Source organism: Zosterops lateralis (genome assembly GCF_965231275.1).
Source record: "Zosterops lateralis genome assembly, chromosome: 29".
NCBI classification, from domain to species: Eukaryota; Metazoa; Chordata; class Aves; order Passeriformes; family Zosteropidae; genus Zosterops; species Zosterops lateralis.
The window spans coordinates 5596393-5665310 of NC_139789.1; the positions used below are offsets into that span (position 1 = coordinate 5596393).

The following is a 68918-nucleotide window of genomic DNA, read 5'->3' on the forward strand; positions in this document are numbered from 1 at the left end:
CTGAGAGACAACAGGACAGGTCAGCTGCACTTTATCACTGATTTTACACATGCATTTTACATGTAACGTCAATTGTATTGAATTTTTTTTTTCCTGCAGGGTTTTCACTTCAAATCCAAAGGGACTCCTACTTCCAAAATTGCTTTCAAGGATCAAAATAGATGTGATCTTCGTGGCTGAGAATGTTATCTTATTCCTGCATTGCCATTGTATTTAGTATTTAGCATACTAAATCTTAATGTTCAATTAAGAATTGAATGTTCTCAATGTTCGATGTGAAATCTTAATGTTCAATCGCTTCTTATATCTGTGAGTAAAAACGACCTGGAATCATAGATGATAAATCCAGATTATTGGACTGGTGGGATTTATTGATTTTTTCTAGGAGTATTTCTAGTATTTCACATCGTTTTCTGCATCAGCATCACCTTAAAGGTTATTTATTTGGGCATGAACAGGAACCATCAGTAACTTCTCCACCTCCTTTGCAGTCCCAGTGTTTGTCTCTGAGTGGTTGGTGGTAGCGAGTTCAGTGGAGCAGGAGGATTTCCCTGACTTGCCCATTTTCTGGGCAATCAGGTGTTTTTATTCTCGCCTCACAATTTTAATCATCTCCAGCTTGAGTGTGTAGGCTCAGAAGTGGTAAGGTTCTGTACTAGAAGGAAAAAATGATGGAGAATTCATCCTTCCCTGGGGTGATAAGGCCAGTTTTTTACCCAGCTAAAGGCAACTGTAGCTAATACCATTGCAGCTCTGCAAATCCAAGGAATTCTCTTCTATTTTCTCCTCAAAGAATTGCCTTCACTCCCTTAGTTGTGCCCTGAACTACTAGATTATCCCTATTACTCTGTTTTATTTTTGGTTTTTTTTGAGGTTGATCATCTCTGTGGGGTTTGTTTGCCCTTGGCCTTTCCTTTGGAGATTGGCTGCTGTGTGAGAGCATCTCCAGTGGGAAAGCTCATCTCGATCACAAAGAAGTGAAGTCACACTGTTCAAACAGAGAAAATACCTGGTGCTCAGCTGTGTTTTGCTGTACCAGAGACAAGGAAATACTCAACAGGGAGCTGAGTGTATCAAGCATGATCTTGTACCATCTCCACGATGACCCTTTTTCTGATTGAAATCACTTTATTCTCTGATCTATCTCCATTTCACACAGATGTGGTTAACTTGTGCAGTTGAAAATTACTCTCATGAGAACAGAAAAGTGTAAACAGTTCCTACAAATGAAAGAACTGAATTCCACATTTATTTTTTTTTTAGCTTTTAATAACTCCTTGTGCAATTCAGTTGCTTTTTGGGGGATTTTATCTCACATCATACCCAACAATGGGGTTTTGGCTGCGCCAAGGCTTCTCTCTTTCAAATGGATCTTGGCAAATGAGGCTTTTAAATCCTGCATATCATTTTGGCAAATGATCCTTATTTTGCAAACATAAAATGGTTCCAGTCAGAGCTCCCAGCACTTGCTGTTGTAGTTTATGGAACAAGTGGTATGGAATGGCAGATTCACGTTTATTTTCAGGCAGGAAGCCAGTAGTGCAAAAAAATGCCTCTTGAACTAAAGGTTCAGGGTGAAAGCTTTTTTAAAAAAGAATCAAGGTGGTTGGGTGGTTTATCATGCACAGCCCAGAGGTCTAAAAACGACTTGTTTTGATGCTATTTGGAGCTCACTATAATGAAAAACTGACTTTGTGCAGATTGACTTTCTGCGTCACAGCCCATCTTGGGCCAGTAATACCAACAAGGACAATTAGTTTAACTGTCGTTCACAATTGCTGTTTGTTTGGACTCAGTGGTTTCTGGTAGAAGCTGCAGGACGACCCTTCCATTCCCACTCCTGCCAGTGGCCTCAGTAATTGCCTGCTAGTCACTGAAGGACAGACTCACCAAGGACTTTCAAAGCTCACTTACCCTTCCTTCAAATATAACTGAAATTTATAGCTAGCAGCTTCTAAAATAACTCACATCACCACCACCTCCAAAAACAGCTCTGGAACCATGTGGCCTTGTGGTTATGGCTCTTGGGTTGTGGTGGTGAAGTCAGAGATTCAAATCCCGTTGTAGGGAGATAAAAAGCTTCAAAGAAAGTGAAACCGGTTTTGCCTTGATTAGGTGGAAATAATAACACCTCATTATGCTCACAACTGAAAAGCAGAATTCATAGCCAAGAATCAGGTACAAGGCAGAATTCTGTATCACAGCAGGAGAAGCGCTGGGTGTGAAAGCATGTGGCTGCTATGAAGACAGTTCATGCCACTTGTCATGTCAGAGGGGTTTTGCTTCTCTTAATGCATAATATTGAGGTGTGGGATGATAAAAATCAAGGTCTGAAACCTTCACAGACAACACAGACAGAGACTAGTGAGGTCCACTCTATTTTTCAATGTACCTTTTCGCAGAGTGGATGTTTCAGATAGGAAAGGTTTTGTTTCCTTACTGTCTTAGAGCTGGCCAGACTCTCTCTCTCTCTCTAAGCATTCAGGCAACATTTGCAGCTGTGCAAGAATCCTGTGGATGCTACACTGGAAATTGTTATTATTGTACAATGATGAGTAAATGCAAATGCGATAACAGGTCTGTGATTTTACATTGTACAGCAATTACAATTAGAAGGAGCCAAATACAAACCAGACAGTTTTATAAGCAGATGGCCTTAGCTCTCAGTATCAAAATTATCTGAACCTGGGCTAAATGTAAGTAGATTTCTGAGTTATTTGGCACAAGAAACATCCGGAAAGCTCTGACTTCCCCCTCAATATGCAGAATTTTCACAAAGCCATTGCTGTCCTGCAGTGGATATGTTTTGGGGGCCTTGCGGAGCAATCCTTGAGGGAATTTCCTTCAAAAACTGGGCCAGCTCCTACACTGGTTTTAGGAGGGACCTTCCTAAGTGCCCAAAAGAAAAGCCACTCCAAGCCCCACTGAAACTCCAGCCTCGTGGTGTTACCTGTCAGGTTTTCTATCTCTCACTGACACTGGAATTAATTCCCACTGTATACAGAGGGTATGAGAGGAATTTTAGCTCGAGAGTGAAGGTCAGGTTTGTCTCACTTCATTGTACACAGGATATAAATGTGAATACATATTTCAAGTATAAATGTCTACAAACTCTCCGCTACAGATGATAACGAGAAGAGTCCATGGAGCTGTTAATCCTAAGAATAGCTGTTACTGGGTTATGAGGGCAGCTAGAGTGGGCATGTCATGTTTTTCTGATTTATTTAGTAGCATTCCAATGGGAAAAAATAGAGATAATAATGTGTGTCAACGGTACTTATAGTCTATGCAGAAAAATCCAAACCTGATTCCTTGGTGACAAGCTTGGCAGATTATTTCTTGAACTGCATTAAGTCTGCAGCAGAGACAGATCTGAAGCATTTACGGAAAGAGAACTGATGTTTCCATTGTTGGAATCCAGTGGATATCAAAGATGTCTTTGAATTTCTACAATTAGAAGGAGCCAAATAAAAACCAAATAATTTTCCAAGCAGATGGCCTTAGCCCTCGATACCAAAATTATCAAGTTCCCTACATAGTGGTTTTAAGATAGATGTTAATGGATCTTTGAGCAAGAAGCATTAGTGATCTGGACTGCAGCAACATTTTAATTAAAAAGTTGTACAATAACAGACTCAAAATGTAAACTTCAAAACATTTAAAGCCTAAATTACCGTGGGTTCAGAACTGGCATCGAGCATGTAATTTTTAACATTCCAGACTGCCTTCATTATAGTTTAAGAAGCCACAGAAATACACCGTTACGAGCCAGGAATAGTTTGTCCTTTTATTTGGAAAGAGAATTACAGAGGGAGCTATTGGGAACTGAAGTTTAGCTCCTAAAGCAGGAGCAGGCTACAGTATTTTTATACACAACTGCAACCACAGACTCGCACTCATTCAAACATGCCGGACTAAACGGTGCCGGCTGTATAAATACTCAACACTAAGTTAAAACACAGGTTCTTTTTTATTTCAGCTTTGAAGGTTTATCATGCTATTTCTACTTTTTCAATATCATTTAAAGTCTAGATGACATATATATATATGTGTGTATATATATATATATATATGTGTGTGTATATATATATATATTCATACAAGGGTGCCAGTAACTTAAACCTTCAAATTAAGACCATGGTTCTTCAGTAGCTTTGGAGAAAAGCTGATTCCTTTCTGGACATTGTTGATGGACACAAAGCTTGTTTTCATTTGTGAACATCCACTTAAAATTACAAAGTAAATCCTTCCGGATTTGTTGTATTATTATTATTTTTTTTTTTTTCCCAGTGAGCTACTCCACAACTGCATCATAATACTCATATAATCTTTTTTTTTTTTTTTTTTTTCAGAAATTGGACTCACATAACTTGTTGGTATGCAAAATATGTAAGGCCCCAGTCTGTTCTGAATTACACCCATGCAAACTGTTGAAACTTTAAAGGGAGTTTAAAATATGCATGAGTAAGGAAAACAAATGGAGCCTCACTTGGCAAAGCGCCTTGAGATCTTTAGAAGATTTTTCTGGAGATCTTTACATGATCACTGTACACTTTGTTACCTGTACCTTCAGGACAGGGAGGGGTTCTGATTCTTAAACTGCTGCAGCCCAAAACAGGTTTTATCAATTCTTTTGATAAATGAAAATGATAGGAGCAGCAGATGCCCCACATTCATGTGCTAAACTCACTATAATTAATTAAAAAGCTCTAACAGAAAAATACCCTAAATCTTATGGCTGGTCAGAAATCAACTCTGGTTTTGTTTTACCAAGAGCAATAAATAAACTATAGACATGAAAGGACATTCTTGAAGTGGTTGGTTGTGATAATTCTGCCCAGGAAGCTGCTGAAGAGCACCACAGACTGTCTGCCCTCTCATTTCTTGTCTCTTTTTTTTCCCCTGTGTTGTTATAAAATCAGGGGAATTGATCTTGCTTCGTGACATTGGTTGACTTGGATGATAGAGCTGCACTTCTAAAATCCTGCACTTTTAACATGCTTTACAAACTGTTTTGGCTATTTTCAGATTGACTATTGAACCACAGTGGAAGTCTATGTATTCGAGATATTTTGGGTGATTGTGTAACTGGAAAAAACTGCCCTGATTTTAAAGTATTTTTGGCCTACAAGTGGAAGTAAATAAGCAATTTTAGAGACTCACTGGAAAGTAATTGCTCCTGCAGGATGCTGGCTGTGCCAGGAACTCTGGCAGATGCACTGAACCCTCACTATTAAGCTTCAAAAAAACTCCTTATTTTCTGATGCAAAGGATCAAACCCAAGGATATATAATCTAAAATGTAAGGAACTTGGAAAGAACAGATGTCTGTGAAGGGAAATGTCTAAACATATGAACTGCATTAGAAGGGAATAAAAGGGGAAAATGCCTGGTGAGGTGCAGAGAGTCCTTGGCTGCTGGTGGTGGGAAACAGGAGCTGTGGTGGCACTCAGGGTGTCCAGAGTCTGGTCTGGGGGTGGAGCTGCCTGTGACACAAAGACCTCCAGGGTTATCAGATGTGATCTTGGGCTGATAAAGGGCTTGAGCAGGAAGAACTGCTGGTGACAATGACATGAGAGAGAGAGAGCAGGAGCAAGAGAAGCACCTTGTTTTGGGTGACACTGAACTGCTGGATTGCAACCCTTTGATAAGAACATTCTGTCCCTGCACTTCCATCCAGTGATTCATCGGTGACTAGGAAAGAGTCATAAAAGCACCACTGTCAGCTAATGTGTCATTAAAGGAAGTGTTCTGCTTGGTTTTTTTTTTTTTTCCTAAACAAGAAGTTAACAAAGTATTATTTTTCCCTGGCATTTCAAAGGCTGGAGTGACTTGCTTTAAATAAAACTGTTGCTTTATTTGCATCTCAGGGCTGGAATTGAATTCACCCAGGCTGGTTTGCAGGTCTTTGCTGTCAGATCTCTCCATTTCTCGATAGAAATCCCTGCTCTTACCTCCAGCAGCCTGAGAGCTGATCAGAAAACCTCAAGGAGCTGTGGACAGCCACACATGTTTTGTAGTAAAGGACACAAGTAGCTTTGAAACCGAAAGAAAGGTTTTTCGCCTGCAGAAAAAAAACTTCAAGATATGTGTATGATCAACTCCCTCCCCCAGAGTCTACTTTTTTTATTTTTTATTTAATTTTTTTTTCCTATATTTGCTTGAGCTGCCCTTTCCCTATATTCCCAGACTGGGGGCTACAGCACAGCAGTAGTTTTTTTGGTTGTGTAAATTTATCTTTGTAGATGCTTCTTTCCAAATCCAGCCCAAATGGACATGTCCAAAAGAACTTTAGCTTTCCTGAGGCATCCAGAATAAAGGATGACAACAGAAATAAAAGATCTTTAATGCTTCAGGATGTGTGACTTTGTCTTTAGGATTTGTATCTGTGTTCAGTCAATGCAGTAGCAGAGTAGTAAATCCACCATAGGAGCATTAGCTGTCTGTTTACTGTGATCAATTCCCTTCTGGGACACACTGAGAGGAGAGAGCAAAGCCTCCAGAGAGAGAAAATCTTCCCAATTACAATAAAATGCCAGTGCCGTGGTGAAATGTCTCTGTTTTTCTATAGTGTCATAGTAAGTATGAAGTGTTGAATTTATTAATATTACCAAAGTTCCAGTTTCCTGTCTGATGGACATTTGTAGCATCATAACTCTTTTTTTTTTTTTTTGCTGTGTTTTAGAACGAGCATAGTGAAGTCATTGCATTCTTATTAAATTATATCTGTATTTATAAGATATAAATATATATTTATAAGATATAAGATATAAATATATATTTATAAGATATAAATATATATTTATATAAATAAATAAATAAATATATATATAAATATATAAAAGATATATAGGCTATAAATATATATTTACCTGTACACATACACGTGTATATAAATCCAAAGATTTTATCTGAAAGGCGCATGGAAGGAAGGCTACAAGAGGAGAAGGGCCAGTGTCTGTGCAAAAAGAAGCTGTTCAGCTATAATGCAGGTTTTTGAAATTGTTTCCATACATTTTTTAGGAAAAACGAGCACCCTTGTTGTATAATAAATCCATGTCACATATGTAGAAATACACCAGAAACCATCACTAACTCAGCATTGCATGGCATGAAACAGGCACATCCCAGTTAAACCTCCCCAAAGCCCCAGCCTTAAGAAGGTGGAAAAAAACCCTACAAGGTTCAGGCAGGTACCCCATGGATATAAATCTCATAAATCTCCTGTCACAAGCTCATCGTTGTGTTTGACTGGGGGTTTTGCTTACAAAGCATCACCCCTCCAATGATGTGTTGGCCGGGCTGTGCTGTGGGAAGGGTTGTTTTGATGGGATGTGATGCCAATAATGTGCTTTTTCCATCTTGTCACTGCCTCTGGCTGTGTGGCAGCACTTCCTGAGTAAATAAACTTGTGGCAGCAGAGGAGCAGCTCAGTTTTTCATCCCAGAAGCTTCTGCACATGGTTGATCTTGTAGAACACGAGTTCACATCTTCCAGGAGTCGCTGGCACTGAAATTTCAGTGGCAGGAGGGGAACTGGCAGCTTTGGGCGTGTAACGAGTTGCTTCAGGGACAAGGTGCAGGCCTTGTACTGGCTTTTCATTTGTCTGTTTGGCCTAGAGCACACAGCTGAGTTCTCAACTCCTCCACAATTTCATATCAACCGAACAAGTCGTTAGTAACCACCGAAACTCTGCCCTCTACGAAAGCAATGGTTCCACAACCCTGAGCTGCTGAGCAGCAACTGGTGTAGGATTTGAACTGAATTACAGTGACTATTAGCAATGCTCCTTTTTTTCCTTTGGAGCTGGTTTGGAGGGTGCTGCTTTGGCCAGGGAAGACACTCCTGGAGAAGGACAGGACAGCTCTGTGTGCCAGACAGTGAGACTTGTAGTTGTCCCCCTCCTCCAGTTGGTTTTCTGAGAGCTCAAACAAGCCTTTTTGACAGAAAAGCAAATTTTCAAACTTACTGTCACCTTTGAAACTGCAGCCTGAGCACGAACAAAACTCGCTGCATCTCAGCAGTGGCATTGCCTGTCTCCCTGAGCCCTCAGCTTGTGCTGTCACTGACAGTGGTGTGCAAGGTGGGGAGTGGACCTCTGGCCCTACAGGAGAAAGACAAACCCAACCAGATTTAAACACAAATGACAAGTGAGCTCTTTAGGCAAGGGGCGATTTTCTCTTTGGTGCTTGTTCACTCTGGGGTGTGGGGGAGGTTTTTTTTTTGCCTGCTTGGGACTTCTCGATACCACAGCATGAGGCAGTGCCAATAAAATAAAAGATGATTCAGGGCAGGTCAGTGCTGGGACCAGCGGGTGATGTAACATCACCGAGAGCAGCCGCGTGTCACCGAGAGCTGCAGCTCTCCCAGAATGTGACGGATTCCCCGCAGGAAACGCGGGAGAAATTCTCTGGCCCCTCTGGTGTGGGTCAGATGGGGAAATCACAGTCCTCTTCCAATTCTCTCTCCCCCTCCAAATTCCTCTTGGCTCCTGCACTGGTGCAGCTGGTGAGGACACGCTGTGAGGCAACCCCTATGGGCGCTCTGGATTCTGAAATGTGCTGCTCAGCAAAGCAAGTTAGTAGCTGTCATTCCCTCAAAAAAGTCCAGAAATAATATCTTAGAGCTAAAGTGAAGCCGGCCAAGGAATGAATGCCCTTGGGTGGAGATTAGTGATGCTGTATTTGTTATATTAGGCAGGAGGGATCAGACCATTCTTTAAAATAAGCTACAGTAAACAAGTTGGGTAGCTGAGCCCTTCAAATGTTTCATTACTGATGAGTTTTAACGTTAAGAGCTTTTTATCGTACAAATCTTGATAGAGGGAAAGATAAATGTGCTGTTTTTTAGCATTTCACTACAAACACGGTGTTTGTGCCAACTGACACAATGATTAAATGCGATCTCTTCTGAGAACTGTAACCGCACTGAGCTCTCCGCCGCCGATTTGAGATAAAAAGACTCAAATCATGTGTGGTTTCCTTCAGACCAAGTTTGTGGTGTAGCGTTTCGTGAATGATGCTGTCCAAAGTCAAAATAATCTGTTTTGCCCAAAGGTATTTTTTACAGAAGATTGCAAGAGTATATTTTTTCTCTCATGGAATAATAGAAAAAGTTAATTTATCCTTTGCGCCAGTTAATTTATCCTTTGCAAAGAGTCACATTCGGTGATGACTCTTTGTTAGTGCAGAGGTTCAATGCTACAGTGTGGGATGGGAATTATTATCTGCCCAATTGCTTTCATTCTAACAATGGCTAAAAAGGCAATAGCCTCAAAACAAGCTGAATATATGGTGGGTTTTTGTAATAAAATCTAAAATTCAGGCCATTTTCCCACTGTGCTCTAGCCTCTGTGCCTGTTCTCGCTGAGTGGTGCCCCCAATACCCCTGAGACAGGCTCAGCATCGTGGGGCTGTGACAGCAGCCCTGGCACTGACGGGTGCTGTTTTACACAGAAAATGAAAAGCAGCTGTTTCTTTCTTTTCAAGAGTATCAAAAAAAACAAGAAGATGGTTCCCTCCCTATGTGGGCCAAAGGCTCCTTCAGCCCTTTCACTTTCAGCCACGCTGGTAGCAATAGTTCTCTGCCTTTCTCTGAGGAGGTTTTCCACTTTATTTCACTGTTGCTGTTTCAGGCCCATGGGAATTAGCTTCAACTGTTCTTCCCCTGTTACAGAGCAAGATAAAAAGCAGTGGCGGAACCACCCAAAAAACCCAGAGGAGCAAATAGTGGCAGCCCCAGACACCTCAGCACCCTGAGGGTGCTACACACACTGTGCTTTGCAGCCTCTCGAAGCCCTGCAGAAGGCTTGGTTTGCTCACTCTGGGGAGGATGCCTCACCCTCCTCATCAGCCAAGTGCAGCTGTACTGGCTTCCTTCACCACCAGCTCTGGTACCCCACTGGTCCCTCCAGTTACCAGCAGCCCCTTTTGCCAGGCTCCACCAAGACATGGATTTTGCTTGGCACAGCTGGGTCGTGGCTCATTCCCCAAGCTCCAGCAGGTGTATCCCAAGTCCCATGGAGGACATGGGCGTTATAGGATATGGGCGTTGTAGGACATGGGCTCAGGGCAGTGCCCTGCTGTCCCAATAACCTTCTGGACACTGCCAAGAGTAGGATCTTAGAGGAGATTCGTTGTGACTGACTATTGTGGTTCATCAGGACTGAATTGCTAATTCCTCCTGTGCCCCGAGATGCTCCTGAACCCACAGCTTGGGTTTTAAACCTTTCCTCTGTTGATGGAACTCTTTAATGGCTCTGTACCAAAGGCTACCACTGCTGGGTTCTGACACGGGGCACCATTAAATGCTGGGCCACAAAACAGCAGGCTGAGAGTCTCCCTTCAGGACTGCACTATGGACGCAGGGAAAAGCAGCTGTAACATTTATTTTCTCTCTCATTCTGTGGCCATGGGGAGAGGAGATGGTCAGAAGCCAGGAGATGTGAGGCCAACATCCCCCATACAAGCAGCAAGCCAGCAGCTTCTAACCCATATGGCAAAGGAACCAATGGCCTGGAGGGGAAAGAGAAAAATACCTGGTGCTCAGTCTAAAAAAATGAGGCAGCATTAGCAGCTGTGGGTGTGGATGGAGGGCAGGAGGCAGAACATTTTTGGTACCAGCTGCCCAACAAGGTAGAATGGGACACACCATGTGCCACTGTACTTTCCCACAGCCCTGGCTTTCCCTGTGCCCCCGTGCAGGCAGCGCTCTCACCCAGGATTCGTGCAGGAAACGTGGGTGAGAGGTTCTCCGAGAGCAGAAAGAATCCTGCCCCCAGCCCAGCCTCCCTCCGTGCCGTGCCGTGCCTTGACTCAGCGTGTGGCAAGTCACAGCTGGGGATGTCCCATGGCACCTGCAGGAAACTCGAACTGAGTGTGGAGGTGGTGGTGTTGTGAGGGCAAGAGCTTTGATGAGCTCAGCAGGGGGAAAAACTTCTAGGAAGGATTACGCTGAGGTTTTGGAGGTGAGGAGCTCCTGCAGTCCTTGAGAGCATCACCTGCAGGGTCCACGCCTAAGGGCAGGAGCTGCTCTGGGGCTGCAGTTTTTGGAAGAGGAGCGTTGGCATCAATTCCATCAGCAAATGCTTGCACACAAACACACGCTCTCCTAGAAGGAAACTCTTCTAGCTTGACTTTGCTGTAACTCCCAGGCATTGCAGCTGCTGTTTCTTTTCTCTGCTGAATTCACGTTCTCACCCCAATAAAAAAAAAAAAATCTTGTATTTCCTACAAAATAATTTCACTTCATTAATCTGAATCCCTCTGGCTTTACTGTCACAACACAGTGCTTGGAAAAGAGAAATCTGCTTCAGAGCTGCTGCCTCAGAGAGTTTGGGCACTCCAACACTTCAGTCAGGAAGACCAAAGTGTTCCCTCCTTCCCAACCAGAATGTTGCAAGAGTGAGCAATAGGGAGGAAAAAAGCTCTAAGTGCCCCATCTGGGACTGTGTCACCCCTCCAAAATAACACCTGTCATCATCAGCCCCTGATATTTTGGGTACTTGACACAACACATGGGAGATAAGTTTGGGGACATAATTTTGCACTGCAGTTGTGAGCCTTCGAGTGCTGGGTTTGCTTGGAGATGTCAGGATGTTTTGAGGCAGGCATCAGTGAGGGCCAAATAAATCTTCTGTGACCAGCTAATCACAATTAGCTGTAATTTCTAGTTTGGATTGTTTTTTTTTAGGGTGTACTCTCTAGATTAAAATGGAAAGAGAATCCTGACTTTTCTCATTGTAGAAAATTCTACAAAACCAATTTTATTGGTTACTAAATTATCCTTTTGCCCATATTTACCAAAAAAATCTGCTATATAAAAGATATCTTTGATTTCTGATGTCAAGAGACATTTAAGAAAAATTGTAGTAAGAGTGGAATTTAGAAAATCTGGCTGTGTGAGGTCTCTAAGAGCAACATGCAATAGTGCATTAACGTTTGTGTAGCACTTATTCTGAAGGATCAAAATGACCCTCCAGTTATTAGAATTTCTCATTATGCACTTTTTAGGAAAAATTTGGGCAATCCCCACGCTGTGGGTTTGGTGTTGTAGTTTCTCCTTCTTGGTAGTTACAGTTACTTTGGATGAAAACAGTGAGGACAGCTGTGGAAAAACTCTCTCCAGCTTTATTTATCAAATGGGCCAAGGGGGGTTTGCTATAATCAGCCAGTGGTGTAATTCCATACAGAATATTAATTGCAATATTGGCCCCCTTCCAACAGAGCTCTTTACAGCTCCTTTGAAACACTATTTACTCTGATTTAGCACTAGTTAGAGATGTTACTGCACTTTTTTTTTGCTATTAACTGTGTGAGACAGAAGGGCTGTTCTGCTCAAGACCTGGATCATGCAGAACGCTGCTCATTTCAGAGCCCAAATATAACATTTTATCATCGAGTGAATCTGAAATTTGCTTGGATAGAGCTCAATCTTGCACCGTAGAAGTCTATGAGTATTTAATGAAAGCTAAACATGGCCTGCATTGATATGATTTATGGATTTGTTGTTTATATGCTAAAGGCTTCTTTACAAGGCTTATATCACCATATTAATTCCTTTAAACATGTCCATCTGCACTCAAATAATAAAAATACACATATGGACTGTAATGAAATACCATCCTGAACCATGCAGGGGCAAGAAAATTCGTGCTGCAACTATAGCAACTACTAAAATAGCAAAGCACACTGATTTCTGACATGAACCTGTTCCTAATGTCCAAGAGACACTGTGTGCTGCGAGCTTTATATACCAGTTCCCAAAATATCCGAGTCCTGATAGGATGAGAAAATACTGTCATGTTCTTGCACCAGGCCAATTACAAAGCTGTAGTTCCTGTGCTGGTAAAGATGTTTCCTGTTGATAACACAACAGGACAACATAGCACTTAGCTGCTAATGTTATCTGCAACCCTTGTGACCTCTTGGAAAACTTTAACAATTGTAGAGTCCACAAGGCATAGAAGCCTCTGGTCTTGTGCTTTTGTTTGAATAAATAAGCAAGAAAGAAAATAAACACTTGTTCTGCAGCCCGTGTGCTCGTTATTTATTGGCAGGGAGTAATTAGAGGTGGCTGAAACACAGAGGAGAGCTCAGCTCAAGGAGCAACAGGTTCCTACCTCTGATGCAGGGCAGTGCTTGGCTGATAAGTCCTTTTCTAAACAAATACAGCGCAAAGGTGGAATTCTACTCTGTAATATTTTTTTTGTTTATTTAAAACATACTCCTTTTCAACTTTACAGACTGCTTTTTTTTTTTGTGTGTGTGTTTGAAGATGAAAAAAACAGGTTTCATTTGTTTATAATGTCAGCATTTCTGAACAGTCTTCCTCCATTATCCTTTCCCTCTTTTATGCTGAAATTTCTTCAAACCATTCCTGTCTGTGAAGTTTTGTCCCATTCCCTTAGCCAGAGGGCAGCAGTGACAGGTACAGCTGTCACTGGAGCTGCATTCCAGGAATTTTAAGAAAGGACTTATTGAAAATATAAAACTGCAGCTGAATTTGGGTGTTATCTCTCGATAACTGGCTGTTTTCTAACACCCCTTTGAGATCTTCTACACCCACCACCCAATAGATATTTGCCAGCCCACAAAGCCCTTCTGTAAAACCCTCCTAAATCTTGATGCTACAGGAAACCCAGTAGGAGTCCAGGAGCCCCTACTTGCTCCTAGACTTTGTGGAATAGTTGAATTCTTCATTCTCTGCTGGAGAGGAGCCAGCAGCTTCTATGATTCTCTTTACTTATAGTGGAAAAATCCAAAGCAAGATTTGCCCTCTTTCTGATTTGCAGTTCAACACCCAGTTCTCATCAGTGCAATCCAGTCTGTCCATAAAGAATCACTCTGCAAAGTTTTCCCTGAAATCCAACAGGTACATCAGTGATCTGTAACCCAGTGGCTTGAAGATCCATAAATAACACATGGATGGATTTACTCTGTGTGCCTGATTTCCCTGGATATTCTTCTATCCCTCAAAAATCCATGGCGCAACGACCATGCTACCTCAGATGGTCTAAGAAATTCTCAGGTGAGGTATAGGACATTCCTTGAGAAGAACAAAAAAAAGCACTTTTCCCAACTTAGTAGAAAAAAAAAAATATATTTAAAGCCTCATAATTGAACATTTGAGCTTCAGTTCAGTACAGAGAGTGAGTCTTTTAAACATCCCGGAGCTCTTCACCTACACCTGCCCAACTGGAATAGCAAAGGTAAACCTAGTCAGCATTCTCCTTGCTCCATTGTTATTCCTGCTGGAAAGAAACAGAACTTCTTGCAGTGGTTTCCTTTGAGTGCTGCTTATTCACAGCAAGTCACAGTGGGAGTGGGTGGGAGGCAGAGTTCATTCATTTTTGTAGCATAACATAGAGCAGATTGTGTTTGGATTTCACTAGATATTTGTTGTTTTACGTTTCTTTGCTTTATATTGGAGAAGGGCCTGCAACAAAACTTTGATCCAAGGTACAAATCCACAGCCAAGATTTGAACTAAGCCTACAAAACTTTCTGCAGGATGGGCCGTAGCCCAGCACGCTGACTCCGAGAGCGTCTTGTTCTTCGTGGTATTGATCATTTGATTCAGGCCTGTTTCTGTTTATTTTTTTGACCATCAGCCTGCGAACAAACTTGGAGGCTCCGTGATCTAGTTCATCATTTGTTGACAGTAACTCAGAGTAATTCCACCTACAGCAAAATGAAATTTCATTGATGCAAAGCTGCAACTGTCAGGGCAGGACATAAGACCAGATGGAGATAAAGGGGATGCAGAGAAGAGGAGGAATGAAATGAGAGAGGTTATAAGCTGGGCATAATTTCTGATGTAAAACTCAAAATTATCCTATTTTTTCCTAATATCCAATCTAAACCTTCTCTCTGTCAGTGTGATGCCATTCCCCCTTGTCCTGTCAGTCCAGGCTCTCATAAATGGTCTCTTTCCATCTTTCCATCTTCAGGTACTGGGAGGTCACAGGTCACCCCAAAGATTTTCTTCCCCAGGCTGAACAATCCCAGTTCTCTCACGCTTTCCTCGTAGGAGAGCTGCTCCACTGCTCTGAGCATCTTGTGGCCTCCTCTGGATTTGTGCTGGAGCCCCCAAAGACCCAAAGTTATCACAAGTTTCTCACTAATTCCCTAATGTACAATAGGTACAAAAGGGAACCTCCTGCAGCGAGCTGTAACTGTGTTTTCACAAACGTTGAGTCAAGACAATGTGCTGTGACTACAGGAGGAACAAGTTTTATCTGTGTGTAGGGAGGGCATGACTTAGAGCACACATTCAATTGCATAAAATTCAGTGGGAAAAAAAAAAAAAAAGGTTTTACAACAGTTTGTTTACATTTTGACTTCTCCTGTAGCATAAATAACATTGTTGCATGGTTAATTACTGTGTGGCAATTAAGATTATTAATATTGTCTCTTAACTTTGCTATTTCATGCTGTTTTCTGCAAGGCCATCAACCCTCACCATGCCAGGGCTGCTGAAATTACAAACAGCAGTGGGTGTCAACCGCAGAGGGAAAAAAAAAAAAGCACTGAACATATTGCAACACTGCATTTGGCACAAGATAAGGACAGAGGTGCCAAGGTTTAGCCTTTTTATTTTCACAGAATAAAGTCAGAAATAAACAGGTGCAATCTCCTAAGCAGGGGAAATTCACTCCAGACAAAGTCGCATGATCTGTCTTTATCTGTAAGGACGTTTCATAGATAAAATCAGCTCGGACTAGAATTGGGAAGCAAATATAAGCAGTCCAAACAGTATTACAGCAGAAAAAGATGCCAAGAAAGAAAGAAAAGTAGGAAAACCTTAAAAAAAACAAAACCAAAAAACTCTCTTCAGCTGGAAACCAAGATGGAATGAAACTTTTCTAAGGCACCCATTTAATGTGATTTGGAAGCAGGTTCTGGCTTTATTGAGGCAAAACCATTTTTCTCTAGAACTAAATCCAGTGTGTGGGGGTGAACAGCTCCTCTTTCCTTTATATTATATCACAGAGGAGCTTTCAGACCAGCGGCTGAGGTTCAGTTTGTGACCCAGAAATGTCCAGCACCAATCTACAACACTGAGTAGCTGCTCCTGAGGTGCTGCACCGGCTCTTCCCTTCCCTTGAGACCAATTCCTCTTCTGCACTTTGCAGGAGTAGCAGTATCAGCTACAGGAGAGAGAGAAAAAAAAAAAAAAAAAAAAAAAAAAAAAAAAAAAAAAAAAAAAAAAAGTTAAAACTATCCAGCTAAACTGAAAAGTTGCTTAACTCCAAAAATCACACTGCATAAGGCTTAAAAGATAATTTAATTACATGTTTTGTGTGGTTTTTAATGCCACTAAAGAGTCACTAAAATTGCTGTGCCCCCCCCAAGCCAAGGCGCGGATCTGGCGCCCCCTGGCGGCGCAAGGCGGGACAGCAGCACAATTGGGCTGTCGCTCCTCTCCCTTTTCTCCCTTTCTAAGAAAGGCCAGAGCAGTGAAACCCTCTCACTCGTACAGGAAATAAAACTGCTCGGACAGGGAAGGGCGCTGACGCACCTGGAGAGGCAGTTATCTAATCAAGGAGCAATTAAATCGTGCGCAATGAAATGACAGCTTTGCGTGCCTGGGGAGGGACAGGGAGTGTTTCCTGCTGCAAGGATCTCCAGCTGCTTGGAAACACAACTACGAAACCACAGTGAGCTGAAAACAGAGATTACACCCTTCACTGCAATTTGAAATATGCAAATTGTCTTTCAAAAGTCTTTTGGATTAGGCACTGACCTATAACACGGTGGCAAACCAAGACATTTACATTTTACCGCATTAAGCAGAAAACAAAGTTCAGTGAGATAAAGATTTAGCAGTTGGTCTCAGAACAAAACTCGCAGGAAAAAAAAAAAAAATTACTCAGAGGATCACAGAGTAGTTTGTGTTGGAAGAGGTATTACAAGCTATCTCATTCTGAACAGGACACCTTCCACTAGCCCAAGGTGCTCCAAGCCCTGTCTGAGCTGGCCTTGGACAGTCCCAGGGACACAGAACCTGTGCCAGGACCTCCCCACTCTCAGGGAAGTTTCTTCTCAGTGTCCCATCCAAACGTGCCCTCCTTGTATGAGCTCAAGTGCTGGAACATCATCCCTTGTTTCTGTCCTTCTGCCTGTGCAGCTACAGCAGCATCTCCATTGGAGCAATGAATGGATGAAAAGGAAAGGGGGGATTTTGTTTTCTGAGCACTGGTTTTATGCTGCGTGGGTAGATTTTGCAGAGAACAGAAAAGCAAAATTTTTTTGAGAACTTGGTAAATAAATCAGGAATATCAATACTTCCTGCTTTTATAGAGTTCTGTTCCACTTACCCAAGCTTCACTTTAGAAGAGCTGAGCACACTCTGAGATTAGAGACTATTACCTGGTCAAGATCAAACCGAAAAAGAAACAGGCAAAGTACAACTGATTCAAAGAGGACTTTTTGCTCTTTATTACCTTCTGGACAAGCATGGCTGATGCCCCATCATCAAAACAGTCAAACTGCAACAAAATAGGAGAAAACATGGTTCTGGTCCGCAAGATCTAAACTTCAAGAGGAAAACAAAGCTATGGAGAGTCACATTTTACAGGCATAATTAGAGCAAACACTTGGAAAAAAAAATAAAAGTCAGCAGAAAGTGATTTGTCAACCAGTTACAGTTTTAATATAAAAAGTTTTAGTCCAGTCATAAGCTTAATTGTTCAAATGAAAATGAGTAGTGGAACTGAAATTTCATTTCAACACCAAGCTGGTTGGGTGAGAAACAGAGAACACACCTGTCCACACCCACGGCTGCTGAAAACTGGGTGTCTGGTTGTTGCCAAACACCCCCAGACATCAGATTTCCTGAGGCATATCTTCTGTGCTGTCACAGCAGCTGCAGCTTGAGTGAATTGAGCTGATTTTTGGCTAATTGTACACACAGGTGTATCTATAGACAGTCTACAAGGATTCAGTGAGGACAGTGACTGAAATATCTTCTCACTCTCTGTGGACATTCCTGGACTCTCCCACCAGTGGAGAATTCTGCACAGTGTATTATCACATGGATTCTGCAGACACAGATATTTAGGTTTTGATGGTTTAAGCTTAGCACCTCTCAGGAGTACTAAATTCAACCCAAAAACATCCTAAAAGTTGTGTAAAGAAAATACTGATAACGGTCACAATTTTCCTGAAAAAAAAAACCAAAAAACCCTCACCAAAACCCAAAGTAACTATGTACACCCATGCCAATTGTAGCTTCTGAGAAAAAAAAAATGAATAGGCATGTTAAAAAAAAAAGAACACCTTTAAGAATAACATTGTGAACTGTTATTCATTCTGCCAGGAAGATACACTAATAGCTGTTTACAAACAGAAAAGACTGAGAAACAAAACATTTCTCCTCAGGGCAAATGAAGTTAAATAATTCTAGCAAACTATAGCAAAAAAGGGGAAGTATTGGCCCTATATTAACACAAAAGGCAAGCTGGAAGAAAGATGGCAACTGTATTTTTGTCTGCCTCTTCTACAGTAACTTCCAGGAAGAGCTTGGCCAATATTACTATTATCTGGAAAAATAATAATAAACTCCCAATTTTCCTACCAAATGACATCACCTCTAGAAGTGTTTTGGTCTTTTAATACCTAATCTAAGGCTTTATGCCTACTTATTACAATTGAAAACTTGTTTGATGAACAGAAAATTTAAAAAGCAAACACTGGTCAGTTGGCAGAGGGTTTCCAGGCCCTGGGGTGTCACAAGGTTGGAACTCTTTCATCTGCATTTCCACTGGCTGGAGCCAGCAATTCTGCTTCCAGAGACTCTCCTACAGACACTTTCTCTTGTCATCTCTTGTTCTCAGGTAACTTAAGTCTTTAACAAACCCTTATTTTTGTTTCCAAACCTTTCACTTGAAGCTGTTCTCTCAGATTAATTCCTTTGAAACCATGCAAAAAAAACCAAAAGTGAACAGTATTTTTTTTACTTCAGATAATTTCAACTCATATTCTGCAATTTTTTTTAAAGTTAACAGAGCTATGAATGAGTTAAGGCACCCAAATGCCCAGAAAAAAAAATTAAAAATAAATACCTTGGGCTAAATACAACGATGTGTTTAGCAGTCATTTAATTGCACAATCATCTCCCTAAATTTGTAGCACAATGCTGCCAATGTCTTTAGGGATCCTAAAATACAAATATTAGAAACTCTTTGACTGTAATGGACAAGGCATTGGACAAGACATTCCCAAGGTTCATTCTGGATTCCTGGCTCCTCAATGTAACTGCTACTCCTAATGTAATTAGCATTTAGCAGCAAGATCAGCGTGTTCTAAGAATGAAATAAATATTCACACAATCAATACTAATGGTTCAAAAAAGCTCAAACACATTATTGAAATCAATAAATTTCCAATCTTCTTCTGTCAATCCAAGATTGCAGAAATGAGACCCTTGGCAACAACATTCACAGCTCTCAGGACCACAGAAGCTTCTGCAAATGAATTCTAGGCCTGAAGGTTTGTTGTCTGTGGTGCCTGTGAGGTGTTTTACTGTGTTCGGAGCTGGTAGTCTGTAAAGGGACAAAAAAACACAACAAAAACCAAATTTCATTAATTTGTCTCATTAAAAGGAGTAAAGCAGAGCAGCGAGTTGGAATAGAGTGATAAAATGCATTCTTATATTAATATGTATTAATACAAGAATATGCAGATATCAATAAAACATTGAGAGGGGGAATAGCCTTCAACTGAAGGAGGGAAGGGTTAGATGGGATTTTAACCCTAACAGCAACAAAAAACCCCCAATAACACCAAAGCCTACCATTTTTGCTTACTAAAAATCTAGTATTTTGTACTAGCGGTGTCTTATACAATTTAAAGCTGGCAGAGTATGTGTGAGCATATTGCTAAGGATGTGTTTGTTTTTAAATTTACCAAATTCCAGCTCAATCAGAAAATACTTGAACAGCATTCCCACTCTACCCCATTGGGCTTTTCATCAGGACACCAAAAAGGGGACTAGAAAAGAAACAGTGTAGCTTAACCTATTGTATATCTAAACCAGATAGGTCCATATTCAAAAATATGAGCTTCGATTTGTAGGTGTATTCTGTAGAAATAAATCATTCCCTCCCTCTCACCTCCATTCTGGGTGATGTACCGGACCCATGGCAAAGCCTGGTAGCCACTCTTCTCAATTATCTTTAAATATCGAACCTGGAAAGAAAGATCTGTAAGATATAAAGTCTCCCACGTTGACCAAGCAGCATTTAGCAAAAAAGAAAAGCAAAAAAAACCTGACCCTTTTATGGGCAAAAATCTGTCTTATGGATCAAACCAAACAGGAGAAACACCTCATGTGTTAGAGCCCAGCGTGTGAATTTATCAATATTTCTGTTTCAATCACTAACCTGGATTCCTGAAGTGGTGAAATATGGAATCTCAAACTTTACACTAATAGGAGGTTTTCCTTCCTTGTCTTCAGCTTCAACACTTGGAAGTCCAAAGTGAGCTCTCATCAGGTATTCTTTTCCACCCTACCCAAAAGAGACAAATTTTTTCTTGAAAAAAAAAAAAATAATAAACTTGCAATGATACAAGTAGTTTTCTTAACATCAAACTGCTGAATCCCACTATTTTTTCCAGCTCTTCAAAGTGACATGTGTTTTCAGTTTAAAAATCCTTAAAAAAAAAAAAATGCAGATCCAGCCTGAGGCATAATTAATTTTCTTCTAGCCTCACACTCAAAAATTCAGATTAAATAATGACACACAGCTGCACTATCACATCATTAGCAGTGGAGAGAGCTCATGCTCATGGAACCACCCAAGAAGCAGAGCCTGACGAAACTCAAACAGCTGCTGTTAAAGCCAGGCCAAGGATTACACCACCAAGAGACATCACTCAAAAATCTGCCCTCTACTTGGGTTCTGAAAAAAATACCCAAGTGAAACATAGATAAACAACATCTATTAGCAAGTTCCAACCTTTCATGCATGGAAAAAGAGGAAGAGTCCGCTGCTACTTGTCTGATAGTGACAGAATTTACTTTAGGCAGAGTCTAAATGTGAATGAAATATTAGTGTTAAGTAATTATTACACTCTTGGGTGGTAAGAGTAAAAACTAACACTTACTGGAAAAGATTTAATGGACCAGACAATTTCACTGTTCTCTGGAACCCATTTGACACTTCCAACAGTGGTTTTAAACTTTGGCGAGTCTGCATCATTTGGAACTGGGATGTGAATCTCCACATTGTTGGCAGTTGATCTACGCTTAAACTGACTCTTTGCCTAAAGAAGAAAAAAAGATAAAGCAGAAAAGCAGGGCCTGAATATTTCCACGGTGCTGCCAAGCTTAGAGAGCTTCACCTTCCACCCCAACCTGCATCCTGAGAACTGGAACTGCAACTGAGATTGTAACTTAAAAATGAAGTCTTCAAAGGTATCCAAGTCCCACAGAAGTATTGAATACTTGTACAAGAATGCATTCAAGCTTTGAAAGCAAACAAAAGAAGACTAAAATTAGCCATAATTATTTAAGGATGGCTGACCTTGATCATGTACTCGATGCGGCTGTGGGAATGTTTCTCAATCACGGACTCAATCCAGATCAACGGTTTGACCTGGTGGTGAAAAAAACACATCACAGCTCTGAGTTTTACTCTGACAGAATCACTAAAATGTTGCTTTCCCATAAAACTACACTCAGTATGTGAACCACACAGAAAATGCAGCCTGGAGTGTTCAAAATGACAGGATTGTGGTTTTATAAGGAGTAGTTAGACAAATGAGCAAGCACTGATATACTGATGGGCAAATGTACAAGAATTATAGGCTTCAAAATGTATGTCTCAGATTAATCTCTAGTAACAAACACTTGCATTGGAAAATATTTGATAGTTTAACATACTAGGGACTGGACTATTTCTTTGTTATAGACCTTTTCTAGATTGAATTTTTTGACTTTTCTGACATGAAGGCCATCTTTATCACCATGGCTGGCATACCCCAATAAAACTAAGTGACATAAAGACTGTTGTTAACAAGCACAATGAGTTGTTACACTGACATTATGCAATTACATTGAAAACACAGCCACAGTATTTCAAAAAGTTTCAACAGTAGTTGAAAATATAGAGACTTATTGCTAAGTTAAGTCTAAACTTTTTTTCTTTGTCCAGAACAAGCAAACACCAGGTTTTGCTATTAACAGCTGACTTAAATACCCATGTGCTGCCCATGTTTTAAGAAAAAAAATGAATGGAAAGCCACTGTGGCTACAACCTAAACCACCCTTATTTTAAAAAGGCAAACATCCAGACTCACGTGGGTATTGAGACGATATGACATGAGCTCGAATTCTCCATCAGGTGGAATGAAGGAGATGGTCCTGTCATTTTCAAAGCGAGACAGACGAACACACTGGTGAAACTTCACGTCTTCCAGTTCTACTGATTTACTTTTCCCACCTAGCAGAAAACACACAGGTCACACAAACTGTGGCCCAAGTCCCACCACAGCACAGCTGCTGCCTGTTGACATTCCTCCCTTTTAGCCAACTTTCTAGGACTGGGACAGTGACTGTCCCCCTGTGCTGGGCCTCAAATCCTCTTGAGGCACCTCAAATCCTGGGATCTGTTTTGGGCCCCTCACAACAAGGAAACCATTTAGGGGCTGGAGTATGTCCAGAAAAGGAAACGGAGCTGGGGAAGGGGCTGGAGCACCAGGAACAGCTGAGGGAGCTGGGGGCACTCAGCCTGGAGAAAAGAAGGCTCATGGGGAGTCTTCTTGCTCTCCACAACTCTCTGAAAGGAGGATGGAGCCAGGTGGAGGTCAGGCTCTGCTCACAGGCAACATGGGACAGGACAAGAGGAAATGGACTCAAGTTATGCCAGTGGAGGTTTAGGTTACATTTTGGGAAAATTTATTCACTGACAGGATGGTCATGCATTGTCACAGGCTGCCCAGGGCACTGGTGGAGTCACCAGCCCTGGAAGTGCCCAAAAGGCCTGTGGATGTGGCACCTGGGGACACGGGGTAGTGGTGATGGTCAGCAGTTGGACTCATGATTTTAGAGGGCTTTTCCAATCTTCAGGATTCTGTGATTACAATACTACCCAAGGATCCCAAAACTCAAGACTCCAGACAGCATCTGTCACGATTATCAAACTCCAACACTCACGGCCTGTATTATCAAAGAGAACTTTGTCATTCAACCCAAGGCGCAGCTCTGGCATTCCGGAGAGGAAGACTCTCATTTTAATGGATCCAACTATCTCGCTCCGTAACACGTTTCCATTGGCACTGACCTGGACAAAGATGAAGAGGAAGGTAAGACATCTCTGATGTGGCACCTTGTGACATCAAGAAACACTCCCACCCTATGCCCATGCCCTGGGTTTTCCTGGATGTGCTTCTTATGAGGAATTGATCTAGTAGAATGAATTAGATCAGAGAGATGTGAAGGGGCACAGACAGAGGAGAAAAGGACATATCCAAAAATCAGCAATACACACAATTAAAGCATTATCTGTACTGGATTTCCTTGAAGGAATTTAATGATTACATTGCTTTGAGTGCCACAGCACACCAGCTACAGTCAGACTTTTTATTGCAGATTTTCATACAAAAAACCCTTTTGAACACTTCCTACTACAATTCTCACACAAAAGTTAGAGTACAAGGTACCCACCAAAAGGTTAACAGACTCTATGACATCCAGGAACACCTCATTTTTCCTGTATTTTATCCCTTCTGATCTCCATGAAACAGCATTTGTAACAGTGGCAGGCGGGCGTGGGGCTCCAGTTTCAAGTTTGTGGCCTTCCTGAGTGATGTACCTTCACAGCCACAGAATTGGCATGGAAAAAAAAACCCGAAAATTAATATTTTTGATGATTAGAACACACCAAAACATTTGTTTGCCAATGGAAAAAGGCTCAAAACATTCCAAGGGCTTTGTCGCTGTAAGTGATGCAGAGTGATACTTACTCTTGTAAAATTTTACTGTCAGTGGTTTGTGGATAACCAAAATCCATAAGCTCATCTAACAACTCATAAATAATAACAAAATTATCCCTAATGCTCTCTTCTTCCAACTCCTTGAAATATTCAGAAAAAACCTGAAATGCAACAACAGGAGGGAGAGGGAGAAGAAGGACATTAAGTGAGGAAGCACAGCACATGCAGAAGGTATTCTTGCATTTAAATAGCAATCTTCTAAAGCTCCAACCCAAACCCCACACGTTCCAAATTGCTCCAAATTCTGCTCAGATCAGCCCCAGGAAACCCACCACAATTAAAACAGATACAGAGAACCCTAAAAGAAGCTATTATGAAAAATATTTATTCCGGAGAAAATATTTTTCACGTCAGGTACAGATGAACCAAACACAGGATCTACATGAGTAAAAATGCTATTAACAAAGTTCTTAAAAAATGAAAGCTCTATGCACTTCTATTTAGCCAGAAAAGAACACAAAGTTGTTTCTGAAATGTACTCACCTGAACTACTTTATATAAAAATGAAAACACCAGTGATACACAAGCATTTTTTTTAGAAGTTGCAACAACTGGTAAAGGATGTTCAGGAATGTGCATTTAAAGAAAGTTTATTAGGTGCATTTTAAAAAGCCTGGGTTTAGGTGATTTAGAGTTGCCTAGAAGAATTATGTGTGAATTACTTAACAGCACCTATGATCTAAGGAGATATGAAAATAAACATTCAGGAAGTCATTAAGTAGAGTAAAATTTAAAAACACTTTTCTGGACCTTATGCTGCTGGTGCAGATTGCACTATGTAAAGCATAAACCCCCTTATTTAATATAACCGACTTTACTGAATATAACCCCCTTATGCCACTTCAGCCATTCTCCAACTTTCATTTTGACATTAAAAAAAACCCCCAAAACCCAGCAACCCTTGGCATGTCATAAAGGATACGATAGAGGTTGTTATGCTTAATCCACATGAAACGAACTCCTCCGTGTGCTAGGATAGGAGAAAGCGTCCCCTCCTCTTCCTTTTCCATAAGGATTGGCATAAAATGCTCCACCTCTGACATGTCCACATCTCCGCGGTAATTCCGACAGATCAGAACCTATAAAACAAGTAACCAAATCCTTGGCTTTTCTCTTTCACTTGTTTTTTCTGTTTCATAAGGACGTTATCATGCAAGACACAAATGCTTGAAAGGCCCCTATAAAGTCATCCAGCTTCTCTCGAGTCTCTCTGCATTTATTAGTGCAAATCACAATGCCAAAATGCTTTGCCGATTAGAACGCGAGCACCAATATCTAATGACAAAGTAATGAATTAGTATTTGCCAGACCTATCCTCCTCTTAATACTGCTCACGCTTTAACAATGATTTTTGGATAGGAAAACACGCAATTCCTCTGAGGCAAAGCAGCTACAATAACGACAGAAATTAATTATCCCGGGGATGCCGCCTCACTCAGCATCTCTACCGGCGAGGGGCCACAACTCCCCTGTCCCCACTCGGCGAATCCGGGGCTGGTAACGAGGCGGTGCCCGGGAGGGGAGCCCTCACAGAGGCAGCAGAACCCCCAGCCCCGCGCCAGCCCTGCCGAGACCCCGCGGCCGGGCCTCACCTTCCCCTTCAGGTCCAGCACATAGACGGCGCTGGCCGACATCGCCCCGGCCGCGCCCGCCTTCCGCTTCCGCGGGAAGTGACGTCACCAGCCGGAAGCGGCGGCTGCGCGCAGCGATCCGCGCGGGGCGGTGCCGGACACTTCCGGTAAGCGGGGAGCGTTAAATAGTTCCCCCGGTGTCCCCGAGCCCTGGCGGCCCCCGGCTCTCTCCGTGCCCTGGTGCGACCCCCGGGCGGGCCGAGGAGCCGGGGCCCGGCACACACTGAGCAGCCAGGGGTTAACGATGCCCGTGGCGGAACCTAATTCGGGTCAAGAACAATATTCCCTGATTTCACTGGGGCGATTTCGAACATCAAGATACACGTCGCCCCTCAGAGGGGTTAAGGATTGTAAAGGCGGGTTTGGCGCTTCCAAAACTTCACACACAAACTTTGCTCAGCGCATACCACCCCGATTTTATAGGTATATCAGCACCAAAACAGGGATGAACGTAGCGTTTTAATAAGTTACATTGGAGTTACAAATTGCAGCAGACTCTTCTGAAAGAGCTCAAGATAGAAATTATACTGTTTTCCACAAAAATCGGATCCAGTACTCGATGCACAGCAAGCCAGTAATTACACACTCGAGAGACACACTGATTATTTATTTCAGAGTTGCACAAGCCTGGGTGCTTGGTGGGATTCCAGAAATCCAGCACATCAACTAGCCAAACTTGGACATCACTTAGAGCTTGTTGGCTGCTTTTTACTTCATGGATTAAGCCTCCCTTCTTGCTGATTAGGCTTGAAAGTATACAAAGGTCAAATATCAAATGTCCTTTCATCAGACAATTTTACATATTTCAGATTTTGCAACATGGCCTCTGACAGAACTTGATAGAAAGTAATTATACAATTCACATAACTTACAAGAGAAACTTAAACTGTGAGACTGTCAGACTTCACTTCAAAAAGGGAGAATTGTTAGAACCAAAGAAATAAAGGAATGCTTTCCATCTGGCTCGCAGCAATTAATTTTGGCCTTAATCTCACTATAAACACTAAAAAATCCAGCCCTCTGCATTGACGTAAACCAGACCTCCTCAGCCCAGAGGAAACACTGCTGGATGTTTGGTTTTAAAAAACAAGACTATAAAATAAGACAGTATAAAGTCATAAAAGCTCAGAAGATGTATTAGACAATATGGAGAAAAGACAGATTTACATGGCAACCCTGCTTGATACAAACAAAACACAACTCCAGCTCCAGAGCCGTGAAAAGCAGCCCGATCATTTAGTCCAGCTGACTTTGGGAATGTCGTAATGCTCAGTCAGAGTATCCAAGTGCCTGTTGAAGTCCTGGGGGAGGGAAAGAGAAAGAAAATGAGTGCTGACATCCCCAAGTTGAACCACAAGACCTCGGCATCCCTGCTTGTGTTTCATGGTGAAACAGTTCCTTCAGTCCAACAATAAACACACGCTGGCCTGAGGAACTAAAGATGGTTTTGCTCACCTCCACTCGCTGTTTGTGGGTTTTTGACGCTTTCTTCAGGATGCGCTCCATTTGCTGCAGGAGACACAGAAGGGCCGGTTACTCCCGGCACTCGCAGGCCCCTCAGCGGCCGTTCGAGGGCTGACGGGGGGTTTTAAAGCCTTACCCGCTTCTCCTGCATCTTCTCGTAGGCCACCTGCGCCGGGGTCCGCTTGTCCAGCCCGCGCTTCTTCTCCTCCTCCTGCTTCTTGCTGCTCACGATCTGCTCCAGGATCTGGGCCTTGTCTTTCGCCTTCTTCTTCTTCCTGCGGGGAGCATTCGGTCAGCGCTCGGCCCTGGGCTGTGTGTACCCTCCTCGCCCACCGTTCTCCCGGCCCCTCCTCACCGCCCCGCGTTCTCCCCCCGTTCCCCCCGACCCTCCTCACCGCTTGCCGGCCCCCAGGGCCCCCCCGCTGCCCTTCAGCCGCAGGGGACCGCGCTGCACCGCCTCGTAATCCGCCATGGCGGAACGGCCGCGCCCGCGCCCCCTGCCGGCGCCCCCTGCCGGCCCCGCCGCGACCGCCCGGGCCCCGCGCTCGAGCCCCGCCCGGCGTTCCGTGAGGGGAAACGGCCGTGAGGGGAACCGGCAGTGAGCCCAGTCCGGGAGATCTCCCTGAGGGGAACCGGCAGTGAGCCCGGTCCGGGAGATCTCCCTGAGGGGAACCGGCCGTGAGCCCGGTCTGGGGTTATCTCCGTGAGGGGAACCGGCCGTGAGGGGAACCGGCCGTGAGCCCGGTCCGGGGTTATCTCCGTGAGGGGAACCGGCCGTGAGGGGAACCGGCCGTGAGGGGAACCGGCCGTGAGCCCAGTCCGGGAGATCTCCGTGAGGGGAACCGGCCGTGAGGGGAACCGGCAGTGAGCCCGGTCCGGGGTTATCTCCGTGAGGGGAACCGGCAGTGAGCCCGGTCCGGGGTTATCTCCGTGAGGGGAACCGGCAGTGAGCCCGGTCCGGGAGATCTCCGTGAGGGGAACCGGCAGTGAGCCCGGTCCGGGGTTATCTCCGTGAGGGGAACCGGCAGTGAGCCCGGTCCGGGGTTATCTCCGTGAGGGGAACCGGCAGTGAGCCCGGTCCGGGGTTATCTCCGTGAGGGGAACCGGCAGTGAGCCCGGTCCGGGGTTATCTCCCTGAGGGGAACCGGCAGTGAGCCCGGTCCGGGGTTATCTCCCTGAGGGGAACCGGCAGTGAGCCCAGTCCGGGAGATCTCCCTGAGGGGAACCGGCAGTGAGCCCGGTCCCGGAGATCTCCGTGAGGGGAACCGGCAGTGAGCCCGGTCCGGGAGATCTCCGTGAGGAGAACCGGCAGTGAGCCTGGTCCGGGGGGGAATCTCCCTGAGGGGAACCGAAGCGGGACTTGCAAAATGTGGACTATATCAAGAATGTTTTTTGATGTAAACTCGTTTTATACTTTCAAACCTAATCAACAAAAAAAAGGAGACTTAATGAGTGAAAAGATAGCAGCTAGCAGCCCTTTGTCAACGGCCTATGGGAACCAATAAGTTTTAGGGATGTAGTAAATCAAAATGTTGATGTGTGTGTGTGTATGCATTGATAATTTGCAAAGGACTGAAGGTCTGTATATCCTACAGCTGAACTATCTCCATTATGATCACTTAAGATCATGTCTAAGGGTCAAAAAGACCCTGCCCAGGTGCAGACCCTTCCCCATTGCATGTGGAAAAGTTAGCTGGGGATTGGCCAACTTGTATGGAAATTACTATATAATAGAGGGGCTGACCTTGGACAAAGACTAACTCTGAACTTCTACAAATAATGGTGTGGAAAGCCCAGTGGGGTGAGTTGGATTTATGGAAATCCACCAAGCATCCAGGCTTGTGCAAATAATGTCTCTCTCCAGTGTGTAATTATTGGCTTGTTGCACACCACATAATAAATCTGATTTTGAGGACAACAGGATGGAATTGCCTTGAGGAGAACACACGGAGATCCAGGCTACACCAGGGGAAACCAGCCCAGCCCTCCCCACATTTCTCGTTGCACCCTGAACAGAACCATTCCAGATAGTTTCTGCTGTGTGAAGATGCCCTGAGGTGCAACCCTGCCCCAGGAACAGACCTTCCACCAGCCAGAGGGAACCAGTGACCCAGAAACAGACTGTACAGACCCATGGAAAAGCAGCCTGCCACATCCTGTGCAGCCAGTTCCTCCTTTTTTTTCCTGTTTTTCATCTTTCATCACATTTCTATTCACATGTATGAACTATACACACACATCTTTTCAGTGTAAATGACGTATATGTATCAGTATGGATGGATGTGATGCAATTCTGACTATAAAAAGTGAGAAGGAAAGGAGAAAGGACTACCAAATTTCCATCACTTGGTGTTAAATTTTAAATAAGGAAAACACTTCTAACACTTTTCAGTTGATTTACCATATCTGAAGGCATGAAAAAGCAGGATCCACTGGGTCTACCTGCAGCTGAAGGGCACTAATGAGCAGCTATTACTTATTTGGCTAAATCCTGTAACCCGAGTCTTTGTGGTGCACACAGGAGACGGGTGAATGCTGCTGGATAAGAGCCTCAAGCAGCCAGACTAAAGATTTGATGAAATGCTCCTATTATGATACTTTGCAGCCTGTAGAAGTTGGTTACCTGATCTCCTCTGCTATACCTGAGCCTCATTGTTGCAGCTTTTAATAACTGAATATCCAGACGACCTATAAAGGTGCCTTTGAGGAAAGAACTGACAAGAGTCAGTCCAGCTCAAAATGGGCAACAAGCAAACCATTTTCACTCAAGAGCAACTGGATGCTTATCAGGTATAAAGCAAACTAAATGGCTCTTTGGACAGGACATTGAATAATGGCAAAGGTGTTGTTGGGTTTTTTAAAACAACATCTTTTAAAAATTATTAAGTAGAAGTAGTGAATTGCAGCAAATATTTTAGTAACATAGTTTGATTTTTACATCAAAAGGAAGGGTTATAAAAGACTCCTAAATGTATGCCAAAAAGAAATTTTTAATGCTTTACACATCCACTACAGTGCAACTTCATTTAAGCCACTGCATGGGAAAAGTTTGGGCCAATGCATGCTAAAAACTGTCATGACGTGTTATACCTTTTCTTATTTCATAGGACTGCACATTTTTCACAAGGAAAGAAATTCTGAGGTGAGTCTTCTGTATGCATGTTGTGAGTAAAGGGCAGAGTGCTGCAAAGGCAGGTTACATATGGGGTAAGGTATTTAAAAAATAATTTTTAAATGGGTTTACTCAAATTTAAAGTGATACCTTGGGGAAATCTGAGCAATTTTGTTGGCTTTTTTTAATTTACAAATCCCACCCTAAACTGAGTCAGAATTCTAAGTTTTGTATTAATGTGCTAGTCCCTCTTCATTTATTAGAAATAGATGTAATGAATTATGTCTTAGTGGCAGCGACATCCACGGTTCTCTCCCATGGTTTTCAGATGCTTCAAAGTGTACTATTATTGTCTGGTATAGTTTGCTGCTTTATGACAACTTTAGTGATTGTGTCAAGTTTTCTTCATGTTTTCTTGTAAATGATTTCACTGCTGCTCCAAGATGCATTTTCCCCTAAGCCTTCATGTGCCTCATTGAATTCCCCATTTAATCTCTGGCCAAAGGGTCTGATAAAGGCAGGATGAGGATTCTGTTCAGGGACTGAGTCCTCACTGAAAACATGAACTTGTTCTCCTCTCCTTAGGGTTTAGCTGCATATCCTGTGTGTTTTCACCTAACAGTCCTGTAATGAAGCTTTGTATTTTTCACCAGTTACACAATGTTGCTTGTTTTAATAACGGTTTTTTCAACAAAAACATACTAACTGTTACTTAGTGACTGATCTCCATCTGGTAATGCACCCAAAGTGTGAAAAATGAGGTGGAAAAGCAAAACACCTTGTTCTCAGAAGTCTAAAGAGCCCGTTCAGCCAACAAACCTTTCTCTCTGTCTCAGGCTGTTTTACAGGTACCGAGATCTGGCCCCGCAGCTCGTTCCCCTCGACTACTCAGACAAACCAGCCGTGACACTCCCCTACCAGCTCATCGGCAGCATGCCAGAGCTCAAGGTACCGAGCACACGACTCCAGTGACACATTTCAGTTTCATCTGCCCTTTTTGAATAATTCATACAGGACTAATTGCTGGGAGGCTGACATAGAAATAAATTTGGGCCAGCAAAGTAAAATGTCTTTCTGGAAGCTTCTAGCAATTCCCAGAAAACACCCTGAAAGAGCACAAAGGTTAAACAGGGTGCGGCTGTGTCTGCTACTGACACAGCATTAGGCCAGAACTTAAAGGCAGAAAGGGGAGAATTTGCCAAAAAAGGTGTTTGAACAAAAGTAATCTCGCTCCACTTGCATTACCTGCACTGAAACCAATGCTGGTGAGGATGACCTTCCCTTGCTCCTGTGCTCTGTTTCCCAGGACAACCCATTCCGCCAGCGGATAGCAGAGGTGTTCTCTGAGCACGGGGACGGAAATATGACTTTAGATGATTTTTTGGACATGTTTTCTGTGCTAAGTGAAATGGCTCCCAGAGACTTGAAAGCTTATTATGCTTTTAAAATTTATGGTGAGTGATTAATGCATAAAAAGTAAGCGGGGAAATCCTGCAGCTTCACGTAGGGCTGTAAAATCCTCACTTTGTCACCATAATGATTTCTAGTTACTATTTCTTTTAATTTCACTTGAATGCTTGTTCTTCCTCTTCTAAAAACTTCTGGTTTTCTTTATTCTTTGGTCTCTAATTTATTTGGTATTAAAATTTACTACAAAATTTACAACTTGAAATTCTCTGCAGTTTTCAAGGGCTGATAAACATTAAGAAATATTTCTGTCTGAGGGGCTGCTTGGAAAAGTACAGCACAGGGGCTTTGGCTGCCCGTGAATCTGTAGGGTGGACTTGTGAGGGAGAGGCAGGGAAGCACACTGCAGGCTTTTTTCTTCAAGGACAACGGAGAAATTAAGAGGGTTTTATTTTGTAACTCATTTCTTTTACAAATAGATAGAGGTAACTTCATTTCTGATTTGAGAGTTCTACTGATAAAAATCCATCACAGCCTGGGAACCAAACCTTTCTACGGGGTCTTGGCAAACAACCAAGTAAAATGCTGACTTTTGTCGCTTTAAATTAACTTTGTCTCCTTTGTCAGACTTCAACAATGATGATTACATATGCAAATCAGATCTAGAGAAAACTGTTAACAAATTAACCCGAAATGAACTGACCCCAGAAGAAGTCAGCCTTGTGTGTGAGAAGGTGATTTACGAGGCTGATGTGGACAATGATGGCAAGCTGTCCTTGGCAGACTTTCAGCATATGATCGTACGAGCTCCAGATTTCCTCAGGTAATATTTGCTTTTAATTTCTAACACAAAACTCTCTTAATTTCCTTGTCAGAAGCCTCTGCAGTGTGTGTTTACATTTCCTCAGCGTTTGCAGATCACCACTCTTCCCTGGCAGGTTCTAGTAGAGGTGCCCACTGCAAACACTGCAAAAAGAGGTGCTTGAAAAAGCCTGGAGGCTTCTTGACTTGCTTTTGAACTTCCAAAACACTTTTCACATGACAGAAAGTCCTTGTAACTTAAAAAAGTTAGTATTAGCACTTAGGCTGCATTGATGAACGCATGAGATTTGCTCACTCAATGCTTAACATGGTGTTAATGTGGTTTCTGATGCACATCTTACACAAAACAGCACTCAAATCTTGCATTTATTTAATGTACCCAGTCTTTGTAAATGCCTTGAAAAATAAAGTTTCCGATTTATCACAGAGTTCTACAATTAACTGTAGTAAATCCTTTAAACAGAGTGATACATAAGTGATCGTGACTTCCTTTTTTTACAGCACCTTTCATATTCGAATCTGAATCTAGTCAACCACGGGACAGGAGCACTTCTGGGATTTTCAACAACTATTACTTCACCTGAAATTACTAACCATGAGACCACAAGATGGGAGGGGCAAAGAGGAGAATTTCTGGTACCTGAACCAGTCTTTCGTTTATCTCTTTAAAAGGAACAATTCATTAAGCTTTTCATCAGGATTTCCCTGGAATTTAGCAAAATATCTACTCCCCACCCTCAGCTAGAGCAAACCTGGCCTGGATAGTCAGAAGGGAAGTCTTTTTTTTAAAGTTCAGATACCACGAGGTAGTAGTAAAGGAACTTGTATCAAACTACCACCTCTAAAAATTCACCCAAAAATGCCTTAACCAGTAAGAAAATCCCTTTAGTTTCAAAACCATAAGTAACTCCTCTGATTATTTATGGTCTGAATAAATGGTCCAGTGAATCAAATCTTGAAGTATTCTCCCACAGGGCAGGGTTTACAACGAAAAAGTCAGCACAGTTTAGAGACAAAAGAGTCTGCCCCAGGTCCTGCCCCTCTTCTCCATTTTCAGAAATCCCTTATTTTCCACACCCACCAGGGTCCCTATGCACAAATGACGAACAGGACTGAAAACTTAAGTTTGTAAAACTCTCTTTGCATAAGAAGTTTATTTATGCAGTGCTCAGGGTCCTGTACAAGAGAGTAAAAACAGACATACTGTAATAAACAACAGTTTTGTTTTAGTACAAACATGAAAATCAATGAGAAGTGTTTAAAATGTGGGAAGGGTGGCAGCCAAAAGTGATCATTCGAAAAATACAATTTACAGTTATTTTTACAAATTTTGGGATGCATTAAATTCCCTTCCAAACAGTCACAAGTCCCAACTCAGACTCAATGTAGAGCAGATGATTCCTGCAGAAAGGCTGGAGAGACCAGTTAACCAGCCAGTTACCTTTATCAACCACAGAAACTCCAGGGATCACTGAAGGATGGGTCAGGGAATACGGCAGCCTGGAATACTCAGACTGCAGTTACCATTCACATTCCTTTGAACAGATCTTTAGTTAAACTAGAAATGAAGACACAGGTTAGTCATCGTTCTTCCCCAAGGCCTACAACTTCTACAAAGGATCCCATCCTCACACAGCTGTTTGTGCATTCCCCTGGCAAGTCCAAGAGAACATGAAATCAAGGCCATTTTGAGCATAATCATCAGCCAAACACACCACCACAATAACCCTTAGCAATCATCAGGGAGATGATCAGCATCTCATATGAAAGAAGAGACCAAATAATTTTCAGCAGCAGTAAAGAGACTTACAATAATCCATAGGATTTATAAATCAGAGGCTGGAAATCTAATGCTGGCACATAAGGTTCTGATGTCAGGAAACATGAGCTGTGCCTGTCAGCACAGGACACAGACAACACGAGTGTTAAGTAAGTGTTAGAACAGAAGCTCTGCCATTTACTGACAGACTGACAGCTCTCCACCCTAAGGAGTGATGACAATTGGTATTGCCACCAGCCTCAAAAATAACAACCACACGATTCCATGATACTCACTAAAACAAAGGAATTTGAGGACATACTCAAAAATGGGTTTGTTTCTCTACAAAACAAATGTTAATCCATTACCTGACATTTTAGGGGTATTTAGTCACTGAGAATGTGCCGTAAGCACAGTTAGTTTTGCAGACCTACTTCAATTCCTCAGTTTTACAGATTTTGTACCCAATTTCTGATTTTTTTCCTCCTTAACTGAAGAAAGCTTAGATACAAGTAGATTGCTGTATGTATTTACACAGTACCTCTCCCACAATTGCATTTTTCATTACATTCATACTTAACAAACACAATAAAGTAAATGAATGATGTGATGAAAACATCCTGTACTTCTAGATTTGATGCCTGTGTTCAGTGACACACAGCTAAGCCCATGTGCAGTTCCTCTCTTACACTTGCATTTTAATTTAATATCTGTGTAGAGCCTTCATGCCCAGAAGTACAGTGAGGACTGTAGTCACAGTAACTGTATGAGACTTCCTGAGATCAAGCAATAATGTTGTTGTTCGTAAACCCAACCAAAGGAAATAATAATTAGGTACAGAAACACATGCAACAACCAGTGTAAGTTTAAACAGAAGGTATTCACAAACAAAGAATTCTGAATGCAAGAGTAACTTCAGATTTAGAAAATGAGTGAAAAATCACAATACCATCCTTCATGTTTTACCCACTTGTAAATTAATATGGTTTGCTTTCCCATCTTGAGATGAGTTATTGATACAGTCCACAGGCAAGAACCAGCATCATGGCAGACCCATGATATCAGATCAGATAAAACACCAATTTTTCCAGTCGCCCTGAAAAATAAATCTGGCTCAACATCTGGCTGTGTAAAGCATAAGACAGATGCAAGACAATCCACAGTTATTACTTAGCCAGAGCCAAATCATTACACAGTTATGGAAGAAATTCAGCCAGTCTTATCACCACCCTAGTTGTGCCTCAAACATTTCTTGAAGCACAAACAAACTCTTTAAAAACATTCTTAGCTCAAGACAGAGACGCTGCTTGTCCAACCTACAGGTCTGTGTTAACTACACTCTGAAGCACACACTGCCCAGAAGCCTCCTCAGTAACTTAACACAGTTTTATCCTACAAATATATCTGCGTGTAAATCCACTACAGGGCATATTCATCAAGTCCTCCTGCTAAAAAGCCACAAGTAAAAAAAAAAAAAATAAAAAATCAAACTGTCAGAAGGTTCCGGTTAGAGGAAAGCTTTAATCAGGACAGAGATCATCTGAATGCATCTAAAATCAGTTTTATAAACCAGTAACTTACACAGTGAAATCTTCTTCCATTTTAGAACAGGCAGTATTCCTATTGGGCCCAACTGCATGCTGCAGATTTACACAGTTTAATTGTGAATCCAACAGATATTTAACTACAGCAACACTTATTAATGCTACTCTGAGGCCTAGAGCTCAATACCACAAACCTGAAGAAAACAGAACTGGTGAGTAAATTCAACAACTTCAAAATACACTTTAATTTTACTCTTAAGTGCAGTTGTCAATGTAAACAAAGCATGTTTCAGTTGCAGCGAGCTGCAGGACACAGCTGGTGTGTTCCCTGTGGCAGGGACACCATCACTGCCACCCCCTGGCAGCAGCCTCGGAACCCAATGTTCTTACTGGCTCCTTTTGTCAGTCTAATCCAGAGTCAGGTTTGCAGCCCCTGACCTGAGAACAGCCACCGAGGAGCTGCACTTGGCTCTTGCATTTCACACATGGGAATGTACTGGACTGGGTTTGTGGCAATGAGTAACACAGGCTGTTCCTGTGAGGACTGGACACGCACTGACACAGGCTGGGAACAACCTGACGGCTGCAGTGATCCACACCCAGCAGCAAGGCCAGTCTCAGGGAGTCTCTTTTCACAAAGTGTTCTGATGTGCAACATTTATTTGCATATGCAAGCAAGTGTGCTTGGGAACACACGACTGGGAGTAGTGCAATATGTTTCCTTGTCATGATTTAAAACTACCTACTGTGTCATGATAGGTCTGGAGTCATTCCCGGCTGGAGAGTGGTAAAGCCACCCATTGTAAGGTGACAGTTTTTGTGTAAGTGTCCCTGCCTGACCCTGGTTCTCTAAAAACAGATGACAGATCATCTGTAGAGGACTCAGCGTAGCCATCAGCTCCTGTTAAAACACGTCTGAATGTCTGGAGTATTTAATTAAGCACAGTCAAATCTAACATGGATGAATTACCAACGGTAAGGACCCATTCTATTTACAGCACACATTCTTTTTTAAAAAAAATAGAGATTTCTTTGAGGACTTTTTTTTTTTTAAACTTCAATTGTACTTGTGGATTGCCTAGAGTAAGACAATAAAGTAAAATAATGCAACTGAGTAAGAGACAGGCAGGTAAAGGAGTTTATCTGTAGTAGTAAAGAGGTGGAGCTGCAGAAAGCTCCCTCGTACCTCCTGGGAAGGCATCAGCCTGCACTGCTCACCTCGGTGCATTTCTGGGATGGTCTCATGCCACTCTCCTGGATATGCACGTGTCCCATGTATGCACACCTGTACTTCATTACCAGTGGCATTTACATTTCTTATTTTGATCATAACTTCATCTTTCTAAACTGGATATGTGACAGATACGAACAGAGATTGAAGTCTGTCAGCAACGGTGCTGCATCCCAGGTCACATGTGATCTGTTCTTCCTCTGCTAGACAATACACACGCCCAGTGGCATTCTGACAAAAATAAACTTGTATCATCTCCAAAACTGAAGAGTCAGACAATTACCAAAATAAACCATTTCTTATTCAGATGGTCACAAAGTGACAAGGTATGTTGGGAGCACTAAGTCCACAGAAAGAGGAAACCTCACTTAGCACAGGCACAGTCCAGCTCAGATTAAGGCCATGTCCCTCACAGAAGAACACATCGGAAAAAGCTGCTTTTCTTTTGCTGGTCTTGTGTGATTTTGACTCCCTGGTTGCTGCCTTGAGGGCTATTGCCTTCCTGAAGATGGAAAGAATATCCAGTTATTTATTTATACTTAACAGATTCTTCCATCCATACTTCATCTGCCCATTCTGCTGAACCAAGCCTGACATACACAGAAACCTTTCCCACTATCAATAAGAGGCTTCACTCATTCATCCAAGTCTACACCAGATATTCAGACTGCAAGAGTGAGAAATATCATTAAACTGCTCTACCCTCACCTGACTTTTGATAAAACAAATAACAAATAATCTTATTTAGAAAACCTCAACCATTGCAGCTAATTCCTGAAATGCAGACGGCCAATGCCAGAGCACAGCTTGACAAACTAAAAATACATTTCTAGAACTTTCAGTGATCCTTCCTGAGAGACTATGATACATTTTTATACAGGGTGAAACAATTCTTGCAATGTAGCTTTTGGTTTGCTTTTTTGTCCTATTTAAATCCAGCATGGATGAAGTCCAAGTTACTCACCAACTTCTTGTCCATTTTTGCTTTGATATCTCTTGCAAGAGTGAAAAATGCCTGTGACAAGTCAAACAGTTCAGTGTTACAGGGCAAATAAAACAGTTTAGCAATAAACTGCCTTCCAAAGTTTCAACATACTATAAAAGAACATTAGGTTTTCAGTATTTTTCCCTCTGCTCCAGGTTTTAATGCTCCTTCCCTAGCTCCACAATCTTCTTTCTGAGCCACACCGGCTCCCCCAGCCAGGCAAGTGCTCAACAACCCATCTGTGGTTCCCTGCATCCCACCAGGATGGGCAACTGTCCCCACGGCTGGTTTGCACAAAGAGGACAATAAATACAAGCAAAAGGCATCAGTACTTACATTCTCTATGTTTATATTTGCTTTTGCACTGGTCTCCATGAACTTAATCCCAAAACTTGCAGCAAGCTGAACAAAAGCAGATTGCACGTTAGTCAAACAATTGCAGGAACAGCTCCAAACACAGCCCTGGGCACAGCATCTCTCCCTGCTGCCACCAGTCAGTGGAGTTGGGGATTTACTCATGCAAAACAATTTGCAAAAATTAGGAACTGAATCTCACTGCAATTGGTATCTATTCTTACTGGGTTTGCCCTGCTCTTTTACACTCTGAACACATTTTACACTCTGAACTGAATCTCACTGCAATTGGCATCTATTCTTACTGGGTTTGCCCTGCTCTTTTACACTCTGAACACATTTTACACTCTGAACTGAATCTCACTGCAATTGGCATCTATTCTTACTGGGTTTACTCTGCTCTTTTACACTCTGAACACATTTCAACTTGCTCTTTTTCATTTGTTTCTTGCATAGATACCTTGTCAGTCTCATAACCACAGTGCAGAAAAAAACCTCTGCCTCGACTAAGTAACACCTGTCATCAGAAAAGACAATCCCATCTACCTTGTCTCAGTGGCTTTCAGCCAAAGCAGACATTTTCTCCATGTCCAACTTTAGCATCTTTGTAGAAAAGTGTGACTCGTTGTCTTGCATCTCTTAGGTAACTGCCAAGAATCCTTAACACAGGTGCTGCTTTTGATCCCAGTGGGGAAAAGCATTGCCACTGCTTGGGGAATGTTCAGTCATTCCAGTCAGGAACACCACTGTGGTACCATGGCAGCATGCAGACAACCATCAGGGCAGTTTTTAGACTCTGAAAAGCCCAAGTCAAAACACATCAAAGCCACGGCACTTACCTTCTCCCCTTGCTCTCTAGAGACTTGTCTTTTGTCATTTGCATCACATTTGTTCCCCAGGATCATTTTTTCAACATCTGGAGAGGCGTGCTGAGACAAACACAGACCAGAGACTTGGCCTTGGCTTTTGTAGATAAACATTGTCAGACAGATGAGGTACCCACTGCATACCCAACCCAGAGATTCCAGTCCTGAGAATCTTCCACAGATTTCCAGCCTCCCCAACCCCTCATCCCAGCATGTGACCTGCACCATGAAATTCCTGGATCAATTGTTGTGGCAGGAAATTGTCACATTAGGTGCCCTCAGAAGTACAGGGGCTACAGCTCTCACACCAAATTACTACCAGCCAAGGTACTCCAGAAGCTACTACTGATTTCCATCCCACTTACCTTCCAAGTACCCTGCAGCACATGACAAAATGTAATGCTTCTGAAGCAAATAAGCTTCAATTACTTTCAGAGGAAGAAATGACACCTTTAACAGTGAATAATAAGTAAAGAGAGAAATTACCTCTTCAATATTCCTCACCCAATTACGAATATTTTCAAAAGACTTTTCATTGGTGATGTCATACACTAACATAATGCCCTAAAGGTAAAGAAAGAGAAAGATTGTTTCAGCAGCAGTTAAAGGTTTATCTGTAGCAGAGAGGAGCAACTCAACAGTGACTATTTTTAACAACTGGCTCCAGTTAACAGCAGTGAGATAAGGCGTGCAGGACAAATATTAATAGAGCAAAACATGGAGGACGCTGCCTTCCCAAAGTCCTGTATCACCCCAGCAGAGCTCCAGCACCTGGAGCAGGAGCCCAGCCTGGCAGCCCACCACCCTGCAGAGGGTCAGCTGTGAGTGTTCCACACCAGACCCAGCTGTCCTGACCCACCCAGCCGTGTTTATCACAACCTACCATGGCTCCCCGGTAGTAGGCGGTGGTGATGGTCCGGAACCGCTCCTGCCCCGCCGTGTCCCTGCAACAGACACAACACGGGCCTCCTGCAAACCACCTCCACAGCAGCTCCAGTTAACACCACCGAAAGATTTAAATAAATTCGAACCAGTCTTCAGAGCACTGGAACTACCTTTTGGGTTCTAAGATACCATAAACTACTGAACAGCACAACTGGATAGGCACAGCCATCAGATGCCCACTGCAGCACAGAAGCCTTACCAGATCTGCAGCTTGATTCTCTTGCCATCCAGCTCTATCGTTCTAATTTTAAAGTCGATACCTAAAAGGAGAACGAATCACTTTACTCACAGGTCCTGCCGAAAGGTCAAATCCATGATTTCCCTTCAACCATGCCGCTCAGTTTCACGTCCTCAGTGCTCCCTCCCCGCTGCTCCCCAGCACCCAAGGGCTCCCCAGGGCTCCCGAGGGTTGGGGGGCCTCATGAACCCGGTACAGAGTCCCCGGCCACGGCAGCGAAGCCGAGCCCGGAGCCCTGGCGGCCGCCGCCAGAAGCCCGGACGGGACGAGCCTCCGCCGCCCCGCGGGACCCCGGGCGGGCCGGGGCGCGGCGCAGCGAGGCGCGGCCCGGGCGGCGCTCACCGATGGTGGAGATGAAGGTGGCGTTGAAGGCGTCCTCGGAGAAGCGGAACAGGGCGCAGGTCTTGCCCACGCCCGAGTCGCCGATCAGCAGCAGCTTGAACAGGTAGTCGTAGGTCTTCGCCATGTTGGTGGGCACCGGCCCCTCCGCCACACGCTCATTGGCCGAGCCCGGCGGGGAGCGCACGGAGCCGGCACGCCATTGGCGGGTGGCCTTGACCCGGGTACGAGCGGAGCCGCGATTGGCTCTCGGTCCCGCCGCCGTGTTCCGTCACTTCCGGCCGAGCCCGGGCGGTGACAGTGACGTCACGCCAGTACTGCCCGCGCCGTGACGTCACGCCCCCGAGCAGCAGCGGTACAAAAAGCCGCGAGGACGCCTCGGTACTGTGGGAAATTGTTTAATATGAAACGGCAGGGACGGGTGCCCGCGGAGGTGGCGCCACCGCTCGGGGGCAGCTTCTACCGGGGTTTAATGAAAGGATTAATGAACCGTTGGGAACAGCCGGGGCTCCCGGGGGCTCCCGGGCTGAGGTGGCCCCAAGGGATGCCCAGAGCCTGTGGCGTGGCTGTGCTGGCCATAACTTAATTGGCTTTTCCAGGACAGAGAGAGAGAAGGGAGAGAGGAGCGATGCAGGGACAGGGCTGGTTCCCCTGGGTGCTGTCAGCTCTGCACCTCTCATATACAGTTCAGTTCATTTAGCGTCTGGTCCAGTGTCTGGTGCAAGCCCAAGTTCTCCTCTTTGGCCTGAGCAAGTTTTTCTGGTGAGAAAGAAGAAAACCACAAGATTTAAATCACATTATTTTATAGCTTTTTGTCTTTAAATAAAGCCTGGGGTAACTTACCCTCATATTTAAGACACCTTTACAGCTGTATCATCAAAATGGGGCAATTTTTTTTGTAACTGCTGTCCTTAAGGGAGGTTTTTGGGTATGCCAGGGAATGTGAAAGACCCGTGTCATTTATAGCTGTTTTTTCCTTGGACTGAGAGGTTTTTAACTGGGCTGGTGGGGCACAAGTAAACACTGAGTGCACGTAAAGCTTTTTGCTGATGCCCACATTCCTGGGAGGGACCACTATAATTCAAGTGTTTGCCAGAGCCAGGTCCTGCCCCATCCAGACCACGTCCTGCCCAACCCCACACGAGGAGCTGAATGTGTTTTCGGTGTCATCACCGGTGTGTTTGAGGTGATTTATACAGAAGTAAATCCTGAAAGATGAAAGGTAGAGGTATCGTGTTTTATTGAGCTCAGTTCCCACAGAGGTGGAAAGGTTGCTTGTGGAGGTGGCACAGGAGTGACAGGGATTACAGGCAAGAAAAGCTTGAGAAACACAGTGAGTGGGAGTCCCCCGTGTCCCCACACAAGGGCAAGTCACAAAGAGGTCATATCGTTGAGGGCATGGTCCAGCTCCTCACTGATGGCTTTGTACTTCAGCTTCTGAGCGTAGAGCTCATCTGTCAGTCACCAGGGCAGCAGGAACAGGCCAGCAAGAAATGCAGGGAGGAGAAGAGGCCACAGGAGGAGAACGGAGACAGGCAAAAGGCAACAGCAGCCAAAGGAGTTGGGGAGGAAAACAAAAGAAAACAGAGGCGTAGTTGAGTATCAAAAAGAAAGCAAAATACCCACAAAGCTGCCTGGTCAGTTGGTCAGAAGTTTCACCTCTGTGAACTTTTTGTCTTTTTGTAATCTAACAATTACTTTCCAGTAAGCAGATTAAGTAGGGTGGGGATCTTGAGCCCTTGAGTCTCTCTATTTGTAAGTTGGCCAAAATTAGGTCATTGTTACCAACTTTATGAAAGAAAACCTTTTTCAGGAGAATTTCCACAGGGCAGGTGGAAATCTACCATCCATCTACCAATCTACACCCATCTACCAATAGGCCTGACAAGTGCTGCTGTTCTTTCCCAATAAAATGCACCACCCACTCCTAGAATTTGTTCTCTGATTTGAAACAGACCACTTTTAAAGAAACTCGAGTCATTCCATACCTTCCAGGTCATCAATAGATTTTTCCAGTTTGGCAACAGTTCTCTCTGCAAATTCCGCACGAGTTTCAGCCTAAAAAAGTTGAAATAACATCAGTGGGTGCTCCTAGAAAGACTAAGCACAAATATAGTTTGGGGAATGGCGAAACTTACTTCTTTCAGCTTGTCAGAGAGAATCTTGATTTCTTCTTCATATTTATCTTCTTTTTCCGAATACTGTGAAAACAATAAACACTCTTGAAGGGAAGTTGTAGCAACAATAATAAATGTTTATGAAAACTGTGACCTATTTATAAACACTTTTCCTTTTACAACAGCTGCAAACACCATTTCCGTGCTTTTCTCTTCTCCCCCAGACCTGCAGCCTTGTTTGGACAGAACTGATGGAGTGGTATCCACAAGCAGGCAGGTAAAACCTCTCACTTGCTTTAAATTTCTGGTTTATTTCTATGAATTCTATCTACAAGTTTTGGCTTTGCCCATATCCTTTAGTTTACTGAACCAACCTTTTCAGATTGAGCTTCCAAAGATTTCAGGTTGTTTGTGACGTTCTTTAACTCCTCTTCGAGGTCACTACATTTCCTATATGGGGAAAAGAGAAGAATGAATTAGGAGTGCTCCTGTTACGATTTTGAGTCTAAGAAATACAAGGGAGGAAGTAATTAAGTCTAAAATAAGAAAACCAGGTATACAGTGTACAAACAAACTTTTCTACAAGTACTAACTACATGCCTGCCTACCAGGAGATATTTTTAATGGAATGTAGTGTTGATCTTCACTGTATTCCAAAAAGTTACTCACACTTCAGACACCTCTGCACGCTCCTCAGCTCTTTCCAGTTCACCCTCCAAGATAACCAGTTTACGGGCAACCTGTAAAAAGACAAGAGCTGTGTCAGGCCAGTCTGTAGTTCAGAATCACAGCATGGCTTGGGTTAGGAGGGACCTCAAAAGTTGTTTAATTCCATCCCCTGCCACAGGCTGGGACACCTTCCTTGGAGATTTCAAAAAGCACTCAGAAGTAACTACTCTGTTCCTGCTTCCTCTGGAATAAGGAAACTGGGTTAAAACATACACCCACAGATGTAACAGCCCTTCCCAATTAGACTTTGCAGTATTTTTAGCATTAGGTATCTAAGATACTGCAAATCACTATTAAAATTCCTCCTTGTTGGGAATGTTCCAAGGTTGAAGCATCAGCCAGTGCCAATTGAACAGAGGGACTAAACTGAGGAGTAACATTATTGTTCATGTTCTTGTAGGTTTCACCATTTCCTTCTCCCTTTTACCTCCTCATACTTGCGGTCGGCTTCTTCAGCAATGTGCTTGGCCTCCTTCAACTGCATTTCCTGAATTTCCATTTTCTCTTCATCTTTCATCGCTCTGTTCTCAATAACCTTCATTCCTCTGCAGAAGTCAAAGCATATTTCATGTATAAGCATTTTGGCACTTGTATCTCAACTTCAGAAAGTGGAATTTGATATTTGTAACTCAAAAGTGGCCCGTTTATGACCATTGTGTGCATCAAGGCTAATGGAATTACCCAATCAAACTTGTAAAAAAGTTTCAAGTGTCTGACTTGCAGGCCACATCAGCACATGCAGATACTAAATCACACAGGAATATTTTATTCATATATATTCATTTTTTTTAACAACGGAAAATTAAAAAATTTTGGAACATACCTCTCACTCTCATCTGCTGCTTTCTCAGCCTCCTCCAGTTTCTGCAGGGCTGTGGCCAGTCGTTCCTGGGCACGATCCAACTCCTCTTCCACGAGCTGGATGCGTCTGTTCAGAGCTGCCACCTCCCCTTCAGCCTGGGTGAGACAACCCGGGGTTACACAGGTCACCTGCTGCTGCCAAACGCTCCCAGCTCATCAGTTCCCTTGAAACTGCAACAGCATCTCCCTGGGACATGCAGGGGAGCTCAGGGGCCCTTCTGCCTCTGCCTTTTTGTTTGCTTAAACTGTGGCATGTCAGGAATGTCAAGGTATGGAGTGTGTGCTTGTCCTTTCTTTTTTTAATGGCACTTATCATTCCTGCCACACAAAAAGGAACTCTACGGGATTTTGAATGGATGGATATTTTTGGAGCACTTCACAGGGCTACATCTATCTGAAGTTTAAAAAATGAATCGTTTCCACGATGGCTTAGTTCCAAAACCTTCTCCCTTGATTTCTCTGCCCTTGGTTTCAGTGACACCCTGTCACAGCTCACTGGGAAGTTTGAGCAGTTCCTGATCCATCCTGCTGGAGAGTCTATGTGGTCAGCTGGGCACAGTCAGGCTTTTTTTGGGACAAAATTAGATATATTCTTAAAATAACTTCACTTCCTGTGGTACTTAAGGAATTAGGCAGGATGCATTTCTTAATAATAAGATCTGTTTGTGTATTATTGAATAAACTACACAATAATCACCATTAACGTATAAAAAATAGACCAGTTAATAAAGGGAAGAGATTGCTGGGAGAAATGCTTGATACAAGACAACATGGACAAACTGGTGTCCATAAAGGTGTTTATTAAGATATGGCTCCTTTAATTGTTTGTTTTTGAAAGAAAAGAAAGCCCTGCTTTAATAACTGCCAGGCTTGTGCACTTTATTGTCCCCAAGGCTGAGAAGGATTGCCATATACAAGATTAACTTTTTTTTTTCCAAACACTTTTACGGGATATAGACCCTGGAGGGGCGACTGTTTTATGCTTTATGTTAAAACACTTTGAGGGAAAAAAAAAAAAAAAAAAAAAGTGTTTTACTGCAGCTTAGCAAATTTGGTCAGTGACCACTCCTAAGCTGGAGGAAGTGGTTTCCATTCACTTCTGAGCCATCTTGGAAAGGAGTTCAGTGGCTGATCCAAATGGAAGCTGACCCAGGATTCCTCTAGTCATAAATTATCCAACATTTCATCTGTTTTTACCCAGCGCAGCGTTTAACCTCCCGATTTATACACAGGGCATCGATCACGTACAAAACTGGCATCTGTTCTGTGGCAGCAACTCCTTCCTCTGTCACATTTTAATTCAGCAAGATTCCAAAGCCGTGGAGCCCTGGGAATCTGGGGAGAGCCCGGCCCCACCTCTCCCAGCAGCGGCCCGCAGTCCTTATACGGTAAAACTGCCTGCCTGACATGTGATAAAATAGCAGGAAGATGCCGGGAAGGCTGATCGCACACACAAATCTAAGTGAAACCAGCTGTCCAACCCCGGGAGAGCCGCACGCTAGCGGAGAATTTTCTCATTTCTCTGTGAAAACCAGGAGGGAAAGTTTTTTTTTTTCAGCAGTTCGGACATTTCCCAGCTGTGCTGCAGCCAGCGGTGCGGCGGGAGAGGCGGGAACTCCCCGCGCCGTGTCATGCAGCTTTTCCCTAATTAAACAGCCATTTCCTACTCAACTCCGCACCGCTCCCCAGTGCCCATCGCTGCTCGAACGCCTTTTCCGCAGGAATGAGCCCCAAAGCGCGATAAGCGGCGGGCGCCGGGGCCGAGCAGCCGCCGCCCGGTTCCCCCGGGGCCGGGCCGGGATGTGCGGGCGCCTCCCGCGGGCGGTGAGTGCGGAGCGGAGCGGGGACAGCCCAGGGATGGAGAGCAGCCGGCGGCCGAGCCGTCCTCCCGCAGCGGGGAAGAGCCGGGCGCGCCCCAGCGAGAGAGAGCCAGAGACAGGAAGGAAGGAGCAGCCCGGCAGAGAGCGACCGAGAGAGGCGAGCAGGCAGCCCGGGCGGTCTCACTTTCTCCCGCAGGTCCCGTTCCAGGTCCAGCTCCCGCTGGAGGACCTGGGCGCGATCCTCCGCCTCATCCGCCTGTTGCTGCAGGCACTGGATCTTCCTCTTGACGGCCTCCAGGGAGCTCGGCGCGGCCATGGGCGCGGCGCGGGCGGCGGGCTGGGCGCGGGGCTGCTGCACGTGGCGGGCCCGCGCCTTTCAATGGCCCGGTGACGTCACGCGGCTGGAGGTGGAGGTGGTGACGTAGCGCGGCGCAGGCACGGCCCTGGTCCGGGTCCCGGCACACCCCGCCCGTCCCGGGCCCGCCCTGGGCGCGGAGCGTCCGCACCCCGCAATCTCCGCAGTCCCCTCAGTCCCCGGTCCCGCCCGGGGCACGGAGCCCCCGCAGTCTCCACAGTCCCCGCTCGTCCTGGTCCCGCCCGGGGCACGGAGCCCCCGCAGTCCTCGCAGTCCCTCAGTCCCCACAGTCCCCTCAGTCACTCAGTCACTCAGTCCCCACAGTCCCCGCAGTCCCCACAGTCCCCTCAGTCCCTCAGTCCCCACAGTCCCCTCAGTCCCCTCAGTCCCTCAGTCCCCTCAATCCCCACAGTCCCCTCAGTCCCCCCAGTCCCCTCAGTCCCCTCAGTCCCCCCAGTCCCCCCAGTCCCCTCAGTCCCCCCAGTCCCCTCAGTCCCTTCAGTCCCCCTCAGTCCCCTCAGTCCCCGCAGTCCCCTCAGTCCCCTCAGTCCCTCAGTCCCTGCAGTCCCCCTCAGTCCCCTCAGTCCCTCAGTCCCTGCAGTCCCCCTCAGTCCCCCCAGTCCCCCCAGTCCCCTCAGTCCCCCCAGTCCCCTCAGTCCCTTCAGTCCCCCCCAGTCCCCTCAGTCCCCTCAGTCCCCTCAGTCCCTCAGTCCCTCAGTCCCTGCAGTCCCCTCAGTCCCCTCAGTCCCTGCAGTCCCCCTCAGTCCCCTCAGTCCCCTCAGTCCCCTCAGTCCCTTCAGTCCCCCTCAGTCCCCTCAGTCCCTCAGTCCCTGCAGTCCCCTCAGTCCCCTCAGTCCCTCAGTCCCCGCAGTCCCCTCAGTCCCCTCAGTCCCCTCAGTCCCTTCAGTCCCCCTCAGTCCCTCTGTCCCTCAGTCCCCTCAGTCCCCTCAGTCCCTCAGTCCCTCAGTCCCTCAGTCCCCTCAGTCCCCTCAGTCCCGGTCTCCCAAAGGGGACCTTTTCACGCTGTTTCGGGCCCTGCCCGCCCTTGGTCACCGCCACATCGGGCGGGGTGTGGCGGGGAGCCTGGACTGGCCTTTAACCCTGTGCCACGGGGATGGAGGCAAAGGGCATCCTTATGCTACGGCGATAATTCTGCTGCCGTCCCATTTCCCATCAAAATCACCATTTTGTTTACTTCTACTAAAGGAGATTTATCCTTTCCTAAAGAATTCCCATCCGTGTCGGTGGGGAGAGGGTCCCCCAGGGTCCCAGACCGGGTCCCCTCCAGGTCTCAGGTGTGGCGGCCCCGAGAGCAGCTGCCTGTGCCATGGTCCCTTTAGCAGAGGGGAGAGGGGATTAAACCCCTGCACTGTAACCCCGCCTTTCTATCCCTCGGCAAAAATGTGTATAACCAGTGAAGTGCATACAAAATACACAGAGAAGAGTTACAGGCAAGTGTTAGCCGCGGATACATACATCAGTGGCTTTCTTCTCAGCCTGCTCCAGTTTTTCCTGGGCATCTTTGAGAGCCTCTGAGTACTTATCCAGCTCATCTTCAGTTCCTTTCAACTTCTTCTGCAGAGCTACCAGCTCATCCTCTACCTTTCAAGAGAAAAAAAAAACCCTAAGTGAGCATACTGAAGTGAGCATAACTGTCGTATTGGTTACAGTTGAATATGATAAAACCACTCTTTACTATCAGTTTTAACCCAATATAGCATACAAAAAACCACAAAAGACCAGATCAAAGTTCTGCTGGTGACAGTAGTCTGAGAATGACTGGTAGCAGTTGCCAGGGAAGGATCATTAAAAACGTCATCCTTGAACAACATTGCCTACCACCACACACAGGATCTGCTTTAATACAGAACTTAGTACAAGCCCTTTTTCACTTCACTTTTTTTTTTGACATCCTGCAGCAGTTTGCAGCATAATTATAGATGTTTTAAAATTATGTCCTTTTAGTGTTTTTTTCAAACACTATTACCTGATGATTTTTTTGGAAAATTTTCAATTCCTGTACAGCTGAAAAAAACTAGTTGTCCTTCCTTAATGATCTTTGTGTGTGGATCAAGACACTTCAACCCAAATGAGATACTCTGGATGTGGGAGGGAACAGGGCTGGCCTTGCTATGGGTGGGACCTGGTGACCTCGGGAGGTCCCTTCCAGCCTGGGTTATTCTTTAACTGTGCCTCAACACCATATGCTTCATTATACAATGAGGGTCAGGCTCCTCCATACCATATAAATCCATATTGTTCAGTAGAATGGTGCTATTTATAACCTGCTGGGAGACTGTTTAGTGACAAACTGTCTCATGCTCCCTGAAGAATTCACGTTATCAAAGACTTGCTGCTGATAAGGGTGGGCCTGCAAACCCATCTGCTTCATCCTTTCATTTGCAACACAAAACAGCTCAAGTCTGTTGAGACACCGGTTTATCCATTTAGCTCCACCTTCACAGAAATTTACTCTATCAAAATAGTTTGTGTTTTGGTGTACTTCCTTCATTTTAGTTTCACTGGTAGTTTTAAAGACATTTTTAGTAGTGTGCTATTCTGGAATGTTGTTATATTGCAGGGAGTAACCCGATAGTGTGAGAGAACTGCAAACCTTGCTTGATGTTCTAACAGAGGGACAGTGAGCAGCATGAAGCAGATGCTGGCTTTGTGTATGAATATTAAAGTAACTATTTGAGTACTATGCCCACATTAAAAAAGAAGCTGAAAATTTTGAGACAATTCAGAAAAGAGGAGTTAGATCAAAGATTTATTTTTCTAAAGAAGAAGAAATATTAGTCCAGATGAATGCTTATAACATATTAGAGCAGTGTGGAAGATGTAGAAGCAGCCAAATTTAGAGAACTTAAAAGGGAAAGATGTGGTACTTTTACAAGAAGTGCTGTAAAAACGTGAATGTAGTCAGCTAACACTTCAAGATCATTCTGGAAATACTAAAGCTCAAATAGGAGACAGACACCCAGAATAAAGACATTGAAAAGCAAAAGAATATGACAATGTTATCATTAGAATTCCGTTAAAAGAACAGCATTCAAATTAAGATGTTTTCCATTATTCTTGACCAAAAAAAATATGAACGTATCTCCTGTTGAGTCTCAGCTGGCACCTCTAAGGGGCACTCTCTGCACCAAGAACTTGAAATGAACTTTATTAATTCACTTCAAGGAGAGGCTTAATTAATGTTTAGACACAGCCGACTCTATTAGCACCAGTCCTACAGGTGTCAGGGTTTACAGCTTTGATTTTAAATATGTAAAGACCTTTTGCACGGAATCAAAGCATGAGAAAATTAGGACAATTATGTAAGATTCAAGGAAACTTAGACAAAGTACTGTTAATAATCTGTGGATGATGTTAATTTTGGAAAGACTGAGATGGCTGAGAAGTTACAGCCTAGTCCTGGCTGTGCAAACATAACAAAAAGGCAAAAAAACTTCAAAAGAAGATTAACAGAAAACTGACTTCAAATTATTTTGCTTTTTGAATCAGAACATTGCCACAGAGTATTTTGTTACACTTATTTCCACAGCACACACACAGAGCCAGTGATTTTATTTCCACTTACCTGTTTGCATTTGTCCTCAGCTGCCTTCTTATCTGTCTCAGCCTGCTCTGCTCTGTCAATGGCATTCTCCTTGTCTAACTTCAACATCTGCATCTTTTTCTTGATAGCTTCCATTTTTGCTCAAGGACAGGCTGGATCTGTCGCGCAACTAAAAGAATCTGATGAGTAAAATTTTAGATTTTTAACAGCTTGGACAGAGCAAGAAGTTGTACCCAGGCAAGTCTCAGGGAAAATGAGCTACAAGTGGTTTTAGAGTGCTTTAAACCCAGAGCCCCCTGGACAAAACCCAGATCTATTGGCCCCTTCTCTGGTGTTCCATCCACAGCCTTTCTAAGGAATGAGCTGGAACAGACTCACTAGAGGAATCTTCAGCACTCCATCTCCTTATTTGGGTCCTGTTTTCTTAAAGAGAAAACTGTTTCCATTTTTAAGTTTCTGACAGAAGCAAAAGTGTTGACATATGAACACATGCTTGAAGAAAAGCTGATTAGCTCCCCTTTGTGTGTGCAGAGCAATTAACCAACCCAGCAAGTCTTGGGGATGGCCTGCTTGCCTGGAATAATGGCATGAGGCTAATGAAGGGAAGGATATCTTTAGGTTATTCCAAAATAAATTCATACATTAAATAATTTTTTTTAAAAAAATTATGCTTAAGAAGTAGCTAAATTTAAGTTATAAAAAGATGCAGGATATGAGACAGCAGAGGTTTTTGCTGTAAAAATAAGCACTGGTGTTAAGGAACTAGCTATAATGTGTGATAGTATAACACATAACAGAGCTTGGGTTTAGATGTCAAGTTCTGGCTCAAGGCAAACTCAGTGAGTTTGAGTGCCTGGCCTTGAAATTTCCCTCACTAAATACTGGGGGAACTGAACAACACCTGAAGTTGCAGTCTGATGAGCACAGTAAATTATTCCTTCTGCTGTATGAAGGAGTCACCTTCACTCTGTCAGGGAAGAGCAGGCTCTGGGGAGAACAGGATTAGCTTCACTGACAGAGGACAGAGCATCCAACAGCCCCAGGATGAGCTCTGCTCCCTTTTGCAGCTCTATTAAACACGTTCCCAAAACCATTCCATCTCTTCCATCTCTTGGTGGGCTTTACAGCCCAACACAGCCTTGTCCTGGCTGCTCTGAGGTTCTGATATGGCACTTTCCAGGGCAGCCTGGCAGCACTTTCTGACTTTACTACCCTGGCACCTGCATAGAGCCATGGAATATACTGAGATGGGTCCCACAGGGATCATCAAGTCCAGCTCCTGGCTCTGCACAGATCCCCCCAACAATCCCATCCTGTGCCTTAGAGTGTTGCCCAAACGCTTCTGGAGCTGTGGCAGCCGTGGGGCTGTGACCATTCCCTGGGGAATATCTCCATCCAGTGCCCAACCACCCTCTGGGAGTAGAACCTTTTCCTGATAACCAGCCTTCACATTCCCCCAGTTCTTTCCGCAGTCCAGGTCCTGTTGGCCACACGATGCCCCTTCCTGGCTCAGTTCTGCCATGCTCTGCTCTCTGCAGCCTGTGCTCGCTCCCTCTGACAGCCCAAACTCCCCATACAACCCCTCAGTGTCCCAAGTGCTCACAGCATCCCCAGCCAGGAGGGCACCAGGGCACTCAGCACAACACCCACAACCTCCCCATGCTCTGGGGCTGAGCTGGCACAGCACTGAAAGGTGTTTGGGAGAGATTTTTAAGGAAAAATTGGCCCTTTATTGAACTAAACATGATGGTAGAGCACACACGAAGCCAACACCAGCACAATGCCTGTGGCTAGGATAGAGTTAATATCCTTCCCAGGGCTGTGTTTTGGATTTGTTCTGAAGACAGGGTTGAGAATATAGTGGCATTTTTATTATTGCTGAGCTTGCAGAGAGCCAAGGCCTTTCCTGCCACTTACAGGACCAGGCTGGGGATTGGGAAAGGGCACAGCCAGGATATCCCAGACCATCCGACATCCCACTCAGGATATAAACGGGCAGGAGAAGCAAATGGGGGACTTTGGAGTGCTGGCATTTGTCTTCCCACGTCACCATTCCATGGGATGGGGTCCTGTTCTCCTGGAGGTGCACAACACCTGCCCACAGGAATTAATTCCCCGTTTTCCTTTGCCTGTGTGCACAGCTTTTGTTTTTCCTATTAAACTTCTTTTCAACCCACTAGTTCTCCAGCTTTTACCCTTCTGATCCTGCTTGTGGGTAAGCGAGTGGCTAGGTGGTGCTTGGTAGCCAGCTGGGATTAAAACACGACAACGATTTAGAGTTGTTTAAATTGTTATAAATGCGTATTATACAATTGGCTTTTCGCAAGATGTGTGCTATATAATTAATAACATAGTAAGGATATAAAATATAAGTTTATTTCTGCTATTGATACAGCAACTATCAGCATCTACCACCTAAAGAAAGTATAGACCAAGGCTGGCCATACTTAGCTTTTTTTTTTTAAATCTCCTAATTGTCTTAATTATTTTATTAAACATATTTATTAAAATTTACCAAAAAAAAGTAAACCTCGTTTTTCACAAAATCAAAATGAATTAATTTTACTAAAAAAACCCGCCTGATGCGCGGCATTGGCCCCCCCGCCCCAAGATGGCCGCCGCGAGCCCTCAGGGGCTGCTGTGCTGAGGCGGCGCCAAGATGGCGGCGCCAAGATGGCGGCGCCCGCGGACTGCGGCTCCCGGCGGGCTGTGGGGCCGTCCCGCCCCGGCCTGGCACCGCCCGCGCCGCCAACGGCTCTGCCTTTTTTTTTTTTTTTTTTTTTTTTTTTTTTTTTAAGATTTAAAAAAAAAAATTCGGAATTTTTTAACAGCTCTACGTTTTCACTGTTTGCTTGGAAACTAGTGCCGGCACTCGGTGTGTGCCTGTATCCCTCTGAACACCTCACATAATTAAACATAATTAAATATGCTTTTTCTGGTTTGGTTTTTTTTTTCTTTTTTTTTTTTTTTTTCCCCTTTTTTTTTAAGATTTAAAAAAAAAAATATTCGGAATTTTTAACAGCTCTACGTTTTCACTGTTTGCTTGGAAACTAGTGCTGGCACTTGGTGTGTGCCTGTATCCCTCTGAACACCTCACATAATTAAATGTGCTTTTTTCTTGGTACCTCTGTGGCATGGCCCCTGGGCAATTTTTTTTTAGTCCAATTCCAATGACTTTTAAGCTGTTCTGTGATTTCAACAGTGGAAGGTAAAGCAACACAGGACCTCAGCCTGGAGCGGGTTTAAGGTGTAGGTGGGAAGCCTTGTGTTATCAGTGTCCAAACTTGAGAAATGTCATTACAGCCCAATAAAGCACGTTAATCATGATCACTTGCACTTCTCCTCACTCTCTGGCCTTGGAATTTGCTGGTCGAGAGCAGCAGCTCTTCAGGGGTCTGAGTGAGGGTCAGTGGCCACAGGGTGACCACGGGGTGACCACAGGGTGACCACAGGGTGACCACGGGGTGACCACAGGGTGAACCACGGGGTGACCATGGGGTGACCACAGGGTGACCACAGGAGACACAAGGTGACCACAGGGTGACCACGGGGTGACCACAGGAGACACAGGGTGACCACAGGGTGACCACAGGGTGACCACGGGGTGACCACAGGAGACACAGGGTGACCACAGGGTGACCACGGGGTGACCACAGGAGACACAGGGTGACCACGGGGTGACCACAGGGTGACCACGGGGTGACCACGGGAGACACAGGGTGACCATGGGGTGACCACAGGGTGACCACAGGGTGACCACAGGAGACACAGGGTGACCACAGGGTGACCACGGGGTGACCACAGGAGACACAGGGTGACCACGGGGTGACCACGGGGTGACCACAGGAGACACAGGGTGACCACAGGGTGACCACGGGGTGACCACAGGAGACACAGGGTGACCACGGGGTGACCACAGGAGACACAAGGTGACCACAGGGTGACCACAGGGTGACCACAGGGTGGCCACAGGGTGACCACAGGGTGACCATGGGGTGACCACAGGGTGACCACAGGGTGACCACAGGAGACACAGGGTGACCACAGGGTGACCACGGGGTGACCACAGGAGACACAGGGTGACCACGGGGTGACCACAGGGTGACCACGGGGTGACCACAGGGTGACCACAGGGTGGCCACAGGGTGACCACAGGACACACGGGGCCGTGGCAGCCACAACCTGCTGCAGTCGCCTCTTCAGCACAGCCCTGCTGATCCCCACCAGATTTCTTTGGGACAAGTTACACCTCGTTTTTCACACGTTTAATAACTTCCCTCAGCTGGCTGCAGCCCGGTGGTCCAGCTCGCATTGCTCCTGCCTGTTCAAAGCAGCTGGCTGTGTTTTATGGCTCCTTCAGGTCTTCCTTCCCTTTATCGTGCTGCCACTGCTGTCCTGCCTTCAGACCTGTTTCACCTCATGGTCCTGCACGCCACGAGGTGGGATGTGCCACAGGCTCTCTGACTCACAGGAGCAAGTTTTGGGATGTAGTTTGAAGGTACAAGGGGAGGCAACAGAGTAGAAAGGACTGTGTTAGCCCTGTTTGACCCAGCACACGTAGGAACTTGTGGATTGGAGGCTGATGCAAGGCTGTGTGTGCTGCTCCTTGGGACAACAGCTGCTTGTACCCTTAGGTGTGCATTTTGAGCTGTTCCTGTGGCTGCTCTCACAGCCTCTTCATAATTTCTATGATTGAGAGAAGCACAAGTGGTTTTCCAGTCAGCTCACCAGCCCCCTTTCTGTCACAGGCTCAGGCAGGCTTGGAATCAGGGCTGGGAAAGGAAACACCGAACAAGATTTTTTTTCCTTTCAGTTCCAACTGCAGGAAGATAATTTTTTCTAATCAACTCCGTTGCATGACTCAGAGCCACATTTGGAAAGGAACATCAAGAAACATGTCACCCTCTGTAGCCCTTCAACTGGGTACATGCCCTTCTTCCCTTCCCTGCTTCACGAACTGGAGAGAAATACCTGAAGAATTCAGTGATGATAATCCATCAGTCCCACAGCCTCTGGTTTTCATTAGCTTGGGAAACAGTGAGCAACCAAGAGAGAAAGAGGAGCACTCTAAACCATTTATTTTTTTTTTTTTTTTTAATTTCTTTCAGACAGGCAGGAAGGTGCTTTACAGGCTGTAAGAGTTCCTTTGTTTTTCCTTTTCTTTCCAAGGGATTGTTTGGGCTGAGCAAAGCTTGGCAAGGTTGATGTGTAAATATGAGAGGATACCAGAAGGAAATGAAGTTGGATTGTTGGAGAGTGTGCTCATTCCTTTGGCAGCAGGCTGCATGGGAAGCTTGTCACAGCAGGCATCTGAACAGACTGGGGGTGCTCAGACCTGTGGCCTGAAGTCTGGCAGGTCTCAACATTTTCTCTGCTGTCAATCCCTACTCCTTTTTTTGTGTCCCATCAGTTACCTGAGACCCACAACAAGGCCCATTTCACTAGCTGAGAAAAACAGACACTTTATATCCCCCAGGTTCTCCCGCAACTCCTTCTCTGCTCCAAACTTTGGTCATAAAAGATCCCCTTCCTTTCTTTCACACTGATTGAGCTCCAACTCCTCATATACAAAACTGGATGTGTCAAGGCTAGAAGCAATTCAAAGCAGAAGAAAGAAGCTGTTGATAATCCTTTACCTTTAAAATGAAATTCCTTCATTTTACTAACTTAAGTATCTCCTAACAATCCACTCTCTTGTAAATTTTCTGTTGTAGAAACTATATAATATGGTGTATCAGTAGAAAAGGTGGCACTAGACTGAATATCAAACTTGTCTCTTCCTGACGTTTCCTTTTAAATGACAAGATCTGTAAACCCTCACATCTCAGCGAATTTTTTTGCCCTGTGGGCTCTCCCTTGCAGGGTGCTCTCCCTCTACCCTTCTCAGTGTGTGTGAAATTACCAATCTGAAATACCCTCCCTCTGATAACATTCTCATTAAGTATCCATTACTGACCACTGATGAACACAAGGTGCTGGACTGAGTGTGATGAAAATAGTAGATCTGCTTTTTCTGTGCCTAGATCCAAGGGAAATCTACCTCTTTTCTGTAATAATCCTGGTTACCTGCATTTCCCAGCAGGATCTTTGAACACCTGAGATAATTAATTTTACACCTTTTTGAATAGGATGGCAGAATTCACTCAATACCTGAAATATATACAGCTGCTTGGGAAGCCTGTCTCTCTGCCAGCACTGGGTGCAGCAGAATAAAGCAGATGCCACCCTGAATGCATGCTAATATTTCTGACTAATACAGAATGGAGCGCTTCTTAGAAAAGAAGGAATCAGCAGCCTATACAGGAAGATTTTGGCTGCTCTTCTTTTCTCTGGACTAGTCTTCATGGGTGAGACCTTTCAGCTGCAGAGGCAGGATTTGCATTTAAAGCAAAGGACTATCCCTGTAGGCCATCTCCCCCTTGTTTTTTACTGTTCCAGCCCATTGCTGGGCCACAGCCAATGCTTCAAGCTCTCCCTTGCCATTAGATGGCAGTGCAGATCCACAGATTTTCTCTCTTCCTTGAGCCTCTGGAAAATGATGGTGCTGCAGCTGGAATGGCTCACAGAGCCTCAAATCTATTTCCGCACATCTCACTTTTGAAGACTGAGGCACCTGAATTTGTTTTGCCTGAAAGAAATGGAGCTGGCTGCCTGGGGTGGCAGCTCCTCTGAGTCCTCAGTGGCACAAACATTTGCTGTCTCTCCATCCAGGCCCTCCTTTGTGTGCAGAGGTTTTGGCTTTTTTCCTCTTCCATCAGTTAACTCATTTGTCTTTTGTTTTGCTGTTTCCACCACCATTTTGGTGTCTTGCTTATTTCTCAGCTTATAGGCAATCCTCTCAGGCCAGTGAGTCATGGGCTGCCTCAGGCCAAACCCCAAAGATATGGACTTCTTCTGAGGGTCATGAATCTCCCATCTGGGAAGTTATAAAGAACTGCAGTGAGAAATAGCTACCACCACAAAATGCTTTCCTCCATATCAATTTTTCAGCTTTTCCATTGTCTGCACTTGACTGGTTCATTTAACATGTGCATTACCAGGATTTTTTTCTTTCACATTGCCTTTTCCACCAGAAAATGTCACCAACTCACATCCAACTTTTGCTCAGAAAACTTGCGGGTTCATTTGTGTTCCAAAACCAGGCAGGTTTGTTCCTTTAAAACTAAATCTAAATACCCTTTTTTTTCCCCCTGGAGCCTGTTTGAAGTTCAATTCCATGCCAAACAGTCCCCCAACTCCGAGTAGTGCAGTATTTTTGCTGAGCAGCTGGCCAGAGCAGTTGTAGGGCCTTTTGGAATCTGATTTGGATACTTGCAGCAGGATCTGCTCTACTTGGTTGACTTCAGCTAAAGTCCTCATTTGTAGCAGAAAGAATGACAGTACCATCTTTTTTAAAAAATCTATTATAGTGGTGGAGCAGATGGAGAGCCCCTGACTGTGGCTTAGAACAGGGCAGGAAGATGTTGACACCTTTCCTCATGCCAGGCAAGGATGGGAGGTGGGGGCTCCATTTGACACTCATAGCTCCCATATACATTAAAGTAAGCTCCTTCCAGCTTTTCTGGATTTAAAATGTCTAAACAAGGAGGATTTTGTCTTAATCCCCAGGAGAAGTGCTCCTCTATCACAGAAAGGCACTTTTTTCCTGGTGCACAAGAAGTTAATAGTGTTCCTAAGCCCTCTTTCAGATGTGAGCAGTGTGCTGTAGATAAGTTGTATCAGGAGAAAGCCTTATCACTTGGGCTTACATATTTTGTGCTTATCCATTGGACTCTTAAAAAGCTGCTGCATTTAATTACTCATTTCTCAAAGCATTTACTAATAATTTATTAGCTCTTTGTTCGTTTGCTGTAGATGTAACTTGACATATAAAGTGAGCCCAGTCATTTCATAACCAAGCACATCTCAGGAGGAGTAAAGCACTGAGTGATAGGAAAGGCCTTGCTCATCTTGGCACGTGGTGGTACAGCTCTAGCTGGGGCCTCTGGTACTTCAGAAATATAAATACCAGTGCCTTAAGCTGCCCCATCACCTGAGATATCTGAGGCACTGATGAATTAGGTGACAGCTGCATGTTGGACTGAATATGTATAATTTTGTTTTATCACCGTTAAGCCTGCACAGCTGTTCACTCTATGAATGAACCTTTCCCAGCCTCCTGCTCCCCAGCACCTACTGTGGGTGTCAGAGTTCACAATGCTGCAGCCTTCCCTCTGCACCTTTGGTTAATGGAGCAGGAGAACAGTATTTGGGTTGAGGATGTGCCCACCAGCTGAATCGAGTCTTTTGGGGACTCTGTCAAAAAGCCCCTCTTTATAGCCAGTGTTGTGGAACTGCAGATGTCAAGCCTGGTCACCCTGACCAGGGTGGTCACCTCTCGTGCTTCATCCATTGCTCTCTCTCTGTTCCCAAAGGCAAAGTCACCCCAAAGAGGCATCAGAGGAAAATCCTTGGTGTTCAGCACTACTGCCCACAGGTCCTGGGGTCAGAGGAACAGCAAAGGGTCCACCTTGGCAGAACGACAGCACTGGCTGAGTGATTTCCTCAAGGACTTGTAGGTTCTGCCGGGGGAATCAGGATCAGTTTTGTCCCAGATGTTTCAGTTTCCCTATGATTGCTACCAGAAAATAAAGAAATCTTTATTTCCTTTTATCAAGAAATCTTTATTTCCACATTGAAACCTTTATTTCCTTATAAAAGCCTTTTTTTTTTTCTTATTGGGCAGCATCCCACTTCTCTGTTGCCCTTTTCAAGGAGAGCAGCACAGCAAAGAGCAAACCAGCTACTGTCAAACAGACAACCCCACCAAAACTCCACCTGCCTAAGAAATGAATGTCTCTATTCTGTCGTTAGGAGAAGAAGTTATAAGGCCCAAGATCATCTCAACCATCTTGAGACATCTGAACAAAGCACCTAATTTAGGCAGGTGTTTCTCTTTTGCTCTAGTGAATGGAGTAAGGAAGCTCTGAGAACAGAAGAGAAGACATTTTATAAATGCTGTTGCTTTATTTCTTCTGTCCATTAAAAAAAATCAGCCCACCTGGGTTTTAAATTGCTTTTCAGGCTTTCCTAATGAATGTCTCAGAATATTTGCATGTCTTTTGTTTGCCCTCAATATGGGGAAAAGCTTAAGTCAACAAGTTTTTATTTGATTTGTAAATAATGCCAGAGTGACACTTTATTATGGATTCCCAGAACTCCGACTCCATGTTTTATCCTCCAGATATGACATGCCAGAGACATCACCAGAGACAGGCTGCCAGGTGCAGGGTATGGGACAGAAATTAAAATAATTTTGAGGAAAGACCATCTAGAACTTTACCCTGTACCTCTGTTTAGCCCACAAACCGTCAAGAGCTGGTGAAATAATTGCTTTGGACAGATAATAAAACATCCTCAAGCCAAACTAAGGTATTTAATATACTGCTCAAGTCAATTTCCCTTATTTCTGCTGTCCCCTTGCTTTTAATAGTGGTTTAATGAAAAATCCAGAATTAATTGAAACTGGCATTAGACATTCACGTGTTCCAGTGAGGATTTCATTGCTTCAATATTTCATAAGCTGACTTCACTCCTATGCTTCTCCTTATCCTGCTTTCATAGGCTAGGGCATCATCCCTTTTCATAAAACAAAGGGTCCCAATGTGGGGGTACATGAGGAAAGTTTGCAACCACATCGTAGGCAAAGAAATAAAAATAATAGCTGCTTTCTTCCTGCCACCATCCATCCTTTCTCTGTAATGATTTGCATCTGAGCCTTGATGGGAAAGAGCTGTCCTAAAAATAAACAGGATCTGTCTGAAAGGTGTCTGAGGGAGGTATTTGGCAACTGTCAGGCTGTCACGTATGCTGGAAGGATGGAGCTGATGGACTCGCTGACACCAGACAGGCTCTGCTGAAATGAGAATGCCTTATGCTCCCCTTGGCACTCACTGGGCAAATTCTGTTGGCCAGAGCCATCAGAGCACGGTGTGTCTGGGGCCTGTTCCAGGTCTGGCTGCTGTCAATGAGAGTCTGCCCTTGGATGGCTCTGGGAATTGGATCAGACCTTTGCTTTTCCCCTGAGACTCTGGCTTTACACCAGGGATGAAGTTTGGCTCCCAAAGTGAATGTCACCCCAATGGAGAAGGAATCACCAGGCCCTGGGCTTGAGGGCTTCTGCAGGTCCCTGAAAATGAGACCCCTTGCTGAGGTACCTGGATATGGGGACCAGAGCCTGACCTTTTGCCTTTCCTTGGTTATAACAGCTTTATCCCTCCGTTTCTCCATCTCTAATAGGGGTAGCGTTGTTCTGGCTTCAAGGTTATTGGCATATTTGTAGATCTAGACATCCTTAAATGATCCCAAACCATGACTGTGCTAAATGCAGTTCCTGTTTCCTACAAGGTGCTTAATGAACATGTGTTACACCATACGGCAGTCGTGAGGTGAGTAAACAGAAACACCAAGGCATGACATGACTCATCTCAAGCCTTTGCAGCAACTCAGTGGCAGAGCAAGGACCCGAGAATCCCAGACTCCACCTAAACAATCATACCTTTGGAGTGACCCAAGCTGAAATGAAAATGTTGGAAGTTCTTCAGTTCTTCTCAATTGCACAGGGAAATCTCCACTGCCTGTGGTGTAAGTGAAGATATTTGCTGTTGTTCTTGGCAGAGATATAATGTGCTGGGGAAGGAAAAAGGAGGTGTGGAAGAAAGGTGGAAACCTCCTTGTTCCCCCATGGGAGAGTGGACACTTCTCTTATTCTCAGTGGGAGCTGACTGCTGCCTTATCTGAAAATCAGACTGTTTTGTTATCTGCTGGGCAAGAGCAGCTCCTTTTTAGTGAGGAGCAGACCCTGAACTCAACTGTCTTGCAGTACTTTGGTCTGAAAAAAACAGTCTATGTTGAGAAGAATGGACGAGGGAATTAATGCCTGTAATATGGGCTGCAGAGAAGTTACCTACAAGATAAGAGGGTGACTTGATCTTTTTGAGAAAAAGAGCAAAAACGCCTTCCTTATCTTCATGGTGTTTGCTCTGAAGTATCATCTTGTGACTGCCAGAGTCTGCCTAGCAGGATCAGTCTATCACAGCCTGTGGCTGACATCAACTCCTGCCTTTCAGAGGTGGCACTGTATTTCCCAAAGTAATGGGAAATACAGTGTGGCTGTATTTCCAAAGTATGGCTGGTTCCTCTTGGCCTCTGTGCCACCTGTTTGCCTGTTTTGCTGTGCCTGCAGCCCCGTGGTGCTGATCCCACTGACGTGTTGCACAGGATACCATCAGCTCTGCAATCACACAGTGATCTGGAAGGAAGAGGAAATCAAGAGGATGAGGAGGATGTGTGAGTCAGTATCAGATACACTGAGGGTTATGATGAGGAGTGAATGAGTCCTACCCCTTCTGGAGGGTCCCAGGCTGTGAACAGTAACTGTGCAGATCACCCAGGGGAATCTGCACTGCAATGATGAGAGGTGTTCACACAGCCAGGCTCTCCTCTCTGAGGAATTTGTCACTATGCAGCTGTACTTTTCTTCATTAAAGTGGCCATATTAAATAGCTGTGAGGTTGCTAAATGCCTACTCTGCTAACTGATCTTCTCCCCAGCTGGCAGCTTTTTAGAGCAGGAGACAGGAGGTTGTTAAACCCATTCATTTCTCACATGCACCCACGTTTCTAATGTCTGTGGAGATCTGGCTTTAAAGCCCTCTGCAAGCCATTGGAATGAAGAGTGCTTTGTGAAGACATTGTAATTATGATGGGATTTAGGGGTGTGTGGAAATGATTCATGGAGACGTTTCCCAGCCAGCAGGCTCATGGAGCCAGGTGAGCTCTTCCCTGGAATGTGAAGCATGCAGTGTGGCAACTGGGAGAAACAGGTTTGGCAGGACTTTTTTAAGCTCTTTGCAGCAGACAGCCTCTCCAGAGCCACATCCCTGCTTTGCTGATCTCCCAGCTGGATGCTCCGCTCTGCCACACTGGCCCTGCTGAGCTGGAGAGGATGGACACGCTGCGCAGGAGCCTCTCTCGATGGAAGAGGTACCACATCAAGGTGCACCTGGCTGATGAGGACCTGATGATGCCCCTGACGGTCAGGCCCAGGGACACGGTGATGGACCTACGGGCTCTCCTGGTACGGGAGGGCATCACCTCCTGGAAAAAGACATTTTATTACAACTCCCGGCAGCTCGAGGAGCACGAGACTCTCAAAGAAGCCAATATCCAGAATGGCTCTGTCCTCCTCCTTGTCAGCAATAAAAGGTAGGCAAGGAGCTCCTCTGCCATGGGGGCGGTGCAAAGGAAGGGAAATGCTCGCTGTGTCTCAGCCCCCTGGGACACTTTCTTGTTGGGATTTGTAGAATGCAGGCCAGGAACTCAAATCCTGCCATTTCCAGCAGGATTGAGGCTCCAGGCTCTTCATATCCAGACATGCTGTGCTGTGAAATAAGCCGTTCAGAGGAGGAAATCTGGTTGCTGCTGCCTGTCCTGTCTCTGGTCAGGTCTTGTTTTCCTGGATATGTGGCCAAGCACAGAGGGAGAGACATGACAAGAAAAAGGACAGGGGAGATTGTGTGACAATCTCAGGGGAGAGTGTTCTGGGAACCTCTCACTTGTCCTTTTCTGTTGTGCCTGTGTCTCCTCGTTTCTTTGTGGTAAATATTTCCTGCAGCTATTTGGGGGTGGCACAGTCCTGCTGTGACAGGAGAAGAGCTGAGAGCCACCAGCTTACAGCAAAGCTGGGCTGGGATGGCAAGAGGCTGCAGCTGCCCAAAATGTGTCTGAATCACAGCAGAAAGTACAGTGAGACTAGAGACTCCCAGGAGAGCCAGTGCATGGGAGATCAATCACAGCAAGCACTATGTTCTAGTGGGGATGAAAGCTGAGATAATGGACCTTGGACTCACGGGCAGTTTTGATTCAGTGTGGTGAATTTATGCCCACCTGCACTGTCTTTCCTAGTACCTGGTTCTTGCTGCCAGCATGATTAATTCTGTGAAGCATTTTGGGGATACTGGGTAGCAGAGGTATGTTGTGGGTATGTTGTGTCTAATTCATCTCTCTAAATCCTGAGCCCTCTGAGTTATGTGTCTATGCTGATCAGAGTTTCCTCTGCAGAAAAACCTGCACTAAAGACTTCAGTTTCTGATTATATCCCACATACTGGAATGGTCCTATTTTCCAGTCCAGAGGCAGCTTGAAATATCACACAGAGAAGATTTAATAAAGCATTTCCTTTCAGAGCTCAGCCAGACACAAGAGATTTCACATCACTCAGCTAACTGCAAACCCCAAGTCACCCATGGCCCCTTTCTCCAACATCTCATTTCATTTCTCTGATTAACTTGGCTCAGCTCCTCCTTTTCACCTGGTTTTTAATGGCAGAAGCACTTCTATTTGTTGTTGTTTCCAGTTTTTATTTTCCTAATCTTTGCCGTCTGAATTTTTGAGAGTAAAAAAGGATTTGGAGGATCTGAGTTGATGGAGTGCACATAGTGATGCCTGGTTTCCATAGTGGCCTGTGCACATTCCCACATTCTGCAGAAGTGGGGTGTAACTCCAGCAATGCAAAACTCACCAAGAGATCCTGCCCCAGCGTGCTGAGTTCAGAGGACCCACTGTAGTCACTGGCCATTTTTGAAAATCTAGAGCCTCTTGCTCAAAGTCCCAGCTCAATTTTGGGGAGTATATTAAAAAGGGAGTGGTATTTCTAAATTTTTTTTTCCTTGGATTTCCTGCAAACCTTCCTGGTTCCTAAACAAACACCTTTGGCCAATCTCCTCTTGCTTTTTCCAGGGCTAGGTGCAATGTGGGGAGTGTCCAGTCTCTACCTGAAGTCACGTCTCCTTGGTTTTTTTGACATAAAGGATTATTGGGTTGTGCCAACCTCACCCACTCCCAAAGGGTTTTTCTGTGGCATGTAAATGCCCAGATACTGGGGACACATTTCTGTAAAGGTTCACAGGGTGACTGAGCTGTGGTAGGATAGTTCCCTTAGATATTTCTGAGATGTGCTCATCTGTGTGGCCAAGCAGTCACCGCCCTGCGTGGGACAGCCCTGGGCTGAGGGCAGGTTGTGACTCAGCACCTTGCCAGCTCTTCAGCACAGAGAGGTTTTAGAGGATTTTAGATGCCTGTCTCTCAATGCCACTGGGACTTAGGAAATAGAGTGTGGGAGAAGGCTGCATTGTAACTGAGATTACACTACCAATTTGAATCTCAAGATTACTCAGGCAAATCTTTAGGTATTATAAATCCATGTTGTACTAATAATGTCTTTGGAAATACACTCGTCTGTATCAGCTGGGCAAGAGTGAATAACTAAGGGGACTATGACAAGAGTGGCCCATGCAGTGCTGGGATTGTCTAGGAGCCCCAGGAGCAGAGAGGACAGTGAAAACATAGTGCTACGTTTGGCCAGCAGTCTTGAGGATTTAAGAGTTGGTTTTAGCGTTTGACCAACTCAGTGAAGTATGGACCCTCCCCATCAAAAACAAACATCTATTTCTTAAGTTCTTCCTGAAAATCTTCATGTCTCCTACTTACTCTTTTGTACTGAGGGACCAGCCAAACAGAGCGCTGTTAATTCCAAAAGTGGAGTTGCTGTGATTACCAAGGTCTGCAGCTCAGTGTCGCGCCTATAAATATTAATGGTCACTCTGCATGCTGTGTGTTCCTGCAATGGGCTCACGGGACAGTTTGCTTTGAACCAGAGAAAACATGAAAATGACCCTATTTTTCATCCTCCCCTTCTCGCTTAATGCCTTTGTAGATAATTGGCATTTAGCAAAGGCCAAGTCAGCATTTCCACTTCTTGCTCGTATTTTCTGGGGTTTGTAACTTAGTCATAAAAATTCACTTAAGGCGGCAGCTTGGCAGGAAAGGGATCAGCATACCAGCTAATGCTGAAAATTTATTTAGACCTTAATGTTTAAAAGTTCGAGCAAACCATTTTGGAGATCAGTCAACGTGACCTCTCGCCCTGGGAAAACACATAGGCTGGCCAGAACTGCGACTCTCACATCCACCTAGGATGCAATTCCCCTTTGTGCAGAGCCTGTTAATCACATTACTGCTGTGCTGACTGAAATTGCAATCCTGTTGCAGCAGAGGCTGCGCAAAGAACTCGCTGAAAAACAGTTTCTGCCCTACAGAGTGACATATTACAATAACATGGTTTGCTAGTGGGTAAAACAAGCAAAGCAAGAGTTGAAATGGGAGTGAACAAGCAGAGAAATGCCCCAGCTCAGTGGCCCCGGGCCAGCATGTGGTGTTTCAAGCCATCAGTGGCCATGAGCAGAGCAGCCACCCAGCATGGATGCAGAGGCATCCACAGGCATGTAATGGGCTGTCCCAAACGCCCAAGGCACGATCAGCCCTGGCACTGAGGACCACGCCACAGCAGAACCCGTTTGGCTCGCTCCGGAGGCGGCGCAGGGCCCCAGAGCCAGGGAGCTGCTCAGCTGGTCTGGTGGTGACGTGGGAGTTCCTGAAACTGGCACGACTCTTCCCGAATTTTGCCTGCCGCGGAGAGCTGCCCTTTGCTGGCTGCGTGCTGTGGAGCACCAACCAACAGGGCCACCCATGGGGCAGGGAGCAGCAGTGCTGGATGGTGGGCATATGGAATTAGCTGCTCCTCGCTGATCATTTGTTGGCTGCGTTGTGATGTTCAGTGGGAGATGGAGGAATATTGCCTTGAGCTGGTGAATCCACTACTTAACCCGTGAGCTGTTTCAAACAGAGGATGTCAGTGGCTGATCCAGAGTGATCCCTAGACATGCCCAGTGTGCCTGTCACTGTCTGTTTCTAGGGGGGTACAGCTCCAGCTGGATCTGTATGTGCTAAAAGCACGTTGACAGAGCCTTTGCTCTTGGTTCCAGGCTCCTCTCCTGTGCAGTCTCCTCTCCAGCAGTCACCCAGGCAAAGTCTGTGCGGATGAATTAAGCAGTGCCTGGACTTCTCTCTATTACAATGCTGGAGTATTGTACAGCAATTTTTAGCTCAGTCCAGGTGGGTTTCATGAGCCAGCATGGGCCAGAGGCTGCTCCTAATGGGATGCCTGGTTGTGTCCACACAGGTTTGGAGAGTAAGAATTTAATAGGAAAACCTTGGCCATTCGGTGCCAGCTGTTCTCTAAATGCAGGAGAATGTCCCAGGCACATTTGATTTACTGGCACAGACTCAGCCACAGGACATGGGTCCCCTCAGCCTTTTGGAAGCTGTGGTTCATTGAGGCCAGGCAGCTTTTCTCATCATGTATGGCCTGCCTGGAGAATGGAGTTCAGGAAGTCATTGGTGAATAGGTTAAATAAAGTAGACGCCAGCACTGAGTTCAGCAGAAGTCTATTATCTGGAATCTATTGGTGTTGATTTTCTGGCCTGGAGCCACCTGAAAGAATCTATCTCGGGGCATTAGCTCAGTTACCATAACAACTCATCTAGGAACAACTCCTGACAGCTCCAAGAGCAGACCAAGGTCCCACGTTGTATATTGTGGCCACTCTTAGGTCAAAATAAGCATGGCCAGGTTCCTCCCTCTCCTGCAATCCAGCCTCAGTGTCCCTTGTGAGTGCCAGTCCTTATAGAAGCTTTGACATGCTTGGGGAACCTGTTTTATTTTTCAGAGGCTGCTCAGTCTAGTTTTCCAAAGGTCCATCCACTCAAGGATGGATATTTTACCTCCTGTCAGAATAACAAAACCATCCATCCTCAGGGAGCCCATTGCATTCCCTTCTTGACATTCAGTTTACAGTGTCTGACTTTTTGGAACTGTAAAAGAAAACTATGAGTGAGCCACTTGCACAAGGTCCAGTTTAGCTGATGCTGAACTCCTGCCTGCGTTTGACTCTGTGGTGACATAAGGAGCCCTGACAGGCACTCTGCAGTGGCTCACCCCACACTCACATCACTGTCCTGTCACCCCTGCTTGCTGTCACTGGAAGTGCCTGGGATGCAGTCACCAAGCACAGCAGGTGATGCTGGACTTCTAGAAACAAACAACAAAAAGAGTAATGAGATCTACACAGTTTGACCCTGAAAGCTCAGACCTGAAGTGAGTTTTTTACTCTGAGTTTCAGTGTGGTTTTGTGACGCCTGCTCTTTGCACTGACCCTCCCGCTCCTGCAGTTGGCTCAGCAATTATTCCTCAGCATGGAGGGGAGACTTTTCACCCCCATCCAACTTTTCCAGCCTTGCCCTGTTAGGCTGAGGCCTGGCAGCAGGCTCCGAGGCATCTCACAGTGGGATAACGATCCTTTAAATAGCGCTGGGAGTCTCTCTTCTCAGGGAGAACTAATTAAGTTCTTCAGTACATGCTTAGACATATGCTGACCTGGTATGGCCTCAACAGGTCCGCTTCCACCTAGCAGATAAATAATACTGGCTTAAAAATATCCTCCTGGAGATGTGTTACTGAGGCAACAGCCAGGTGGGGGGCTGAGAACATCTCAGTGGCTGAAGGTGGTATTTATGTGTGTTACTCACGGGCCAAACTCTCTGCTGGTGGACTCAGTTAGGTGATTTTATGTTCTGAAAACACTGGTGCAGTTACCTCTGCTGGCACCTCACAGCACACAGGCCAGACAATCACACCTGTATGTAGCTCCTTGTCTTATTGTTCAGCCCAAGAAGCTCATTTAACAAAAAACACAGAAAGTGAGTCCACTTTATGTGGGCTACACATAAATAATGTGGTCCACAGGATTTGAATTCTTCCCTGTGCATTTTGCATGGGATTGCATTAGATGAAACTGAGCTAATGTGTCCCCCGGGGGTCTGTCTTGGCTCTAGGCAAAAAAAAATTAATGAATGGGAAGTACATCCTAAAGTAGGTTTCTTTCTGGTGTGATATGGCCCAGCTTTCCTGGACTTCTCTGTAGCTGTGCTGATTTATATCAGGAGAGGATTTTGCCCAGTTGGGATAAATCCCCCCTCATGTGTCATGGTGTTTTATGGGACAGATGTGCTACAGGGTGGGCTCACAGCAAACCCTTGCCTATCAAAATACTCTGAAATTTCAAGTGAAGAAGAAAGTGCTGAAATATGAATCCTGTTCTGGGTTTTACAGAAAACCCAACCAGTGACTGATATCAGCCTCACTAGACTGATCCTTTGCTAGAACACAGCAAAAACTCCCACCCCAAAGACTCTGAAATTCTCTAAGCTCTGATGAAATATTTGCAGCACAGGCTCAGTTTCTTGCCTTAAATTGAAAACATAATTGCAAACTGCAATTCACGGGGGTCAAAAGACTCAGCCCTGCTCTTGCTGGCTCACCTGGGTAGGGTGGCTGCCTGGTGGAGTTGCTGTGGGCCATGAGAACCTTCCTTGCAGGACAAGAGAGGACAGGGGATAGCATTGGGTGATTTCTAAGGGGTTTCAGAAGAGTAATTTAGAAAATAATTCTACTTTTGCTAAGTTTAGGCCTTCTATGGATGGTCTGGACCCACAACCCCAGAAAGTCACCATTTAGTGTGTTAATGCCTGAGGGTGAATGTGTTGAGAGCAATTCTGTCTTACTGCAAAACATTCTCAAAATGCTCCTAAAGCTACAGATCACCCTTGTTCTAAAATGAAAAATGGATTTCTAGGAGGAGGCACTAAAGAGGAAGAGCCTTGCTTCTGAGAAAAAGGCTTCCAGACAGTTTTGGATTGTCTGAAGGAGAGCAAAGGCATCTTTTGTGGGAGGATAAACAGGTTTAAAACCCTGCAGGTGACTTATTCTGACTGGTACAGCGTGACTGAAGAACAAAACCAGTTAGAGGATGAGGTTTGCCTTCTCCACATGTCAGGGTCA

At 44.7% G+C, this 68918-nt stretch overlaps 6 protein-coding genes across 9 annotated transcripts in view; 2 read left to right on the forward strand and 4 right to left on the reverse strand.

Moving 5' to 3' along the window:
- Positions 1-17415: 17415 nt before the first annotated feature.
- AP1M1 (adaptor related protein complex 1 subunit mu 1) lies at positions 17416-25667 on the reverse strand. Its single transcript, XM_083879843.1, has 12 exons — positions 25590-25667; positions 24920-25076; positions 24481-24548; positions 23968-24098; positions 23669-23816; positions 23159-23285; positions 22303-22445; positions 21528-21599; positions 21109-21267; positions 20385-20510; positions 20115-20190; positions 17416-19544 (listed from the first exon to the last, which is right to left on the reverse strand). The coding sequence occupies exons 1-12, from the start codon at positions 25629-25631 to the stop codon at positions 19522-19524; spliced, it is 1272 nt and encodes a 423-aa protein (XP_083735969.1). The 5' UTR covers positions 25632-25667; the 3' UTR covers positions 17416-19521.
- A 407-nt stretch (positions 25668-26074) lies between these two features.
- FAM32A (family with sequence similarity 32 member A) lies at positions 26075-27587 on the reverse strand. Its single transcript, XM_083880120.1, has 4 exons — positions 27488-27587; positions 27229-27367; positions 27084-27137; positions 26075-26929 (listed from the first exon to the last, which is right to left on the reverse strand). The coding sequence occupies exons 1-4, from the start codon at positions 27562-27564 to the stop codon at positions 26861-26863; spliced, it is 339 nt and encodes a 112-aa protein (XP_083736246.1). The 5' UTR covers positions 27565-27587; the 3' UTR covers positions 26075-26860.
- Positions 27588-29831: 2244 nt separating this feature from the next.
- CIB3 (calcium and integrin binding family member 3) lies at positions 29832-33394 on the forward strand (the record flags this gene model as incomplete). Of its 2 annotated transcripts, XM_083880207.1 has the most annotated exons (6): positions 29832-29882; positions 30200-30234; positions 31041-31152; positions 31511-31658; positions 32239-32434; positions 32935-33394. In XM_083880207.1, 6 exons carry the CDS (start codon positions 29832-29834, stop codon positions 32954-32956), a joined length of 564 nt encoding a protein of 187 aa, XP_083736333.1. In that variant the 3' UTR covers positions 32957-33394. The 2 variants fall into 2 exon arrangements, with proteins under 2 accessions (XP_083736333.1, XP_083736334.1); XM_083880208.1 differs by lacking the exons at positions 30200-30234; positions 31041-31152.
- A 178-nt stretch (positions 33395-33572) lies between these two features.
- Positions 33573-40856, reverse strand: RAB8A (RAB8A, member RAS oncogene family). The gene is made up of 8 exons (XM_083879945.1): positions 40698-40856; positions 40317-40377; positions 40056-40116; positions 39659-39736; positions 39146-39235; positions 38289-38354; positions 37932-37982; positions 33573-37469 (listed from the first exon to the last, which is right to left on the reverse strand). The coding sequence occupies exons 1-8, from the start codon at positions 40819-40821 to the stop codon at positions 37377-37379; spliced, it is 624 nt and encodes a 207-aa protein (XP_083736071.1). The 5' UTR covers positions 40822-40856; the 3' UTR covers positions 33573-37376.
- A 220-nt stretch (positions 40857-41076) lies between these two features.
- TPM4 (tropomyosin 4) lies at positions 41077-50477 on the reverse strand. 3 transcript variants are annotated; one of them, XM_083879981.1, is made up of 9 exons: positions 50163-50477; positions 48053-48178; positions 44364-44497; positions 43968-44085; positions 43481-43551; positions 43186-43261; positions 42833-42895; positions 42683-42752; positions 41953-42148 (listed from the first exon to the last, which is right to left on the reverse strand). In XM_083879981.1, the coding sequence occupies exons 1-9, from the start codon at positions 50274-50276 to the stop codon at positions 42066-42068; spliced, it is 855 nt and encodes a 284-aa protein (XP_083736107.1). In that variant the 5' UTR covers positions 50277-50477; the 3' UTR covers positions 41953-42065. The 3 variants fall into 3 exon arrangements, with proteins under 3 accessions (XP_083736105.1, XP_083736107.1, XP_083736106.1); XM_083879979.1 differs by lacking the exons at positions 41953-42148; positions 48053-48178; positions 50163-50477 and adding exons at positions 41077-41453; positions 46406-46562; XM_083879980.1 differs by lacking the exons at positions 48053-48178; positions 50163-50477 and adding an exon at positions 46406-46562 and having other exon boundaries at positions 41989-42148.
- Positions 50478-62075: 11598 nt separating this feature from the next.
- Positions 62076-68918, forward strand: part of TINCR (TINCR ubiquitin domain containing) — an 11302-nt gene continuing 4459 nt past the window's right edge. Inside the window, exon 1 of the mRNA XM_083880087.1 lies at positions 62076-62386. Coding sequence (XP_083736213.1) covers positions 62127-62386 — 260 coding nt within the window. The 5' untranslated portion in view covers positions 62076-62126. The remainder of the gene's footprint in view (positions 62387-68918) is intronic.

Excerpts from the sequence above, each read along its gene's own strand:
- AP1M1 (XM_083879843.1), bottom strand. The coding sequence starts at position 25,631 with ATGTCGGCCAGCGCCGTCTATGTGCTGGACCTGAAGGGGAAG. Across the intron at positions 21,600-22,302 it reads CATATCGTCTCAATACCCAC|GTCAAACCGTTGATCTGGAT; the intron begins GTGAGTCTGGAT and ends TTTCACCACCAG. Across the intron at positions 19,545-20,114 it reads GTACATCACCCAGAATGGAG|ACTACCAGCTCCGAACACAG; the intron begins GTGAGAGGGAGG and ends GTCCCTTTACAG.
- FAM32A (XM_083880120.1), bottom strand. The coding sequence starts at position 27,564 with ATGGCGGATTACGAGGCGGTGCAGCGCGGTCCCCTGCGGCTGAAGGGC. Across the intron at positions 27,368-27,487 it reads GCCCTGGGGGCCGGCAAGCG|GAAGAAGAAGAAGGCGAAAG; the intron begins GTGAGGAGGGTC and ends TGCTCCCCGCAG. Across the intron at positions 26,930-27,083 it reads CCCACAAACAGCGAGTGGAG|GACTTCAACAGGCACTTGGA; the intron begins GTGAGCAAAACC and ends TCCCTCCCCCAG.
- RAB8A (XM_083879945.1), bottom strand. The coding sequence starts at position 40,821 with ATGGCGAAGACCTACGACTACCTGTTCAAGCTGCTGCTGATCGGCGAC. Across the intron at positions 40,378-40,697 it reads CACCTTCATCTCCACCATCG|GTATCGACTTTAAAATTAGA; the intron begins GTGAGCGCCGCC and ends TTCTCCTTTTAG. Across the intron at positions 39,737-40,055 it reads CCTACTACCGGGGAGCCATG|GGCATTATGTTAGTGTATGA; the intron begins GTAGGTTGTGAT and ends CTTTACCTTTAG.
- TPM4 (XM_083879981.1), bottom strand. The coding sequence starts at position 50,276 with ATGGAAGCTATCAAGAAAAAGATGCAGATGTTGAAGTTAGACAAGGAG. Across the intron at positions 44,498-48,052 it reads CTGAGAAGAAAGCCACTGAT|GCTGAAGGGGAGGTGGCAGC; the intron begins GTATGTATCCGC and ends TGTCTCACCCAG. Across the intron at positions 42,753-42,832 it reads TCTCTGACAAGCTGAAAGAA|GCTGAAACTCGTGCGGAATT; the intron begins GTAAGTTTCGCC and ends CAACTTTTTTAG.